The sequence below is a fragment of the Taudactylus pleione genome, unplaced genomic scaffold, assembly GCF_031769625.1.
Source record: "Taudactylus pleione unplaced genomic scaffold, aTauple2 ptg000116l, whole genome shotgun sequence".
NCBI classification, from domain to species: domain Eukaryota; kingdom Metazoa; phylum Chordata; class Amphibia; order Anura; family Myobatrachidae; genus Taudactylus; species Taudactylus pleione.
In genome coordinates, this window is record NW_028284518.1 from 16,680,628 (window position 1) to 16,735,801 (window position 55,174).

The following is a 55,174-nucleotide window of genomic DNA, read 5'->3' on the forward strand; positions in this document are numbered from 1 at the left end:
TTAGTTGAGAGCTGCAGTTATTTTGGGATAATTATACTGTCACCTGTTGGATTAGCGCCCTTAAGATTATTCTTTCTTCCTTTCTTTGCCTATATGTCCAAAACAGTAGGTGTTGTGGGGTATTCCCGGCTTACAGTAGTTAGTACCTACCAAGTGGTCCAAGAACCGTTGAACCAGCAACAGAGTCATAAGCACCAGAGGCTCATTAATGCTTGTAGGGAGCGAAGGCTAGCCTGTCTGGTCGGATCCCACAGAAGAGCTAATATGGCACAAATTGCTGAGAAAGTAAATGCCGACTATGATAGAAAGTTGTCAGAAAACAGTGCATCATAGCTGTAGAGAGGTCAGAGTGCTCATCCTGAACCCTGTCCACAGCCTAAAGCTCATACAATGGACACTTGAGTACCAGAACTGAACCATGAAGCAATGGAATGTGGTGGCTTGGTCTAAAGATTCATTTATGTGGACAGCTGGATACATGTAAATTAATTTCCTGAGGAAGAGATGGCAGCAGGATGCACTATGGAAAATAGGCAAGCCGACAGAAGCAGTGTGATGCTCTGGGCAATCTTTAGTCCTAGCATTCATATGGATGTTTGTTTGACATGTACCACCTACCTAAAAACATTGTTGCAGAGACCAAGTACATCCCTTCATGGCAACGGTATTCTCAGAGGGTAGTGGCTTCTTTGAACAGGATAAAATTCTTCAGGAATAGTTTGATGAAAATAACAATGAGTTTAAGGCATTGTTTCTCAAACTAAGTCCTAAGGACCCCACACAGTTCACATTTTCCAGGTCACCTAACAGGTGCATTCATTACTCCCTGACATTTTGAAAATCTACAGGTGGTGCTAATTATTTCACTTGGGATTCTGTGGAGACCTGGAAGACATGCACTGTTTGGGGTCCTGAGAACAGAGTTTGAGAACCTGTGGTTTAAGGTGTTGACTTAGTCTTTGCCTCCAAATTCCCCAGATCTTAATCTAAATCAGCATCTGTGGGATGTGCTACAAAATACAAGTCTGAGCCATGGAGGCACCTCCTTGCAACTTACAAAACTTATAGTATATGGTATGCTAACATTGTGGTGCCAGATTACAGGACACCTTTAGTGGTCTTGTGGAGTCCATGCCTCAATGGGACAGAGCTTTTTGTTGGCACAAGGGGGGGGACCTACTCAATATTGGGCAGCTGGTTTTAATGTTAGGTCTGATCGGTGGATCTGGGAATGTGCTTTGTAATTTGTTTTTTTTTTGTTAGGTTGCTCTCCACATGTTGTACATGTCAAATTCAGCAAGCACCAGCAGGTGGCTGAAGAACCACATTCATTACTAAAATGTTGGAATTTATTTTTTAGTAGGGTACTATGTTAACCACTTAACTGGCATGGTTCAGCTGACAACTGCAGTGATCAGATGCAACAGGGGAGACTGATCATCAGTCCCCCCTGACATGTGGGGGAGGTGTAATACCGCATGAGGTTGGTTGGTGATACCACCGGGGGTGTCTACTTGCACTGGGATATGAGAGAGAAATAGAGAGATTTCCAATTCTACAGACAAGCCCATTAACTGAGCACTTTCTTTGCATTCTAACCAGGCAAACCATGTAGCAATGAACTCCAGGGGGTAAATTTAGTAAGTAATGAGTTTGTGTTTTTATGCAAATTTCCGTAGGATTTGCAAAAGCCAACGAAAATTTACAGAAAAAAACCTGACTTTAGATCTCAATAGACCAACTATGAATTATTTTACAGACAATGGAAACCATGGATTTACTAAGCATCATGTTTAGAATCTGTCACACAGTCGCTCAAATAATTGGCAGGTTGGTGTGAAGCACTTCACTATGATCGGTGCAGGCTTTGTTTTTTGATTAACGTAAAAAGGGTTACACTTAAAAAAACGAAACAAAAAAACATTGTGGGGTCCCCCTGAGTAACCAGCCCCAGGCCTCTGAGCCTAGGCTGGTATGGGAAAACAGGGAGGAAACAGGGGTATGGGAAAACAGGGTGTGAGATCCCCCTTATTTTCCAATAACCAGCACTAGGCTGAACCAGCCAGGGCAGCTGAGACTATAACAGGGAAGACACACAGCATGGGGTACCTCTGCAATTATGGCAATCAGCTCCAAAAAATGAGGATCTTCCTCCCCAAGGACAACTAACTAGTTTGCATTAGTCCTTAAGCTGATAGCTCATCTCGGGGATCTGCATAGCATAGCTCTACTTCTTTAAAGGGAGAGAAGCAAGGTGTCAAACATTTGCCAGTACCAGGTATTTTTAGAGCTAGACCGGATTCTACGTACATGGTACATGTCTCATAGCAGCATGCTAAAAAGCTGGTGCATTAGCACATCAATCAGCTGTGTTTAAAGTAGGAGGGCTGTAGGTCTGGGTAAATGTAATTCAGTTCATCAAACAACATACACCATTAAAAGTAATGTAGTGACCCAGCTAAGCTGTTTTAGCTAAAACAGCCTGCCCTAAGCCTTTCCCAACAGCAGGCCACAGTGTCCTACGAGAGGGAAAAGTTGCAGTGACTGATCACCGCCGGGTGGTGAAGAGACGCCATGCGCAGAGACTCCGCGCCAACACCCCCAGCAGCCTGCCCGCAGTCTAGCGGGAACACTAGAATGCACCAATGATGGTTTATTTATCCTTGTATTAATTTGTATTTTTGATTAAATGTATTATATCTATTTAGATTTATCCTTATATAGAAATAATTTATGAATGGGCAAATAAATTAATAAAATTCCCTTTTGAAATGTAAGTTCTCGGACTTGGGGCATCGGGGAGATATGAAAGTGGTAAGAAGGTGGCAGATCAGACAGGGGTCCCAATTTCAATCTGTAGCTCTCAAAGATTCCCCATGGTATACAGCCTTCCGAGAACTACACAGGCCCACATTTAATAGCCAGTGAGTTGTGGACCATGGTTAGATTTCAGTAATTTCGCAACTTACAGGCTATTACATTTGGCGATTGATCTTGACTGTTTGCCTTTTAAACAGGAAAAGTTCATCCCATGAAAATTTTGACAAGCCATGTTTCCGTCAATTTAAAAACCACAAGACACTTCATAAACAAAAATAGGTATTTATTGGTGTGCATCGTCATGGGTTGGAACAGGACAAAAGACTTGTAATTTGTTTTATAAGCCAGCAATCATCAAAGAATCCAAACTCTTTATGGTCTGCAACTTACCCTACATGAAAAAAAAGAACAGTATAAGTAAAAATAAACTATTTATAGCAAATTATAATTTCATAGAGCAACAAATAAACCTTTATTAGTAACTTCTGATTGACACCCACCAGTGTAATGTGTTTATAAACCCATAAACAAAATTCTTGAAAATCAAGACAAATGAGTGTAGTGTCGTTAACACCACTGCGTTCTAAAACAGTACCAGATGTTTTAGATAATTCTGGAGATCTATCTTTATACAAATATGGAAACTTTACTTGGAATGCATTGGGCGTCAGTATTCCACAATAATAATTTTATTTATATAGCACTTTCTCCAATAGGACTCAAGGTGCTTAACAGATTGTAGGAACAAAATACAATACAGGTTAATTACCTATACAATTTAGATTACAGTACCTAAAATATTCTAAAGCAGGGGTTCTCAACTCCAGTCCTCAAGTACCATCAACAAGCCATGTTTTGTGGATTTCTTTAATCATGCATAGTTAAGGTTAATTTTGCTGAATCAGTAATTATCCCACCTGTTTCCACAGAAAGAAATCCTCAAAACATGACCTGTTGGTAAAAACGTGAGGATTGACATTGAGAACCACTGTTCTAAAGCACTTTATAATTACCCTTCCATTCACCACAATGCATTGTGAGTTGTAGTCCTCCCACCAATAAACATAGAATGAAGATTTAGTTGCAGATCATACATGTTTATGACCTTACCACTGAGACAAAGCTTTTTTTTGGAAGCTGCTAAGGGGTATATTTGCTAAGTGCAGGTTTTTAGAAGTAATGTTGTTGCCCATAGCAACCAGATCCTAGCTATTATCCAACCAATCATATTCTAGCTATTATCTTCTAGAATCTGCTGGAATAAATAAGTAGAATCTGATTGGTTGCTATGGGCAACAACTTCACTTCTATAAACATGCACTTTAGTAAATATACCCCTAAAGCTGGGTACACACGAATTAGTATGACAGATCGACCTCCCAGCCGATCTGCCTTCCTATCTGACAGCTATGTCGGCCAGTGTGTACCAAGCATAAGTCTCTGAATAGAAGATCTCAAACCTCTACCTCAGTGATATTTTTAATTAAAAAAGTAATGAATGGGGCCCAATGCCATGTGACATCAATGCCAAAAAGCATTCTAGACTGTTCCAGTAATTATTTCTAAATGAAACACTTCCACTCCAAATGCCAATATTTAGTTTATGTACCGATGTTATTTAATCAGCAAGGTACGACTATCTTAAAGAGCAGAAGTTATTTAGGGGAATTGTTGCTTCAAGTTCTATGCAAGGGTCAACATTATTAATGCACAAGACCAAATCATTACTGGAAACACTAAAATAAAAATATATTAGGATAGGAACTTGCTACATTGCAATACTGTAAATATATTGGTTCTCTTTTCTTCAAGGTCTAAAATGGAGTTACAAAAGTTAAATTATGTGCAAGTATGATTTACATGCATAACATATACTATATAAAGGATATGTGAATTCAACTTGTATCAACTGAAAAAAATAGTAGTAGAATGCATGGTCCGGACTAAATAACTACATGTTATTTAGCCATGAAGAATGGATTATACCAGTGCAGGAACAGAACATGCAGAGGCTAGTTGATGAGTAGTTTAGATACTCTTGATCTACAATGGTCTCCAATCTCATGAAAGCACTAACATTTTTGGCAGCTGTCTGAAACTTAAAACAGGGACCTGACACAATGACATCCAAGCAAGCAATTTTATCATTGTTGTTGCACTTTACAAACCTAAACGAACAAGAACCCTTGTGGTTAAATAAAAATGAATATAAAACGAAAAACAAAAAAAAACTATCAAGAAATAATAAGGTTTTTTTTTTTTATAGAGCACCTTTCACACACTAAGAGCCGTATTCAATTTGAACCGAGCCGCGATACTTTTTCGCGGCCCGGACTTTTCGCCTACTTCGCCTGTTTTGTAGGCGGAAAAGTATCGCGCGCGTGCCCGCTTTACCCTGTATTCAATTTGAAAGTATGCGAAAACGGGACCCGGCGAAACTTGAACAGGTGGACAGTCAGATTTGGGGAAATCAGCCTGACACCCCCAAAAGATGCTCTGACATGGGGGTTCCCTATGGTACCCCCCCGATTTGGCTTGCTGAAGGTATTTGGTGTTTTTAAATGGGTTCAATAGCTGCTAAATAGCGTTTTTTTATACGTGATGCAGACTAGTATTCAGGAGTATTTTTTCCAGAAAATAACTTATCCCAGCAAATTTGGGGTACTTGAAAATGGGGATCAGCCTATTTAAAAGTTGCTAAAGTGTAGTTGAAAAAATCGTGAAAACTCCACCTGCCACAAGCACCTGCAATAAAAAAAACACTTGGGGCATACTTGGGGACCCCCCCCCCCCCCCCAGAGTCAAGTTCGCTAGTTTTTAACTTTGTCCCCAACATTATTTTTTTTCGCCCCCAAAATGAAAGTGATTTTTTTTGGTTGTTCTAAAGTGTTTTTTTTTTTTACATTTTTTGATACAGTTTACCTTTGGGGGACTGTCTGAAGGCTGCAGGGGGGTTCCCGCAACGTTGCACCCCAATTCTGCACTTTTTTCCACCTGCTATTCATAGGTGAAACTTTTTCGCCTATTACATTGCATTGACTTTCAGCCTAGGCGGAAAGTCTTTCAAATTGAATACGGGGTAAAAGCAAAACAGGTGAAAATGACGGCATCGGCGAAAAAAGTATCGCGGATCCAGACTTTTCGTCTCAAATTGAATACAGGCCTAAGTGGGAATGTTTCCTGTACAGGGATGTAAAGGGCTTGTACACTTTTGGGACTCCCGCTATTTTATACAGAAACTGCAGGTGCACACTCAGTACTAAGACTACTGATATTCAAAATTACAATAAACTCTAACATTTAATATAGTTCTTAAATAAGTTTCTTAGTATAGGTTTGGCCAAAGATGTATGCCCACCTACCACATCAAGATGAACCTCATCAGGTGGGCCCCTAACATCCCCAATACTGACATTATATACATTTATCTAGGTCTTACCTATAATAGTCCCCATTCCAATGTGTAGGCTGGAGTCTCAGTCTCTCCTTCAAGTGTACATTATATAAACACATAGAGAAAAAAAAAGAGTGGGGCTGGACGTTAAGAACTACAAGTCTCAGCATGGTAGCACCTCTTATCTTTAAAATTAGGGTGTGCAGTCCAGCCTCCCCTTTTTTCACTATTTTACCAAGGCCTGCTCTTGAAGTCCTCACTATTACTGTACATGTACTTAACTCCCAGTCAGCAACAAGGAGGAGCAAGTGCTGTCAGATGTAGCATGAACATGCCAAGGACGAGGATGCACATTGTAAATGGCAGGTGAGGTAATAGTCAGGGCATTTCCGGAGTTTCAATCTTTAAGCAGAACAGAGACTGACTGTGAATCCACTTTCAGAATAAGGGCTCTCCCATATTTCCTTACATCCAAGTTTGGAGTTATAGATCCTTAGACTTCTCTGATTACATTTAGCCTAGCATGTGTGTTACATTGCTCACTAGCTGTACAGCATGCAGAATGTGCACATTCTTCATACATGTCTCATATACGAAATCTGACAATAGAGAAAATGTATCAACTTTGTGCTCATTACGCAAATCAAACATTCTCTTTCAGTAAACAGAAACCTTGGTTCAGGTCTTCTTGCCATCTTCCTCTTCCAGACGCCATCTAAAACAAAAGACAGATTAACCAGCAACGTTATCCTTTTGCAAACAGCCAATAAAAATGCAGATAAATCTGCATTTTGTAGTCTCCTAATGTTTCCTCCAAACCTAACTTTTATTTTTTCTTCAAGGTACAACTAAAGGGGATACCTTTTGAGTGTTAAAAACACATCTTCTCATTCTGGTCATGTACCACGGACAGCCCATCGTACTAACATTAGTTGTATGCCAGATCAGCTGAAAGCACTTCTATTAACTGAAATATATGCTGTGGTGACAACTCATAATACCAAGAGAGCCACAGGAAACCCATAGCACTATAAATATGTGTGCCAAAAGTAGTATAACCAAAGTTTGTGTCCAATATTTAACACTTGTATTCACCAGCTATTAATAGGAGACTGCTACTGAATGAATCCATTTGGATTGTATTTTTTGCTAAATGCTTATCTACACATGCTGTCAGGAATGACCTTGTGAGGAAGGTGAAGGTGGTGTCTCAGCAAATCAGCCGTTGGGAGGCCTTGTCTTGCTTTCCATTTTCCTTTCAGCACCATCAAGAGGAAAAGTGAGAAAACAGCACAAACATTAGTCAATACCAATCATAAAGAAACACACTACACATATTGGGAGTATGGGCATTATAAATTTATTTGAGATTGTAAAAAGAGAACGACAAGAAACATGGGAAATCTATTCAAAGGTGGCCTACTTTTCCTAGTAATGCATACATTCTACTATGAAAATTAATATTCAACCGTTAGTGGTATTTCCCATTTACCAATTATGAGCCAAAACAAAAATCTTAGAAAGGGCCACGGATACCTTGTTCACAAAAGACTTTATTATCTAATGATGCATACTGAAAACATACAGATATCTGCTTGGGTCACTGTACATGCAGAAGAACAATCTTCACTTTACAAGAAGTGAGCCAACGGTTTATGCAAAAGAACATTTTGAAGACATTTTGTTTTAACAAACAGCTAAATTTACAAGTGAAATAAAAAGGTAAAGAAGCAATTACCGCTTTTAAAAAGCAGCTGCTTTTTGTTCAAGAGTGGAGAGTTTATTCCTGTATTGAAAGACAACATGATCATAAACAAAACGAAGAACAAATTAAATACTTTAACCAGAAACTGAAGACAGCGCAAGAGGGAACTCCATTTACAAGTGGTTTCATACAGAAACGGATGCCCCTTTGGTGCTGTCCAGTTACATACAAGTATTTGTTTTCAATACACAGAACTGTTTTAAATGCTTCTTTGTCAAGTGTTTAAGCATGGGGGAAAAGAAAATGAAGAAGTTTGCCCGAACTGTGATTGTAACTTTTGCAAATACTATTTGTTGTTGCAAAAAACTTTTCATATGAAGCATGTGTACTTAAAAACAAAATGAAAAAAACTAAACAAAAAACAGCAGAACAAAATAAAAATGAACAAACAGTACACTGAAGACGCCCTTTCCATCAAGTGCACACGCTCCACTTTAGCAGAAAGAGTTAGTGTGGATTGAACCTGCCACAAATATTGTCCAACTTAAAACATTACAAAATAACAAAACTGTAGAACACTAGCGGAACATGCAGGGCAGAACGCTGCCACAATTAGCTACCAAACTCTAATTTGTCAAATGACTATATATATATATATTTACACAGACATCTAAAAATACCGATGATGTTGATGGTTTTGGCTTACCTTCAGTGTACTGTAAGTTGTACACAACCTGCTTTAAAAGAGGAGACCATCCCTGCAGGCAGGTTCAAGAAGGAATAGGTCCCCCTTCGGCACTGACTAGACCAAGGGCATGCTGCTCAGGCCTGTGCACACAACCTAGGAAAACGTGAATATAAACAGCATTTATGCTGGACATGTTTTCTCTCAAAACATTTTATTTTTTTTTTTTTCTTTAAAAATGAGCCGTGACTGCTAAAAATAAAATATTAACATCCAAACATTAAATTGCATCTTTGTTTTCCCAAATAGAATTTTCCAAGCAAACTGCATTAGGACTGTGTATACAGTTCTGCCAATTTACAAGCGTTCCTATTGTGGAAAAGTACACAATTTCTTAAACAGTTCATTTGAAAAAATAAAAAGTAAAATAAACCCATGGTTTTAATTCAAATACATGCTTCCTCAACTGTGCAAGGGAAATATTTATATGTTTATATACATTAACAAGCTGTTGTAGAAGGTCTTCAGTCCTATTCAAACCATTTGCCACAATTAGATCTTTTCCTGGATGAAAGGGTGCTGAAGTGCTTGATTGATGCTTATTCGTTTAGCTGGATCTAGCATTAGGATCTGATCCAACAAGTCTTTTAGCTGATGCACTTTTTTCCGCTGCTCCTCTGGAAGTCGCTGGCATCCAATTAAATCAGCCAATAGGTCCTTTGTAGGGTTAATAGTGCTCATGACAGTAACTTTCTCCTGTGAGGCAGAAAAAGATCAATTAAAACCGAATGACCAACTGCTTTGACATACTATATGCTGGTTTGTGATACCCTATATACAGTTTACACTACACACTATTGCGTTACCCTTAGATTTCTCTACTATTATATAACGTTATGTTACTCTGAGCCACTATGTACTTGCATGAATATGTACACTTCTCCCTGCCATAATATGCCACTCTGCATTCACTGGGCTTCTTTAAACAGGACTTTAGCACCACAAATATCACTTGAGATGGGTTTCAACCCTCTAACACTCTGGTAATAGTGGATACTTAACACTTAGAAAACAAATCACTAAAGTCTGCAAAAGAAAAAAAAATAAATTATATATATATATATATATATATATATATATATATATACATATACACACACATACATACATACAGAGGTGTCCTCGCACATCTTCACTGCAGTCGTGCCAAACAGCCCCTTTCAGCGAGCCAGGTCCTGTGCAACTCTAGCGTGGGCATCTATTTTGCATTTTTTTTGGCTGAAAAAGCATCTAAAACAGAACGCGATTCAACTAGGACGCACCAGGAGACTGTGGGGATTAATTTGATGCGACACTTGTATATCTGTGTGACTGAGTCTCTCAATCAGCATACAAAGTGCTATGATGCAGTGACCACTGCTTTTTTCCAGTGTGACTAAACAGCATTTTTGGCAAAAAAAAAAAGCCGCCAGACGCTAGCAAAGTGGCACACCAGGCATGTTGCGCATGGAAAATAAATGTGGGACATATCTGTATATAGTGTTTACTAACCTCTTGTATTTATGGTAATACGGGCAAGATTTAACAAGCAATGGCTTTTGCAAGTTGTGTGTTTAACCTCAAAATTTAAAGTGGCACCGATGTTAAGTGCAAAAGACGCTGCAGTTTGCACTTATAATTATGACTGCAAACAAAATGTAAATGGTCCCGCACCGATTGTGCTAATAATTACAAAACCAGAGTTTGTTGTCTGTTTGGAAGGTTCTAATAATCCCCCATAGTATATGATTATTACACATATCAAGTAGTATATCTATGGAGGTGCTATTCAACAATCTTGAAAGCAATATTTAGAGAAACAAAGAAAACAAGGCAAGATTTGGATGTCAAATGCACTATTTAGTTCTGTATTTATATTCCTTCAAGAGTTCTCTGGAAAAATATATCTAAAATATTAAATCTTTATTAATTAATATTTAAAAATAGGATTGTCCAACTAAGAATTTTTGGAGGCAAAATATTGTTAAAATTATAGATAATTAGGTAGTTTAAAGATGTGTTTATTGAATAGAAGAAAAAGTGATATAGATTTAAAAGAATGTCCTTGCTGCCGTCAGACTAATAGTAGTCTATTAACAGCACTTCAAATATCAAATGTATGGGTTAATGTTTAAGTAACAGTAGGGTATCAATTAGTCCATGTTCAGTGGGACTTATTTCCCCAGTGTTTGGGCATTGAGGGTCATGCCATTTAGTACTCTTTATAATTCAGAGAGAAATATCATAAATTTTGTGTAAATATTTTGTTGTTTATTATAATAGCAGAAATTGGTTATTTAATAGTAGTTTCCAACTGTATTCCCTAGTTTATGCAATATTGCTATTGTTCTGCTACAATATTGGATGGCATTTGTTTCTCCCTAATTATGGTTTAGAGAAAAATGTCATGACTTTTATATTTGGAATAATGTCAATTGTTATGGTGACAGAGTAAAATTACTAAATATTTGCCAGCTATGTTTCCTTGTTTGTATGGCATTTTCGATCTCTATCAATGTGTCATTATTTGTTTATAGTAGCAGAAGTTATTATTTTTAAATAATAATTAATAAAGATTTAATATTTTAGATATATTTTTCCAGAGAACTCTTGAAGGAATATAAATACAGAACTGAATAGTGCATTTGACATCCAAATCTTGCCTTGGCTTGCAGTAGCGATGCAATTTACATGTCCCCATATACAGTTCCTAGAGTGAGTATTAAATAGCCAAACTCTGGCTGATGGATACCTGTTAAAACTATCAAATGTGTTTCTCCCTTTTCTTATACAATATCCATGCCCAATACACTGATAAATTATTCTGCAACCACTTCACTGATGTAAGTAAATTTAAATTTCTGTGGTGCAAAAAGTAGACCAGCAAAATCAGAATATTTTATAGCGGAAGCAGCATACATACTCTACATAGGTTACACTGAATTCATACACCTGCTACCATGACATAACACACATGATGCAAAGTGGTCACTATAAATAGGTCACAGTCACACCGATATCCTACCTTATCATTTGTTTACTAACATTTATTTATATGGCACCATCATATTCCTTGGTGCTTTACAGCTGGGAAGAAAACCACTAATAAAATAAGACTGGATTATAAAACAGAGAAAGAGGTTAGTGAGATCTTCTCATAAGTCTTTAATGATCTCATATCTAAGTATTGGTGGTCAGAGTAATGGAGGCTATTATAGTCATGGAAAACATTGTCTACGGATAGTTTATCTTCTGCGCTCAACTCTCACGCACTGGAGTTTATCTACTTCTGTATCGGCCATTTTCCTGGAGATCAACTTTGCACAAGAAGATGCTACACACAATTGTGTCTACATAGAAGACAAAACTTAATCTCAATCTGTCCCTCACAGAAATATGTAGAACATCAGGAAGCAGAGATTCTCATTGATCTGGTATCTGTGAAACACTGAATCATCACGTAAGAAACAGAGGCTGAGTTTTATTTCTAATTTTCTTGTGCGTGGTAGGGGCAATGACATACCTTCTTACAGTCACTGTTATTGCTGTATTACTATGGCACTGGAATATTCCCCATCCCTAGAAGGGTGAATGGGTGTGATTTACTACATCTGTTTCCACCACCCATTCCAAGCAAAACTATATTTACCTTCCTTACTCCTGTTTTCAGATGATGTAGCTGCTGTGTTTGTGCATTTGATTTATAACATGGCTAAAATCAAACTTCCGATCACATTTTCCAACATTCTCATTGTGGGCTGTAGTCAGAAACTACCTTAAATAGAATACTGGGACATGCTGCATTAGGTGAAACAAGGCAGAGAAAAACAATATGGACTCTCTTTAGCCTGCTATTTTTATAGCTAAATCTGTAACTTGCTTACTAAACATGTTAGGTCAACTATGCTTCACATATCAAAAACATACCCGTTCTGTAACTTTGTCAACTTCAATGTACGTGAAATTAAGGTTTGATTCAAAGTGCTGGTCCTTAAATACGCCTTTGCGAATCATCTGTGATTAGAACATATATAGATTACAGAGTTAAGGCAATGGAAAAAAAAAAGACCTCCAAACAAACTAAAAATGCACTTTTTAGACAAACAAAAATAAATCCTCAAACCGTGGAGGTGACATTTTCAGTTATGTGTACTTCAGCAGATCTAAAGAATGGTGCATTGACAGCAAGTTCAAATTTTTGGAGCACTCCTTTAATGCCACCAAAAACCAAAAATATCTATTTGGTAGCGTTCAGCGAATTAAATATTTAAAAAAGAAAAATTGGAGGTACAAGTTAAATCTTCTGTAACATTTATTACTTGAAAGAAAATATCAAACGGAGCTCCCAGCAGATAAATATGTAGAAGAAAAACTATTCATAAGTGCAATTGTAAGGATTTTTAAAATGTTCAAAACCAGTACTAATAAAAAAAGTACACTGCATCACTACTTTACCACGACCAGTTCTGAAGTCACTCTGGCGCAATCACCACAAATTAAGATGAAAAGAATGAATCACCCACAAAGAAAACTATAAACATAATGCAGTTTACAAGAAGCGCTATTTCTGCTCTAATATATAGATTGCTACAAACTGTTTTTAAGTGAAGATTTCTATTTACTTTGTGTTAACCAAGCCAACAATATGTAAGGGGAAGACAATTAATAATACATTACCTTGTTTGGCATCTTTCCTTTCAGATCCATAGCTAATTTTAGCATATGGTTGTTGGTTTTGCCAGGGAACAAGATTTTTCCAGTATAGAGCTCATACAAGGTGCATCCCACAGACCACATGTCTATTCCATAGTCATACATTTTCCCAATTACTGCAGAGGAAGTAACATAATTAGTTTTCTCCAGAAATCCAAAAAATAAAATTTGCAAAACACTGCAATCAAATTAACTATTTTTAGGCATGAACACTTTGTAAATACACATTTATTGAGCCTAACTAATATGAACATCGTACATAGTCAAGTTATTTTTCATTATTCCTAACATACCTAAATAGTTTTAGTTTATGTAAGTTCAGTATAAGATTTGCAGGAAGATGTCGGCACAAAGTATCCGTTTTACTTACTGATTTCAGGAGCTCGATAAAATCTGCTGACAAGATATGGTGTAATGTCATTGTCTGCTACGTGTGATGCAGACCCAAAGTCACAAAGTTTCAAAATGGTTTTGGACTCGTTCACCTAAGGGATAAAGGAATGACACAAGTAAGATGCACAGCCACGTGACTGCTCCCCATGTTTATTTCTTGTTCAACACTACATAACACATACTGCTCCAACATAATTTCCTTTAATGCACACATCTTTATGTAATATAAGTGGACCAATTGACTACTATTACCCTACCCGATTTAAACCAGTGCAAAGCAAAGTGTTGTCTATTGTTCATCATCAGGACCATGATAAAAAAAAAAAGTGAAGTGGTGTAATCACCATAAAGGTTATTCACGGCTAAGAGTTGTCTAGTACAGTTGCACTATTACCAAGTCTTTGGTTTAAATAATAAATATAGCCTAAAGGTGCATACACACGTAACGATTTTTTGTTAACGACGTTATCGTTCAAAAATCGTTCAGTCCCTGAGTTATAATGATGAGTGATAATCGTTCAAGCGCGCTCCCGTTTGTAGTTATCGTTCATCGTCCATTTCAGACTGTCCAACATAACGATTTTCATTGAGAAGGAACATTTTTCGTTCATCGTTGTAAAAATTGTTCATTACACTTCAAAAATCGTTCCCTTTTTCAAGGGAAAATCTGACAAAAAATCGTTGGTTACAAAATCGTTACGTGTGTATGCACCTTAAGTGATCTGTTATACCACTGTGATGTTTACAGTTACCCCTACAAAATCATTGGTACTTTCCTTGCCATTGTGACACATTTACAGTGTTAGCAACTCTTACAATCTAATAATTTCTATCAACCATACAAGCAGTGAGTAATGTTCTTACCAATATGTTATCAGGCTTAATGTCAGCATGAAGGATATTGCATCTTTTTAGGAGTTTTAGCGCCAGAAAGAGCTGCTGGCTGTAGGACCTCACGGCTTTGATATGCAGGCCTACATCTTTGCCGTACTTCTTCAAAACCTCTCGCAGGTTCATGCTTAAAAAGAGGACGAAAGTGGTTGCTCAGAAAATGCATTTTGTATTTGTACAATATGTTACCATATCTGAATTAAAACAAAGTTTACCTTAAAGGCTCAAACACTAGACACAAATGCTGTTTATGGTAAAAGTGACGGAACAACCGCAAACAATGAAACTTGTCATCTGGGTCCGCGTCATTCAGTTTCTTCAGAAACTCCAGTTCTTTTAAGCCAGTTTTTTGCCTACAGAGGAATAGATCAATGGCACACAAAAGGAAGCAACAATTAAAATATTTTGAGCACAACAATATAAAAGTACTTTAGAAAATTTTCCCCCCAAATATCTGAACATAGTGTATCACATATAAATATTGTATATCACATTTATCGGCACAGTAATATCTGAATGTTCAGGAAAATAATTATCAACTGGCTGCTCTGGCAAATAGGAGGGGAAGGGGCTGGGGAATGAGCGCAGAGGAGTTTCTCTTTGTGAATTTATCTTTTTTTAGTTTTTCATCAAAGGGGATGTCCGATCACTTAAAAGTATGCAGTGAAGAAGATGGCAATTGCAATATTTCAAGCAAGAGCCTAGACAAAATCAATGTTCAAAGAGATCACTTGTGCCAAACTTCACAACACTTCTTTCTTTTGCATCATTTCCAAAATGCCAGTGATTAAAGCTTACATTAATTCATTGTTTCTGATGATTTTGACAGCAACTTCTTGATTCGCTCTTGCCATATCTCGAGCACGTACGACGTTACTGAAGACTCCTTGACCTGTGTATCCATACACATTATAACGTTTTTCCAATATTTCACCTATGTTGACACCTAAGAAGTAATCCAAAAACAAAGGAAAGAACGGTATTTAAACATGGCATGTTATTAAAACTATTTTATAGGATGTGTAGGCAAAATACAGTACTTATATATTATAACTTAAATGGCGTTTAGACAGAATTGTGGCCTATACCGAAGTAAACGTATGCAAAAATCCGGCAATTCCAGACAGATCTCTTGCACTCAGGATCAGGCTGGTGCTTTGCTTCTAATACTTTTACTCCTTTCAGACTTAAGCCTAAAATACGAGTTTTTGCTCGTGTATGTGCATCAACCCGGATCTGGCGTATGTTTGAAAGGAGCAACCCACGTTGGCAGTCCCGGTTCGCGACCCTATTCGCTAGCAGGGTTTTTCCCAGCACTTAGAATCCGGGGCGACAACCCGGCTCAAGTGAGAAAGGTGTTACCCAGGTCTTGATGACCCGGGCCATGCCTAAAACAAACTGATTGGTTGGGGACAGTGGCGTTTGGAGATGAGATAATTTCCAAGTGCCCACATCCGGGTCACTGCAAGAGCCGCGTCTGGTTTGAAGGGTGACAACACAGGAATAACCCGGGTTGTCCCCCTTAAGTGTGAAAGGGGTAGCACGGCTTAACCCCGTGCTTGGTGTGCCAGGTCTGAGCCGGGTTGAAGTCGGGAATTTATATCTGAAAGTGGTAATATTTTGTTTATGCCAGCCAAAGTCAAATGCGAGTTGGGCAATGCAAGTTGGGCAATGCAAGGTGCTGTTTTCTCTGCGAATTCGAATTGCAAATTAATTAATCAAATTGTTGCAAATTGTAATCCAATTAGCAACTCGCACTGAACCAGTCAGAGTAAACTCGCATTTGTACATTTGCACCTGCCTAAGGGTGAGATGGAAGGAAAAAAAATCTTTATTTCACGGTTAAATGTCGGGACACCATGCAGAACACCTTGGACACCACCCTGATAACTAATTAGGCAACTGGAAGTTTCCAATTAGCTTAGTTAGTCCAATAATTACATGTCTTTTTTGGGGTTAAAAAAAAATGGCCTCAAATTACCCCAAAATCTACTTTTTGTTTAGTTTAGGCACCTCAATCTTACTGTATTTTTTTAATTGAATAAATTGTTTACCAATTTTTTACATTTGTTTTTCAAATTCTTAAAGTGCCCTCAAAGTACCCCCAAAGCAAATTCTTCCTACTTTTTGCATTTTTCGTTTAATTCATTTGGAGGTTAAACGAAAAAAGCTTATTTTCAATTTTTTTTTAAAAAGCACAAATCAGCCATTTGACACCATTTGGCAGGCAATTCGCAAATGTCTGCTGCGAGTACTGTGAATAGACATTTTTAATTGGGTGAGAGGATTCTCGGGTGCGCACATTAGTGCGAAGTCTGCGAGTTTCATGAAACAAACTTGCACCGAATTGGATTGACCCCAATAACTCAGAAACTGCAGCATATTATTATTAAAACACAGTTTGATTAAGATGTTGTCAAACTAAAACATTAAGGGAGCTATTCAATTCAGTGAGCTGTTTAGGCCGACTAATGATTGCTTCTTGCACCCTCCTGGGGGCGCGAGAAGAAATCCAACTAAAGCGTCGGCTGCGAGGCTGTTTTCTGACTTAGTGTGGCGCTAACAGTCTCGTGGACGGCACTTATGTCAGAGAATGCCGGTTCTCGAAAACCAGCATTCTCTGACTTAACTGCTTCCCGATGGAGTAAACTTTGAGGTGAATTGAACAGCTCCGGGTACTCCCTCCCGGCGCTATTCAATTCCTTCCGAATTGAATTGCCCCCTTTGTGTTTACTAAATATACTAAACACATGCTTTGCATAGAAACTTTGCATAGGAAGCAATTTCTGATACATACAATGTGAATGGTTACAACTGGGACGATATTAAGTTGAACACCAGGGTTGGCCAGTAAACAAAACTAGCTTGTGTGCAGGCAGGAAGCATTAAGCATTTGAAACCTCAATGGCAAACAAATGACATGCCATGGTCAGCAGTTGCTAGAGATCAATAGTGCTATGTTGCTATATCAGGTGACACTGTATATGCAAATACCCATACCACAAACACTCACGGTAATAGCCTTCAGCATCTGTCCAGTTGTCCCTCAAGTTGGGATTTTCCTTGAAGTCTTTTCCAATGCCAGCAGCTCTAAAACGAGCACTCTGAAGAAAAAAATATAAATTTGTAAAAAAATAAATAAAACAAGGAGATGTACGGTCAAATTAAAAAGAAATAGGAAAATGTTAGTAAATTCTGAAGCTACAGTACAATGTATAAACTGGTCTAAACACAACCAGACTAAAAAAAAGGAACTCCTAAAACTCCAAGGCTGCCAATGTGACAGAGATGTTCTCAACATGTTCCATAATACTTGTGCCATCAATGACTGACCAACACATACTTACATCAAAGCATGCAGCAAACATGTCATCAGATTCTGTGAACATGTCAGGAGCAGATATTTTCTTCTGTGTTGCACCTGTGAAAAGGAAAGGTTTAGCACCATTAGTGCTTTGAAAAACAAATGGAATGTCTACATGCAACAAAAGCAAAGAAATGCAGTAATCTGAAGGTTTACATTCAGTGGTTGATTCACCCTTACCATTATTCATTAAGTTGTGTTTGGCTTTGACAGAGGCTTCAAAGTTATCAACGTTCTCTCTCTCATATTCCTTAACATCTGCTGCAACCCGCTCAAGAATATCATCTGGTGAAGCCGACCGACTCCGTGCACTACTCTGGGGACTGCTCGGCTCAGAGGTCACTGACATATTGCTGTCTTCATTTAAGTACTTGTACTTCTGCAGGTAGCCACAGCCATTAAAAACAGTGAAAAATAACACTAATTCAATAATAAATACTTTTCTCTAAATCAATAGAGCAATGGTGCTTCTAGACAGCTACCAGGTAGCCACGCAGAGACATTGGGGGCAATGTATGACTGGGCGGCTAACGATCGCCAATTGTCTGGACCTGCTCCACCCATTATTATGGTGAAGCATGTCCAGACACTGCCCACATGTATTATAATTTGTTTTGCTGTCAGGTGAATTGCACTCTCCCTCTTTCGGCTGTGTGATCGGCGTTTGCATACATTCTGCATGTGCGCTAGTCATATTCTCAAAGCTGCACCCGTGGCTTTGTTGGAAAAATATTAAAACTTTATTGTTTTTATAGTATGCACAATCCTTTGCTGTCAGAACGGACGACCAGGCACAGTGCTGTATGGTGCAGCAATGACAGCTGCAGCTATAGAAATAGTCAGTGCCACTGGCTGATAATACATTGCCAGAGCGCCCTATCAAGGTATAATGGTGCCGATAATAGGGGAACATAGCGGATTGTCATAGCAGATACTGACAGATCGGTACCCTATCTATTGCGCATACTGACAGATTGGCACCCTATCTAGGTATAGCAGCGTCAGATAATGCCAGGGCTGCATATTACTACATGCAGGGGAAGTGGCAACTGCAGCACATAACATGCGCAGTTCCCGTTTTGACAGCCATCACCCATTCATACATCTCCCCCATAATTACACACAGAAACACAGGTAGAAAAGTATGTAGCTAACCAGAGCATAGACAAAACCAGGAAACACAGCAGTGTGTATCTACTCAGTCTACATGAAGTCTGGGGTTCCCGAGTCATAAAAATAAGACTTTACTAAGCTGCTCTTGACAAGAGACCTCTTTTCAGTTAGGCTAATTTGACTTAAGTTAAATATATATAAAAATAACTTAAACACCCCTGACCGAAAACAAAAATACTGTAAAAGCAATTTCATCTTAAAAAAACAGAATATCTCCTCCAATGGTCCCGTATCATTTGTTGTATTGAGCAGTCACATTTACATACAGCCATAACCTCTGCTCATCACCTTTGTCGCTGCTCGGGGAGAGATCTGAGGCAATTACGGAGCTCATTATTTTTTAACCTACCATTGATGTCTCTATTAGCCAATAAATGATCACTGAATCTTAGTAAGTTGTGTAAAAGGAGGTCAAACAAGGGGACACCAAGCAAACAACTGGTGCTTATTTTCACACTCACCTCGACAATCGCTAGTCTCTGCAGGCGCCTTTGCTCAATTAGAGCCTCTTCATCTTCTTCTTCCACATCAAAGTCTTCAAGACTAGAATAAGAAAACAAACCCATGTATTTGTAGACTTTACAAGCTGGTATTTTATGGGCATCTAACACAAAGCCGCAAAACACTTGATGTCCCTTATTTATCTTGAAACAAATAAAATGTATAATATACTGTAATTAACCATCACAACTTCCCCAACAAAACCAAATGCATGCAGTTGTGCAATAAACAAAATATGGATGAAAGAAATAAGTTTAAATATAATGTGTTGAGTTTAAAAGAACATTCTCCCCAAAATATTAAAAACAGAACTTTTAACGCTTGCCGTGTAAACTATTGTTTCCCGCTACATGTACTGTTCCATTAGAATATATACATTCCTACTACTTTATTTACATATGATAACTAAATATGGAATGGGATTGAAATGCCGGTTCAAATCCAGACAGCGGATGCCAGACAGCATCAAGATCCCGACAGGGGCAGGTAAGTACGCTAACCTCCCCTGACCCTCCCTTAGTGGTGCCTAGCCCTAACCTCCCCCCTTAGTACCTAGCCCTAACCTACCCCAGGGGGTGCCTAACTCTAACTCCCCCTTACCGCCCCCTAAACCTAACCCACCCAGGGGGGGTTGCCTGACCCTAACCTCTCCCTGGGGGTACCTAAGCCTAATTTCCCCCCCACCCCCAAAACCTAACCCCGCTAGACTCCATAATCCTAACCCTCCCCCCCTCGGCTAACGCTAAGGGCGCCCCGGATTTACCTTCGTTCGGGATGGCGTCCTTGGCGTTGAGATGATAGGCATCGGTATATCAACACCTAGCATAAATCCCTAGCCGGCAATCCGCTGTCGGGATTGTGACCGGCGGCCACAATGACTACCTCCCCTAAATATGACTTAATATGTCCACCAACTGTAGTCCCTTCTCACTTCAGGTCATAATGTAAGAAATTTTAATTCCACCCTGTTTTAGGCTTTAGCAATGTGACACAGAACACTACAATTTACTGTGTCAGAGAGGGTAGGAAACGCTACTTTGCTTATTAGACCTCTCTTCCCACTTGGGTGTAGATTCAATTACCCACAGATTATGAGTCGTGCGGTCTCCTCTCCCAGGTAAAGTGTGTACAGCTGCTCAGTTAGATCTCCATGATCCACCTGTGAGCAGAATTGGCATTAACTGCTACCTCTGGGCAGCCTCCAAGACTCTAATTGAATAGCTAGGCGCAGTTTACCCATGAGAAGTGACCGCGCAATACAACCCGCGGGTAATTGAGTATTCCTCTTAGCGATATAGGATCTGATCGAGGCTGTTCAAAAAAAAATAATTTATCAGCAATAGCGTCATTATATGAAACTGTTAAAATTTTATGTGTGCGCTGTATAAGAAACACAAAAAAAAAATTGGATTTAAACTATATATACACAATTTACTATGGCATATCAAATTTAAAAAATTGTTTTATAAATTAACTGAAATATATAAGACTACAGACTAGGATGTAAAAAAATAGATAAAATAATTCTCAATTTATATTCCATGTCTACACAGATGTGTTCTCACTCATCTCTGCTGCAGTCACGCCAAACAGCCCTCTTGGCGCGCCGGGTCCCGTAAACTATGCCTAGAGCAGAGCGACTTCTCTCTGGGATGCGACTAGGATGCACCAGGTGACTGTCCCGATTAATTTGATACGTGACACTTGTATATTTGTGTGCGACTGAGTCTCTCAATCAGCATGCGAAGTGCTACGAAGCAGCGGCCGCAACTTTTTTCCACGCCAAGTTCCGTTGTAGAGTCTCAGTCGCATATAGATATAAAAATTAATCTGCACAGTCCTTTGGTGCATCGCATTGCGACTTAGACGTATTTTTGGCAAAAAAAAATAGACAAAAAAGAAACCTGGTGCTAGCAGAGTCTCAAGGGATCTAGCAGCTCACTCACGCCAGGCATATAGCGCTGCATGGCGTTGTGAGACTAGATGAGAAAGGACACATCTGTAAATCGGTAGAAACCACTAACAGTGCAAAACAGTCAAGGCAAAGCTCCGATATAAATAAAATAGCCCATTTATAAATGAGTTTATACTTTTCATCAGATGATTCTTGTTCCACCTTCATTCCCTCAGAAAGGCTCCCTTTAAATTTATCTTCTTTATCTTTGCTCCTACTTCTTCTTCTACGATTTCTTCCTCCTCGGGAATGTGATCTCCTCCTAAGACGTGATCTACTTCTTCTGTTTCTGTCTCTGTTCAAGACAAGCCAAAGTTAAAAACAACAAATACTACGCAGAAACGCAGTTAACAGAAGATTTTTGGCGCTCTTAATAAAATGTTATTAATGGCCGAATTCATTAAAACCTCGAAGGGCTAATTAGCAGCGATGCAGTGTCGGGGGCTATTCAATTACAACCCTCGGCAGTCTCTCAACGCAAATTTCTGTTCACCTCTTCCTGAGGTTTGAACAGTAATCAGTGTTAAGTAGTGTTTTTTGCCCTGATCGTTTCCGCAGCTAATGTGTTAACCCATAGCTCCGAGTACTTATCCCGGAATCTATGGGTTAACCCGTGTTTGCCACAGATTTACCGTGTGAGGAAATAGGCTTCTAATTGAATATCTCAGATGTAAGAGTCCGAGGCTACTACCCTTCTCCATGCGCGATAAATTAACAAGGCTAACTGAATCTGTGCCTCTCTCTTCTTATATACAAGTGCCACTATTCATGATATGCGGCATCTCGAAGTCTGAATTCTCCAAGCATTACTAAGGAAGAATTCACAATACTGTCTTATGGCATTAAAATCTCAAAAGCTTAAAAAATATATATACTGTATATTAAATAAAAAACCAAGAACTGCTGCAGCCCACTTTTATTACAAAAAATTATATACTGGGCTCTTCATAACATTAATATAAAAGCTAAAACTCCCTTCAAATCACATTAGGGTAACAGCACTGTGAAGAACCTGGCTAACCTGACCCTTCTTTCTACCTGATAGCGGTAATCATACCCACATTATGGAAGGGCGACAGACTGTATTCTGTAAATGTAAACAATGAAGCTTTTACTTATCTTGCATTGCTAAGGATAACATTTATTAAATTGATTACTGAGGAAAAGACCCCTCTCAGAATTCAACTTCACCCCCCAAAAAATAGCTGGCATCATTTTTGGCTCTGCGTTGGTGCAACGTTAAAAGCATCTTGTACTGACAAAAATGGAAAATTAACAGATGGAGTTGGGTGTCAGATCAAACTTGGGTAGACAACCTCTTTACTCATGCCGTTTTAAATGTACTTCTATAAAGAAAACATACTGATTTTTACCACTCCTCATCTCCACAGCTCTAAGGTCTTTTGAGAAAGGGGCCTGATTCACTACCAATCGCAACTGCGATTACGCACGTAATCAGCCAACTGTTATGCTCTGCGCATGCATCGCAGTGCGCAAACCGGCCACTGCGATCGCAGTGACTACGTAGACCTCTCGCAGAGTGATTGACTGGAAGTGCCATTTGTGGGTGGTGACGGGGAGGTGGTCGGCGAAACGCAGGCGGGCCAGTGCGTCTGAACACCGTTGCAGGGGCGTGCATAAATTATCCAGTGCAATGCCGTATGCAACCTGAGCACTCATAGCATGCAACGAGGTTAGCAATTCCCGAGTAAGATCAGAGCTTGTGCAAGTGTGAGTGAGGCTGCGATGGTACCCGATGGTATTGATAGTTTCGCAGTTTTGCTAAACATTACGGATGTATGTAAGGTAAAGTGGGCGTCCTTATGTTGTGCTGCAACGGCATAGCGTTCACAATGGATTAGCATACTATCACAGTGAGACTGTGTGCGTAATTGCTATTGCATTCGCAGTTGCGATCCTTGCTGAATCAGGCCCTATGTTAGGTTTGAAACTCGTGTATGCAATATACATTCATCATATCTGGTATCAGAGCTTCATTGTGAGCAGCACTTTTACTCAGGGATTCCGCTGCAGCTAAAAGCACATGACATTTTCAGGAATACAGTGTGCAAGCTCTGCTGGGAATGAATTGCTGCATTCTCACCTATGATTACATGCCAATTATTACAAAGATCTCCTGAGAGTATTTAAATGGGTCTGGAAGAAGAATTCTTAGAAGTGGGAAGATAATATGTGGAGGCTAAGCCTTCAATATGTGGTGGCTAAGTGCCACAGTTTCTATCTATATATATATATATATATATATATATATATATATATATATATATATAAAACCTAAATGTACTCCTATTTATCTTTTCAGAAAGCTAGAACAGTGCAAGATGTAGCAGAATTGATATCAAATGAATGTTGTCTGTACTTTTTAAGCAGTACAAAGCTTAAATACCTCCTGTGAAGAGATCTGCTTCTTCTCCTAGGAGATCTACTACGTCTTAGAGGTGACCTTGACCTTCTCCTTCCGGGAGACCTGCTTAAACGCCTTCTAGTAGGGGACCACCGAGGAGGACTAGCTTCTTTTGTTCTGTCATGTCTTATAAGACCTTCATCTCTGGGTCGCAATCTAAACAAAATAAATCATTTCATTACTATAAATGTTTACCTTCAGCGAGATGAAATATTAATTTGTATAGTGGACACTCAAAACAAAATAAAAAATACCTAGGAGATGATAATCGCCTCCTCTCTGGTTCCCATCTTTTCCTTTCTATAGATTTGCTTTTTGCTCTCCGAATAGGGGACTGCGTTCGTGGTGGGGACTGCTTAGTCTTCCTATCATGAACAAGTGGAGACCTGCTATGCCTCAAAGTCCTATCACGCAGTTTGGGCGTTAGGCTCCTTGCCTTTGGGCTGCGAGCAGTTCGACGACCCGGTGAGCGGTTTTCTTTCCCTGAAGAGGCATCTTTTGATGGAGACTTAAGCGGTTTCTTGTCTCTCTCTAAATCTGATCTTCTGGGCTTATGTTCCTTTGACCGTGACCTCCTCTCTCTGGATTTGCTTCTTCTGGGTACAGGAGACTTAGACTTTTTACTACGATCTCTAGTTCTGCTTTCAATGGCTACAGGAGATTTCTTCCGGTCTCTGGATTTTACTCTATCATCTGGAGGAGACTTTGAGATTGTGTTAATTTCCAGGGATTGCCTTCGTAAACCTGGTGACTTCTTTAGCTGATCTTGAGATCTGTTTCTTTTAGAAGGACTTTTAGATTTCCTTCGCTCCTTAGATTTACTTCTAGGTACTTTTTCTTTAGCAGTTTCAGAGTTAACTTTAATTTTCTTCTTTTCAGACTTGTGTTTAGTCTTGTCTTTGGACTTACTCCTACTCCTCCTCTTTGAAATAGTTTTTGAGTCAAGCACCTGCTTTGACTTCATGTTTGACTTTGTTGATGCCCTTTTGCCATTGCGAATTTTTTCATTAATCTCACCTTCCTCCTCAGAACCAGAATTGTAGCCCTGCAATATTAAGCCCATGCCAGAATGCACTTTACCTTCCATCAACTCGTTATCAAGTTCTGCTTTAATCATAGCTCTCTGCTTCTCTAAGTCTTCAAGCAAAGCAAAGTCATCCAGTTTTGCCCTCTTTGACATAGAACCATCATCTTTGTCAATAACTCCTGACTCTTTCCTTTTGTGCTTCTTATGTTTGTGTTTATGTTTATGTTTTTTGTCTTTGTCCTCTTCAGAGGAATGTTTATGTTTTTTGTGCTTGCTCCGATGTTTGTGTTTCTTTTTCTTGTGCTTACTGTGCTTGCTCTGGGGCTGATCGACCTCTGAAACCTCGCCATTTTCTTCAATACCACTCCTACCAGAAGTATCTTCATCTTCCATGCTATGAATACAAAAAAAAATAAAATAAATTAAAATAAAAAGAGAAAGAGAATAGCCTCAATGTTGTTCTGTAAGCTGAATTTTCTGCTCATGACTGTAAACACACCCTGAATGCTGTAATTTAAAAAGGAGTTGTGACCTTTCTATTCTATTTTTTTTTAGATTAACTGTGCATAACAGACCCAAATGGTGTTTTCATTAGGTAAGCTTCTTCGTACAGTTTAATCATTATGATACTTTTCCTACAAATTTTATAACTAAAGTGGCCAGGCAAACATAGCCCTGTGACTATATCCCACCACCACCAAAGCATCACAAATAGACAAAACTATTAACACAAAAATGTAAAATGAGCATGAAAAGTTACAATAGATATGGCCTATTGGAGAGTACATCTACCAAATGATTAGATACAGGATAATGAGAGTTATGGTAAGATCTTACCTTTAACTCTCTCTCTTCGAAGTCCATAGGGTCCACAGGGAGACCTTTGGGTGTAGGTTGGATCTGGATCCAGTTAAAGCTTTTGCTCCCAGGATGCACTGGTCCACCCACCCTATACTCCACCCTCGAGCCAGAGGCATCTCAGTTGGCAAGTAGCCAAAGGCCGGAGGAGTATAAAAGAGAGAAGGAAGACTGGTACACACAAGAATCACACTCTCACAGAGGAGACGGAATACCGGTGACCAGAAATATAACCCATATGAAGCCAGGTGCGTCAGGGCGGGTGCCCTGTGAACCCTATGGACTTTGAAGAAAGGTAACAAAGATAAGTTCTTACCATAACTATCATTTTCTTCTTCAGGGTCCATAGGCTCCACAGGGAGACCTTGGGGATGTACCAAAGCAGTCCTCTTGCACTGGGGCGCTCTTGCACTGAGAGAAGAATCCGGCGCCCAAAGGAAGCATTTTGAGAGGCAAAGGTATCAAATGCATAGAACGTTAGAAAGGTCTGAATGGAAAACCACGATAGCCTTACAAAGCTGAACAGCCGAGGCGCCACAGCGAGCCGCCCACGAGGGGCCCACAGACCGAGTAGAATGAGCAGTAACAGAGGCCGGTACAGACAGGCCTGCCTGTGTATAAGCCTCTGAGACAATCATACGAAGCCATTTGGCCAATGTTTGTTTATTGGCTGGCCATCCCTTTTTGTGAAATCCATAGAGCACAAACAAGGAGTCCGATTTCTGAAGGGAACTGGTACGGTCCACAGAAATCCTGAGAGCGCCGACCACATCCAATGAGGCCTCGTCAGCCGAGAGGTCTGGCAACTGAAAGGCCGGTACTATAATTTGTGTGGAGATTTTGCTTGATGTCAAAAAGATTCTCTGATCCAGAGATATCCAGCAGGACTCCAAGATGAGCCATTCCCTGTGAGGGATTCAGGGAGTGCTTGTGCAGGAAAGCAATGGTAAACTACAGACGGCGGTGAAGCACTTCTGGAAGGAGGTCGTCCAGGTATGGAAACAGTCGGACACCCTGACCACTCAGATGGGCCGCCCTGATAGCCATAATTTTGGCAAATACCCGTGGAGCTGTGGAAAGTCCAAAGGGCAGAGCCTGAAATTGGAAGTGTTGACTTAGTATAGCAAACCGGAGATATCGCTGATGTGAGGGCGCTATATGTACCTGGAGGTACGCATCCTGAATATCCAGAGCGCTCCATAGCTAGGATGATGGACCGTAGGGGTACCATCCTGAACTTTGGCACCCTTAGGAATTTGTTCAAGGATCTGAGGTTGGAGATAGGCTGATGAGACACATGTGGCTTCTGAACCAGAAAGAGTAGAATAATAATAACAACCAGTCCCTCACTGAGATAGTGGGACTGGCACAATTACCCCTGCTTGCAGCAAGGACTGCATGGCTTGCTAGATATTTGTAAGGCCTTGTTCGGGTCTGAATGAGGGCCTGTGTAGAGAAAACTAGTGGGGGGAGACCGTCTGAGAAATGAAAGGGCGTGCCCATAAGAGACCACTTCTCTTACCCAAGTATCTGTGGTGTTTGACACCAGTACTGGGCGAACTGAAGAAGTCTACCTCCCACTCTGGGATATCCCAAAGGAAGGCCCGTCCCATCAGGCTGAGGGTTTATCCTCGGGCTTTGAAGCGGAGTGTCTGGTGTTCCCAGGCCGCTTGGTCCTGGGTTTGGCAACTCCAGTGGAAGCCGACTGCCTAGGAAAGGACTGACCTTTAGGCTTTCCTAGGCCTAGTAGAAGTAGTTACAATCTTGTCAAGGTCTGTGCCCAACAAGATCTCCCCATTGAAGGGTAACCCTACTAGGTTCTTGGAATCCACATTAGCCTTTCATGAGCGTAGCCACAGGGTACAACATGGTATGAAAGGCATTAGATGTAGCCATCAGACTCTGTACTGAGCTAGAGAGTAGGGAATAGGTACACAAACTGAAAGGTCCACTTCACTGGTGCGTCTACAAAGGTTGCCGTGGCATCTCATGTTCTGGACCCATACACTAGCAGTTTGTAATTGTGTCGGGAGGCCATGAGGTCCACCTCTTGAGAGGCCCCATCTGCGCACTAGAAGTTGAAACACCTCTTGGAGAAGCGACCATTCCCCGGGATGCACGTTGTGATGGCTGAGGAAGTCTGCTTCCCAATTGAGAACTCCCGGAATGAACACCTCAGAGATGGCCTGTAGGTCACCCCCGGCCCATGTCAGAATGCGTGACACTTCTGTCATTGCTGCCCGACAGAGTGCCTCCTTGATGGGCGATGTAAGCCACCTTTGTGGCATTGTTGGACTGAACCTGTTCAGGTTTTCCGTGAAGTATGTGCTGGGCCAGGGTGAGGGCCCTGTACACAGCTCGAAGTTCCAATATGCTGATTGGCAGGGTTGATGCGACAGATGTCCCACAGTCCTGAAAGGAGCGCGGATCGGTCACTGTGTCCCAACCCGGGAGACTGGCGTCCGTTGTTAGGATTACCCGGTCCGGGAACCAAAAGGGGCGACCCTTGGTTAGATGAGATGTCTGTAGCCACCAAGATAGAAACAGACAAACCTATGGAGAGAGCACCATCGCCTGACGTCTACCCATGGTGGGGGTACACTAGGTACTTGTATCGCCTGAACCTGATGTGACAACCCCAAAGGGGGCATTACGTCCTGCTGTGATAACCCCCTCGGAATTACAGCCGGATCCGCTAGTCGGTCCATAATAGTGGCCGGTACCTGAACAAAGGAGCCCAGGTTTTTTTTTTATATATATCCTCCTCACTTAAGCCTGCAGCCCATAACCTGTCTGATAGCAGTATGGGGGCAGATGCCTGTTAATACTCCTGCCTTTGCTAGACATAGCTGTGGAGTAAATGGCACACAATCTGGCAATGGGTATAAAGCAACCACCGTGTATGTAGGATACTAGTAGAAAGCAATATACTGGTCCTGTCTTATGCCTGGGTAAGCTGCAGGAGCACAAACAAGGCACAGTGCAACGAATGTATGTGACAAAACCTCACAAATACTTAGCTCTAGAAATGTGAGGCACAGAAAACCCACTGAATACACCTGTATGTTAAGGTAATAGTCCGAGAAAAAAACACCAGTCCCGACTAATGCTTGGATAAGCTGTAGGAGCCCACTGCCTAAGTATGCGACACACTGGTCCTCTCTGACACTTGGGTAAGCTGCAGGAGCCCTTTGCCTAAATATGGCACAGTGCAGCACACAACACCTTACAAATATCTTTTATATGTGAATTAAAAGAACCACCTTAACTACACCTGTATTAGGGTAGAATTAGGGGAAAGGTATAGATATATGCTGACAGTTAGGAAACAAAGACACAGACACGCAGCGCTAGCACAAGTCACATACAATGCAGAATATGGGAAGGCTATAGTGCTGCATACACCAACCCCAGGGAGAGGTATGCAGGGGGACTGGACCACACGCGGCCTGAGAGATCTGCGAGTGTACCATCCAAGAAAATGGCCACCGGAGACCTCAGAGGGGGCATAGCCGCAGGAGGAAACAGCTCAGCAAAGCCAGACCACAGAGGAAAGGCGTGCTGAGCTGAGGGGAGGAGCCGCTAAACAGGGAAGGCTTCCCTGGCTGGCAATTAACCCTCGGGACACTGGTTCCCTCACCAACTACAAGTCCCTGGTGGTCTAGTGGAGCGCAGGGTATTATGTGCCTGCTTCCACAGCCAGCACCACCGGTCTGTCCTGAGACCGGAGGCAGGACTGCTAATACGCAGGTCACCGCAAGCGGTGACCTGCTCTTACCCGACCTGTACGTCCGGCCACAGTCCGGGATGTCCCACGGGGCCGGCTAGCACAGGTCCCGGGGTCCCGCAGAGATCCCCAGATCGGTACTGGCATCGCGGCGCCGGCGGGGTGACGGAGCAGCAGCGCAGACGTCCTATGGACAGTCCACTGCTGCGCGCTCTGATAGAAAAAAAAAACTACCAAAATAATCAAATAAAATCAGCTTTGGGGCTGCTAAACAGCCCCCCTGCATAAATAGTGACCCGACTCTGGCTGGGCACCAACTATAACTGAGGTGCCTCTGGCTCGGGGGCGGGGTATAGGGAGGATGGACCAGTGCATCCTGGGAGCAAAAGCTGGATCTAGATCCAACCTACAACCCAAGGTCTCCCTGTGGAGCCTAAGGGCCCTGAAGCAGAAATGTTATATAGTAGCAGTGACGTGTGGTGAGGTAAATTGCTGGGGAGGCACTGGCTACTTTCAGTGCCAGATTTACATATATGAAACAGAGTTTTCATGTTGGCATTAAACAAGGGTGCAGCACTATAAAGTGCAGGAAATTTGGTGTGTTTTGATCAGGGATGTGCGGAAAAGGTAGGCAGGAGAGGTAGTGCCTCACCAGCCGTACACGTTTTACTCCAGAGTTTTGACAATAAAAATGATTAGAATAAGATATTTATAATATTTTCTTTACCGTTTTCTTATAAAGTTTATAGTAAACTGTGGTGTATACCCAAGTTTGACAGGAAATGCTCTGCCTCTCCTGACCGCACATTATTGATAAGTAGTTTGGATCAGTCATTCATCAGGTTGCATAGCTATTGTGTATTGTGTTTCTCTCCTCCAACGCCTTGCTATCTCCCTCCCCCATCTCTCACTATACCTACCCTCTTAAGCCGCGACACTAGTAGACATGGAAACGACAGCATGATTACGACATTGTAATCGTGCTGTCGTTTCCATATCTAGTGATGTGCCTAGATTGAACGTTCACTCATTCAGTCTAGGCACATCCATCATCCCCGCACATGCTGAACCTGACTGGATCGTCAGGTTGACCAGCATGTACGGGCGATGATAGATGTCGGAAACGACCAGCGGGCACGCGCATCGCTGGTCGTTTCTGACCAAAACATGCCCAATGCATGCATGATAACGACGTTGTTATCGTACAATCGCTTGGTAAAATCGCTAAGTGGATACCCCCTTTAACTACAGTGCAGCAGTTGTTTGTTTTGTTTTACTCTCTCTATTCCCTGCCACTTTGTTCTCTTCTACTGGGATCAGTCTTCTCTACCCTGCCACTTTGTCCCTTATCCTCTCATTTTCCTAAATTGAGTACACACTGAAACGATGTTGGCACGATATGTTTTTTCGGCCGAATCGGAACATCATATTGGCCACATCACTCAGTGTGTACAGCCAAAATACGCTCTCCCACGGCCGCTTGCGACATTGTCCGGTTAGCCATGTTACACGGCCAAACGGACAATATCGCAAGCGGCCCAGTTGCAGGTAATGAAGGGGCTGACATATCGGCTGGATACACATTGCTCAGTGTGTACCCAGCTCTAGGACCCCTCATCTCTGCCTGCCTTGTCCCCTCTGCTAGGACCCCTCCTCTCTGTCTTGCCACTGTCCATCCTATTCTCTCTCTCTCTCTCCCCAGGGACTCCTTTCTGCCCTGCCACTTTGTCCCCTCTACCACTCCTGGGATTCCACCTCACTGCCCTGCCATCTTATTCTCTCTCCTCACTATCTCCTGGGACCCCTTCTCTCTGCCCTGCCACCTTGTCCCCTGTCTCTCACTCCTAAGACCCCTTCTCTACCATGTCACCTCTTCCCCTCGCTATCTCCGGGTACCTCTCCTCTCTGCCCTGCCACCTTGTCCCCTCACTCCTGGGACCCCTACTCTCTGCCATGTAACCTCGTCCTCTCTGTCCTCTTTCAGTCTCTAGAAGCCACTGAGAGCTATAAAATGGATTAGCAGCTCCTCTCAGCTCTAGAGGTAAAGATACTTAAGGCCAATTAGAACAATTTAATATCGATCTAAATCAAATGAAAAATATGCAGATTTTGCATTTGGAAAGTACACCGATGTTGAACAATTTAGATCGATTTTAAAATCTAACTAAATTGACCTTTAGCAAATTTACCCCCTAGTGTGCAACTGCTGGACAGACATTATGGAGATTATATTTTAGAATAATAAAACAGGCTCTATCCACCATGTACACTGTTTTGTATTCTAAGTACAGAACAGTAAAATATGATATTAAATACACCATAAAAAATATATATAATACTAGTAAAGAAAAAAAACTGCTTCTGCCATATGTTAGAAAACCTAAATTCAGGCTGTGTTATTTTACCTTGCCAAATTGTACATTCATTTGAATTATAAGCTGTATGAGGAAGTGATTTATTTTTAATGGAACCATAAAGAAAATCTAAAGCTGGGTACAAACTTGAGCGACGGGCATTCGTTCTGACATCGGGCACTGCACGCACACTCTGGAACGAATTAATGAATGATGAAATTATCACTGTTACATCCTTCATTAACTTGCTCTAGCAATATTGCTAGGTTTGATGTGCAGTGTGTGAAGTTAAAGCTGCAAAAGGCGAGATGTTTCAAAAGAAAAGTTTGTCTTTCTCTCAGAAAGTGCATTCATTGCCAGCGGCACTGGACGACAGTCATTACTGCAACAAATAGGCTCAACATAACAACGTAAAGTACAAACGCAAAGGACAGGAATACATTTTTCAGTTAATTCCTTAAAAAAAGCATGCACTGCAAACTAAAACAAAAAAAAGAATAAACAGCACACAGCACTCTGCTAAGCCAACTTTCCAAGCCTTATAAAAATACAGTAAATTAAGACTTCAAAATAAACAGCTGAGTACTGCGGGGAACAACAAACACAAGCCTGGTATACGGTTAGTTATCTCTGGAAAGTTTGGGTGCACTTTTATTCAATATATAAAAGTTTAAATTAAATAAATCAAAGTGAATTCACCACTTTTAGAAAGAGCAAAAACATAGTTCATAGCTTGGACTATTGCACATAAAAAAATTCAAAACATAGTAACACATTCAAAACTAAAGATTAGCAACAACTACTAAAGTATTACTGGCATTCATACTACCTTTTGGTATAACAAGTTACCAATGTATAATTTGTATTACAAAACCAGCATATGGCATTAAGTAGCGTATTGCCTGATTGCTGGAAGTTATGAAAGCGTCTGACAGGTGCACGGACTGTACAATTACTAGGAGTATGTACGGGAGGCCACATCAGCCTGGGTCTATGTACCCTACCCTCACCGAGCCGGGAGCGCTACATAGCCGGCACTATGATGACAGATGTGGCACGATGCATCCCCCATATGTATTTACACTACATGTGTACACAGCAGCCGCCGGGTGTGATCCTCCACCCCAGCCTCCGGGCATACCCATCACTGCCGTCTGGTAACACACCCGCATGCGGGTCATACATAAACACTATTTATACGTGTGCCCCGCATATCCATAGTACACGCATCAGGCTACACCCCGGTCCGGGACAGCAGCGCTACCACTGCACATACATGGGCCCCTCCCCAGCGCCGAGAGCGGTTCTAGCCCTCCGCACAGTCACATCGGCCATACTGGGTCACATCCCCGTAACACCGGGGCCCAGGATATGCCCGCGCCACACGCTCTTACTCTGCGTCTCGCAGCTCCATCTCCACGGCGGCCATTTCCCTCTCAGCGCTTCCAGCAGCAGCCTCGGAGGAGACGAGGTTACAGAAGCGGAAAAGGAAAGGAAGCGTCACCTCCGCCGCCACTGATGCCACTTCCGGCACTGGTTGGCAGTAGGTGACGTTAGTCTCTTCAGAACACACGGGACTGAGAGCACCTTTCTTTGTATTTTGTTTTGACCAATGTTTTAACACTTTTTATTAATATTTAGGTGGAGTTTTATGAAATTTGGTAGGGAAAATAACCACTAATTAAACAGCTCCTGTCATGGGCTAGAAAAATAACAGTAAAGGTTCGTATCCACTTGCCGATATAAATGAGCGATTGAACGATAACGACAACGTTATCGTTCAATTGCTCATTAATCGTGCATATATCGGGCAGTATAATGTCTGAAAACACCAGCGATGCGCGCTCCAGTTGGTCGTTTCCGACATCAATCATCACCTGAACATGCTGGTCAATCTGCCAATAGCGACAGATTGTGCATGTTTGGGGATGAGGGAAGGTGCCTACACTGAATGACATATCGTTCAGTGTAAGCACTGCAGGGGAAGAGGAACAACTACGATTACAATGTTATCATACTGTCATTACCTCATCGGCAAGTGGATACACACCTTTAAGCTGGGTACACACTATGGGTCTCATTAAGACCCGCTCGCAAGCGGGTCGATGTTGGGCTCTGCACACGCGCAGCGGCCGCACTGCATGTGTGCAAGCCCCGGAGCGAGAGAGAAATTCTCTCTGGGGCTCACTACAAAAGGGGCGCTCTATTAGAGCCCGAAGCTCTCTGGGGCTTACGGCAGACGAGACCCTACCACAAGGGTCTCGTCGCAAGCCGCGATAGTCTTGACCATCGCGACCATCAACCTGGCCGCTCGCTAAAGTCACCCACAGCTTAGCGAGCAGCCAGGAGGCCGGCTTCTTTTAGAGATGTAGCCGTCCTCATTCAGAGCGAGCGGCTCTGAATGGGGTCCTATATGCAGAGCGGTACGATATATCGTGCAGTGTGTACACCTGATTGCGTGTTCACGATGGTCTTTCATCGCATCGTCCCACAGATGGGACGATGCAATGAATGCCGCAGTGTTGTTAAATGCACCATGTAATGAAACATCGTTCACCATGTGAAGCGCAGGGGCAAACGCAGGATTTTTAGGGGGGGAGTTTATATGTGTGTGTGTATGTATATATATATATATATATATATATATATATATATATATATACACACACACACACATGTGTGTATATATATATATATAAATACACACGCCTACATATATGTGTGTATATATACATATATATACTGTATATGTGTGAGACACAAAGCATACATATGTAAAAACACAGCATACATACACACACAAAACATACTTACAAACTCATAGTAGCTTATCCTTTGATGTGTGGACTAGGTGCAGATTGGGAACCTCCTGGGTGCCGGGCTACTGCTGCTGCTGGGTGGCCGTGAACATCCTGCTTAATCTCACTCTCCCTCTGAGAGAGCTGTGATAACGGCGCGCTGCACGGCCACTGCTTGTTCAGCTGCAAGTGCTTCAGCATCAGGTGGTATGAAATTCACTTGATGCAGAAGCGCTGACAGCTCCCATTGTGGTTTGGGTGGCTCGCGGCTGATGCAGAAACGTAGACAAGGATGTCTCCGTCTCTGAAAAAAAAAATGGTTTGTTGGGGGTTTCTGGGTACTTAGAAACCCCCCCTGCATGCGCTAGTGGAAGCGTGCCTAGAAGCTTATTGGTTGCTATGAGCAACTTCTCTACTTTATCTTTTTGATATGATAAATCCCCCCTTTTCCTGCTTTTGCATGTTTGAAGTTGTTTCTGTAACTGTTTGGTCTAGTACAAACGGGTTAAAAACATATTGTAAGTCTTATGAGGTAGGAGCAGTACAGAAAATAATTGTGAAATTAAATCGATCTTTCTTGCAATCAATATTTTGCACATACGCGGTTAGCGCTGCCATTAAAATTGCACATCTGTAATAAAAAAAAGATGCTGATGCATGTGCAGTGGAGTGGGAAAAGCCATGGAAAAGGTAAGTTGTGCAGCATTATGAATTTTGGATCAATATTAATAATACATTGTGCCTTGAGAATCCATCCAAAGTCACAATTGGGACATAACCATTGAGGTTTCAGAAATATCGGAGAGCGATGGCAATCCCTACGTTTTGGTGTACTCTTTGCTTCATCATCAGTCTAATGCTGCCAACAGGGTCACTGTGAAAGATGCAGGCCAGGGGATGCAGCAAAGCTTTCAGGCTTTACAGGTCCCCAAGTATAGGTAACGCCATCTCAAGATTGCTTGTTGCGTCTTAAGCCAGACAATTATAATCTTATTGAAACGAGGATCAAACAGCTGCAAGATATATATTAAATATGCATCAAGATAGTGACTGGAACCTTTTTGAGTGTTTAGGACAAGGGTTTTATAATTGTCTTACACAAATACTACACTACTGTATGTAATGGTGGGACTAATAGTAATTTCTCCTTCATCCACCAGGTGACACTGAAGCTCAAGACACTGGGGTATAGACGGTGGTTGAGTAGAGCCTGTAACTTAATCTAAAAGTATGACTGGCTCCTCCCCCTCTATGCCCCATCAGTCCCAATTTTAGAAATGTGCCTGAGAGAGCCGGTGCACATTGGGGTTGTCTCCAACCCTTGTTAGTAGTTTTATTTTAATTACTTATTTTATTTTCTTACTCCGTTCCCGGCTATGGGGCGGGGCTTAAGTCCAGCGGCCATTAGAGCTCTCTCGGAGCTAAGTGCCGCCCTCTGCATAGCCTTCTCAGTTGGCGCGCCCTGCTCACACGGAGCGGCGCCATTTTGCAGTGGTCACTGCTTAGGAGCAGTCCTCCTGGATAGCGCTGGTTTAGCTGCCGCATCACTTGCTATATCCACTGCTGCATATTGGAGCCAGGGTTATAAGGGGCTTGTGAGATCCCTTAGGGTTTTGGAGCTTTTATTGTGAATACCTGCTCCTCTCCCTCTATCCTCTGTGTCCTACTTTTCTGACAGGCTGGTGTGTGTGATCATGGCAGCTAAGGCAGCAGAAAAAACTTCAAACATTGTTTGCTTGCCCAAATGAAAGAAAAAGTCTACCCTTGCTTGCACTGGGGGCTTATCCCTGTGCAAGGCTTGTGATTTAGAGGGTTCTGAGGTTACAGGACAGGGCCAGATTGTACCACCCTCCTGGATGAATAGCTTAGCAGGGTTATGGCAGATTTAACCTCTGAGTTGGCTGCGTCCCGGAGAGACAGGGAAGCTGCAAGGGATGGTCCCAGCTCTCATATTCCGTAGCTAATGAACCAGCTTGGGCTCAGGGATTAGCCCATTTGCTGGATAGTTTAGTCCAGATTATGGGTTCTTCTAAACCGTCAGAGACCGTTGTAAATTGGCCTCCCAGGAAACAAACCCAGCGATTCTTCAATTGGAGGAGGAATTAGCCACGGATAATTCCGCTCAGGAGGAGGAAGGTGGGATGCTAGAGCAGGAGTCTTTAACCTTTGGCCCTCCAGCTGCTGTGGAACTACACATCCCAGCATGCCCTGCCACAGTTTTGATATAATAGCATGCTAAAACTGTGGCAGGGCATCCTGGGATCTGTAGTTCCACAGCAGCTGGAGGGCCAAAGGTTTAAGCTAGAGGATTCGATGTAGAGGTTTTCCCACAGGAACCCTAGGCTCCTTGACAGGGTGTCGAAGCTCTTATTCTGGTGGTCCGGGAGGTCCTTCATGTGTCAGATTTGGGTAAGAAAGAAAAATCTACTGTTACTTTCCCTGTTTCCCTCCAGTTAGATGAACAGATGGCGGCAGCCTGGAAGCATCCAGATAGGAAGTTTCAGCTTCCATGCAGTTTTCTTTCTCTTTATCCCTTTCCTGTTGATAACAGAAGCAAGTGAGAAACTCCTCCGCTTGTGGACTCTTCAATTTCTTGCCTTTCAAAGAAGACTACGCTTCCAGTGCCAGGAGCTATGGCCTTGAAGGAAGGCTCTAAGCGGAAACTGGAAACTACTCTCAAGTCCATCTATACTGCCGTCGGTGCCCTGCTTAGACTGGTTTTAGTCGGTTGCTGGGTTAACAAGGCGGTAGAAAAATGGGATGAACAATTGGCAGAGGGACTGAGGTCTAATACGCCACATGCTGATCTTATCTTTTGCTGAGCATATTCAGGAATCTTCTGTTTATCTGGGGGGGGGGGGCTCTAGAGATATTGGTCATGTTGGCTTCAGAATCTCTGCTTTAGCGGTGGCGGCTCACTGCGACCTGTGCCTCTGCTTTTGGCAAGTGGACAGGGAGTCTAAGCTCGCTGTGGAAGGTTTTCCGTTCACTGGTGATATTCTGTTTGGTCCAGAACTTGACATATAGATTTCTCTGGCCACGGGCAATAAGAGTACCTTTTTACATTTATCAGCAGCGGTGCCGCGTCGTTCCTTTAAGGGTTCCGTTTTTTAGTTCCTTTTGGGCCCCCGCTAGGTTCCAAGGCAGACAAAGGGGTGCCTCCTCGGCAGTTAGAGGAGGTTGTTCTAGAGGATGCCAGGCTTCTAGCTCCATTTGTCCAGACCTCAAGCCAGCAGACAAACCTGTGGCATGACGGGCTTCAGTCCCACCTGGGTGATCTCAAGGTGGGTGCCCGCCTGCTGAGGTTTACAGAAGTTTGGTTCCACACTTGTTCCGATTCATGGGTTCGGAATCTTGTGTCCCAAGGTACAAAATAGAATTTGCTTTTCTGCCTCCAGTTCATGTTTTCACCACAGGTCTTCCAGTCGATCCCTTGAAACAACTAGTTTTGCATCAGGCAATCGACAGGCTACTGGACTCAGAGATCCTGGTTCCAGTTCTGACTCCCCAGGGGACTCAGGGATTCTACTCCAATCTGTTTGTGATTCCAAAGCTGGATGCGTTGGACAGGCCCATCTTGAACCTAAGATCCTTGAATCTCTACCTATCCTTTCACAGATTCAAGATGGAATCCCTTCATGCAGTCATTGCAGGGTTGGAAGCGGCGGAGTACATGGTATCCCTGGACATCAAGGATTCATATTTCCACATCCCGATCTGGAAACCTCACCAAGCATACCTACAGTTTGCGATCAAGGACTCTCATTACCAGGCCAAGGCCTGTCATCAGCCCCCAGGGTCTTCACGAAAGTATTGGTGGTGATGATTGCCCATCTTTGCTCTCAGGGAATGAACATTGTGCTCTACTTGGACGACCTGCTCATCAAGGCCCCAAGTATATTGGGTCACGTGGCGCTGACTTATCGGATCCTCTTACAGCACGGCTGGATTGTCAATTTCCAGAAGTCTCAATCGGTACCGTCTCAGCGGCTTCAGGCCCTGATTCAGAGCCGGACGCTGTGACAGAGTGCTCGCTCTGAATCTGCGCCGTCCTTGATTTTTAGAGCGGCCTCCTGGCCGCTCGTATAGCTGTGGGTGACCACCCACAGCTAGTAGCGAGCGGCCAGGAAGATGGTCGTGATGGTCAAGACCATCGCGACCATCGGGCTTGCGACGAGACCCTTGTGGTAGGGTCTCGTTGCCGCAAGCCCTAGAGTGCTTCTCAAACAGAGCCGAAAGCACTCCCACTGACATCACTTGTGATGTCAGTGGGGCCGGCCCCAGACGGTAGGCCGGCCCCAGATGGTAGGCGTTCACTCAACATCGACAGCACGCCCCCTTTGGTACGAGACCCGGAGTGCTCATCGCTATCCGGGTCTCGCGCATGCGCACGACGGAGCCGGCTCCATTGTGCGCATGCGCACTCGGCCAACATCGACCCACTTGCGAGCGCTCGCAAGCGGGTCTGAATCAGGCCCTCAGTTCCTTGAGATGATGCTGGACACTGCTTCACATCGGGTGTTCCTTCCCCTGGACAAGGCACTAGCTATTCAATAATTGGTTTGTTTGGTTCTCAAGACGAAACGGATAACACCTTTGCATCAGGCTCCTAGGAAAGATGGTGGCTTCCTTAGAGGCTATCCAGTTTGGCAGATTTCACACCAGGCCGTTCCAGTTGGATCTTCTGTCCCAATGGTCTGGGTCAGATTTGCAGATGTATTGCCTGGTGGTACTGTCTCCGCAGTCTCGCATTTCCCTGATCTGGTGGCTTCGGACGGATCACCTTCTAGTCGTCAGACTGGCATCTGGAATTGGATTCTGCTGACCACAGACACCAGTCTTCGTGGATGGGGAGCAGTGGTCATGGACAATCACTTCCAGGGATGTTGGTCTAGTCAGGAGTCCCTCTTACCAATCAGCGTCTTTGAACTCCAATCGATTTACAACGTGCTGCTAGTGGCGGCTCCCCTCCTGCGAGGCCTGCTAGTCCAAGTACAATCCAACAATGCCTCAGCAGTGGCGAACATCAATCGTCGGGGGAACTCGCAGCCGCATGGAAATGCACGAGGCAGACCGCATTCTGCAGTGGGCAGAAAGACACGTAGAGGTAATCTTCATACCAGGGGTGGACAACTGGGAAGCGGATTACCTCAGTCATCAGGATCTTCATCCCAGGGAATGGGCTCTGCATCTCAAAGTCTTCCTGCAGTTGGTCCGCCGTTGGGGCAGGCCGCAGATCTCATGGCTTCCAGGACCAATCGTTAACTGCCTCTGTACTGCTCCAGAACAAGGGATTCTGAGGTCGTTGGAGCAGATGCGCTGTCAATTCCTTGGCCGTACGATGTAGTGTACCTGTTCCCGCCATTCCCACTGCTTCCACGGGTTCTCAAGCACAAATCCACGACAGTCATCCTGGTGGCACCAGACTGGCCCTGTCGGGCTTGGTGCACTGATCTCCTGCTTCTTCTAGCAGACGATCCGTGGTCGCTTTCGCTACTTTCGGATTTCGTGTATTTTGACTTACGTCGGCTTTGTTTGACAGCGTGGCTGTTGAGACCACCTTCTTAAGAAGACAGGGTATTCCATGGGCGCTGATCCCTACTATGCTCAGAGCTCGTAAGACTGTTACGTCTGCTCATTACCATAGGATCTGGCAGTCCTATGTGTCCTGTTGCGAGGGGTGCGGTTCCTCCACGTCCTTGTCTTTTTCTTCAGAGGGGTCTGGTTGCTGGACTTCATTTGGGCTCACTGAAGGAGCAGATCTCTGCCTTGTTTGTGTTTTTTTCAGCATCGCTTGGCCCTTCTTCCGGAGGTTCAAACCTTTTTGCAGGGGGTGCTTCTAGTCCAGCCTCCCTTTGTTCCACATACTTCCCCCTGGGATCTCAACCTCGTCCTCTCCTTTCTGCAGTAAGCGTTTTTTGAACCCCTGGACGAAGTGGATTTCAAGTTTCTCATTTTGTTAACGCTGGCTTTGGCTAGGCTCGTGTCCGAGCTGGCAGCTCTTTCTTGTTGCTGTCCCTATCTTGTTTTTCATGACGACAGGGCAGAACTTCATACTTGCCCTTCGTTTTTGCCGAAGGTGGTGTCACCATTCCACATCATGCAGCCTATCGTGGTCCCGGCATTGTTGGATTCTTCCAGGGATTCGCACTCTCTGGATGTGGTACGGATTCTCCATGTTTATGTGCCCCGTATGGTGGGGCTACGTAAATCGGACGCTCTTTTTGTCCTTTATGATGCGGCCAGGTGGGGTTGGCCTGCATCTAAACACACCTTAGTCAGATAGATCCGTTTGGCTATTTGGCAGCTTATATCACCAATATTCGACCAATGCCTGTATCCATTTTGGCACATTCTACGCACTTGCTGGGTACTTCTTGGGCTGTGTGCACGGGGGCTTCTGCTTCTCAGATTTGTCATGCAGCTACGTGGACTTCTCTGCACACCTCTGCAGTTTTATCAGTTTGATACTTTTGTGGCATCTGATTCAAGTTTTGGCTGCAGAGTGTTGCAGGTTTCTCAGCACTCTCCCACCAGGGAGGGAAGCTTCGGAATATCACCAGTGTGTTGAGTTCCAGTGTTCCCTGGTGGATGAAGGAGAAAACAGGATTTTGGTACTTACCGGTAAATCCATTTCTCTGATTCCACAGGACACTGGACACCCGCCCAGCGCTGCTTACCTTCTTTTGGTTTTACCAGTTCTTTTGCAGTTTATTGTTTTTTGTGTGACTGCCTGTGTTGCATGCAGTGTATTATTCTGTTCCTCAGGTGTGCTGTTCCTTGGGACTGTTCTCATTCTCCTTTCTCTTCTGTCCTCCGTCTTTTCTGGGGCTTAGTTTCTTAACTGGGGCTGTTGGGGCATAGAGGGGGAGGAGCCAGTCACGTGTTTTGAGCTCCAGTGTCCCCTGTGGAATCGGAGATATTGATTTACCGGTAAGTACCAAAATCCTGTTTTTCTTGATTTATTTTAGCATTCAATGCTTACCTATTATTGTGCATAGTTTTAAGAGAATAGGTACTTCAACCAAGAAGTTTCAGCACACATTTGATGGCTTTGAAGCCTGTCACCTATACACCTGTAAGGCATAACCATTAAATCGCATAGCACCCCAATCCTCTCACAGCACCCCACACCATTCAAAGCATAGCACCCGTCACTGCACAGTACCCCTCACAGCACATCACCACATTCCCCTAAAATCACATCACAGCTTCCCTCTTCCAACTCACCCTGCGGCCCTGAGTTTAAGAGAAATGCTGAGCCCCTAAGTGGAGAGCTCAGTTCAAGAGCCAGAAGTGTAAAAAAAAAAAAAGTTACCCGGCTGACAGGCGGCCACACAGGTTAGTCGGGCCACTGTGGATCTTCCCAGTAAATCCTATGGCCAATCCGCCCCTGCAGATAGTTGACTTATGGGGCCAAATGTAATAGGGTGAGAGTTTAGAAAATATCAGAGTTTAGCAGTAAACTCTCACATTGGTTGAGTTTTATCTTCAAAATGGGAAAACATCTGGATGAGATTTTAAGTCGTGAGAGTTTTTTAAGTCTGAAAAAACATGCAAGTTCACTCTGTTACTTTGTTTTTGGACTCTATTACATTGGCAAAGTTTAAAAAGTGTCAGGAACTCTCACTTTTCTAAACTCTCACCCTATTACATTTGGCCCAGGGTCTCCAGGTACTGTAAGTAGTTTTTTTAGGGACTTACCCTGGAGCTAGGGTCGGATTTTCCATTAGGCAACCTAGGCACCCGTCAGGTCCCAAGTGTCCCGTGGCGGAGCCCCCCGAAATCCAACCCTGGAGAGAACATACTGCATACACACAGGCAGTATAGCAGCACAGTGCAGGGCCCTGCCCCTACTATGAAGGGGCAGGAGGAGGTGGAGTTGCAGCCCTTCAACTGGGAGCCCAGAAAATGTTTTTATATGACTCAGCCAGGAGCTCTGGTACTTGTACATTGGTTACCGTGGCTGATGAACCCTAGTAATTAGTGGCTGTCCGAAAGTAGTTTATTTCCTGCCTTGACGGAACCAGTATCAGCGCGGCTCCATTTCCTGCTCCTCACCTCCAATCAGCTCCACCCCTGGCCGTGATGTGTGCAGTCAGCGTGAGCTGCTGTGGTCATAGTGAGTGCAGCCAGTTTCCTCCATCCCCCCGCAGTGTAGCCAGCCCCCTTCAAACAACCTCCCCCCCCACAGCCACACTGAGTGTAGCCCCAGCCTGCTCCTCTAATTATTGCAGCCCTCTCCCCCCGCAGTGTAGCTAGCCCACTCCAACACCCCACCAGCCTGCACTGCTGTAACCAGTCCTCCCCCCCTGCAGTCTCACTGACTCCTTCAAAGCAGGCTTGCAGCTTCCCCCCCCCCCCCCCTTCGGTCAGGGTGTGTTGCAGTCAGCCTCCAACACTACCTCCCCTAGCCTTTGCTGCTGTAACCAGTCCTCCCCACTGCAGTCACACTGACTCCTTCTACAATGCACGCTTGCAGCCTCCCCCCAGCCCCCTCATTCAGTGTGTGTTGCAGTAAGCCTCCAACACTACCTCCCCCGTTATATGGGAACTGAATCACCATGGGATGATTATGCAGCACTATGGTCTACCTATGAATTAAATCAGGGGCAGCAGCATAACCCAGCACAGACAGAGAGATGGCATTCTGGGTAAGTTTAACTGAAAATGTTTTCTTATACTATTAAATAACATAGCCCTCTCCACCTGTTTTAGTGGCCCAAAATACAACATAGAATAAAAAAGATTTGAGGGCGCTAGACAGGTACAGAATTAAAAACTGTCTTTAACCCACAATTAGTCAAAAGGTCTCTTAATGAGGTGAAATGTCTTTCTTTGATATATTCTGGTTCCTAGGACCTTTAAGAGTGGTTTCTTCGACATCCGGTGGACGGACTGAGCTGACTGTCCGCACCTTAACCGAGCTCCCTGAACGCTGCACTCCCGCGCCTTACCATCGCAGAGTTTGGGGGTGGTCGGACCCAGACTACCAATCGCAGGTCCCCAGGGATAGTAGCAGGCAAGTGAGGCTTCTGCCCCGACTCCTTGCTGCCGTAATACTGCCGGAATCGAGCCGTACATCAGTGCAGCGCCGCCCGCGGCCGCCATCTTGGATCTCAGCCAGGCAGCGTAAATCAGACTCCCTGCACCTACTGCTCCCCTGTTCTGCATCTCACTACAGGTGGTCATCATGGATCCCCCACTTACTTGCACAGCTCCATAGTTGTCCCTGGAGAGCATTGTCTGCAGTACAGCTCTTGTGCTGGCGCCCCTCCCCCCACTGGTCATGACTGGGGTTGCTCACACTGGCTTACAGCTTCATTATACACACTGCTGAAGGCTGTAACCTCTCAAGTATAATGGAGAAATATGTAGCAAGGCAACAGCGTGGGCCCAAAGGTGGGCAAGCTGCTAAAGGTAAAGAAAAATCAGTGCCTGCAAAATACAGCAGATCCTCCATTGCTAAAGCACAAGAAGTATCTGAGCTTCTATCTCCTCTATTGGACAAAAAGTTAGCAGGCTTAAAGGAGGCTATTGATTCTGCCATGACACAGCTTAAAGAACATGGCCGTCCCTTCACAGAAGCCGAGCAATGAATTTCTAATGCTGAGGATGAGTTGGTTGAGAGTATAATTCGCACACAAGAATCGGCCATAGCTTCTATACAAGACAAGCTAGAAGATTTAGAGAATAGGAATCGACGAAATAACTTACGATTGATTGGACTCCCGGAGTCCGTGAAACAGAAAGACCTCATGGATCTAGTGTCTACATGGCTACCCTCTGAGCTGGACTGCTCCAGTACTTCTGGCACCTTCGTTATTGAGCGTGTACATAATATTGGCCCTGACCGCCAATCTGACCAACGCAGACCTCGCCCGGTCATAATAAAATTGCTTAATTATATGGACAAGGGCCCTCATTCAGAGCCGTATGCTCTGAGCAGAGCGCACGCTCTGAATGAGGGCCGGGCTCCATTTTCATGGAGCGTCCTCCTGGACGCTCGTATAGCTGTGGGTCACCACCCACAGGCTATACGAGCGTGCATTGTGATGGTCGCGATGGTCGAGACCATCGCGACCATCGAATTTGCGAGCCGGAGCCTGCAGTTGAGGTTTTCAACCGCAAGCTCCGGAGTGATTTTGGCTCTATCAGAGCCAAAATCACTCCCACTGACATCACTAGTGATGTCAGTGGGCCGGCTTCTGACGGGAGGCGTTCCCGTGGGAACGCCCCCGTCAGGGAGGCACGCCCCCGGCACGCCCACCAAAGGGGGCGTGCTGTCAATCAACATTGACAGCACGCCCCCTTCGCTCGTCGCGTCTGGCGCATGCGCACGACGGAGCTCCCTCCGTTGTGCGCATGCTCAGTCCATAACATCGACCCACTTGCGAGCGGACAGCCGCTCGCGAGTGGGTCTGAATCAGGCCCAAGGTCCGCTTGCTCGATGCATATCGTAAAGCCCAAGGGCTCTTCTATCAAGGCAATAAATTGTTGCTGTTTGAGGACTTTTCATATCAAGTGCCTATGAAGAGAAAAGAGTTCTCGCAAATCTGCAGGGTTTTATTAGAGGCGGGACAAAAATTTGCATTGTAGCATCCTGCAAAACTGAGATTACTTTGGCTCTCCGGGTCCTGTGAAATCATGGACTCTCTACATAAATCTGCCTTGTCACCTACCGCCTCCGCAGACTGTCAATGACACGACACACGGTTCATTATCTATTCTTGATGCTTGTGATGGCTTCGTTTGCTCTAATTTTATTATTCCAATTTCATCAATTTACTTCCTTGTTTAATTCTCCAATAATGGGTTCATTGTTTCAAAGGTATCCCGTTGACCATGTGATTTCTACCTTTATTTCCCCCATCCTTTCTCCCCTCCCCCTTTTACCTTCCCATTTTGCTTACACTACTCATATTATTGAAAGGTTACTTTGTTCTAACGGGCTGGGAAAGCTCTCCATATGGGTTCTTAATGTTTAAAAATTGTAGGGCTATGCTATTTTTTTTTTTTTTTTTCACTGCTTAGATTTTTGTTGTTTCCGAGATTCCACAAGTATATATTTTTCAGGTGTTATATTGGATTTTCTCTGCTCGCTGGGACAAAGGAGGTCTTTCAACTTTGGCCTCATGCAGTTTTCTTTCTCTTTGATAGAGCTGGTATAAGATAACATGCAGTGGTTGAAGTGGGAATTTTGAAGTGGGGGTATGGAATATTTGAAAGTGGTTAGTATAAATATGAGCGTGCGCGATGGCGTGTGAAAAAAAAATGGGCGTGGCCACTCTTCTCAAGGGGCATGTCAACCTGACACGCTACCCATTTTTTTTTCACTCTGGTAGCATTCCTCTCTAAGTCATGACAAATCTTTGGGGCTTATGGTACCTTTAGCTGTATGGTGGTGGTTTTGTAACATGATGACTACTTTCTTTGGCCTCTGTTCACCAGCAGCTGATGTAGGCCCCTTATGTGTAAGCTCTGACCACAGCAGTGTAAGGACACCTGTGAAGGAGATGACAGCTGCATATGCTGCTCTTGTTTCCAAGCACACATGGCTGGGAGTGCTGGGACTTGTGGTAAGACAGTTCAATCCAGGTTGCAAATATATAAATACCAGCGTTTCGGTCTAAACAAAGACCATTAGATGAGAGGAAGCTGTTATTCTGTGTCAGCCCATACTGCAGGATGAAAATGGATTGCATACCTTGATAATGGTCTTTGTTTAGACCGAAACGTTGGTATTTATATATTTGCAACCTGGATTGAACTGTCTTACTGTAGACGAAAAATAAATGTGAACATTGACTGTTTAAGTCTGGTGAGTGCAATTGCAACTGTTCTTTTCTTATGTGTAGTTCGGATTCTCTCTCTCTCTCTCTCTCTCTCTCTCTCTCTCTATATATAGCAAAACACAGCGGCACTCATGGGTCTTGTAATAAAGAGTAACAACGCCAACCAAGCGAACGTTCCCTTGGTTGGCGTTGTTCTTTATTACAAGACCCGTGAGTGCTGCTGTGTTTTGCTGCATATACATGTAGTATCTTTATACAACAGAGGGTACCGGGGCCACCACAGTTTGGTTACTGTGGAGTGCTGGCTTTGAAGTATATATATATATAAATCACAGGGGTTCTGCACTCACCATAATAACTAACAATAATCATAACAAACATAACAGTGGGGTGTTGGTTCATGAATTGATCAATGCATTTAAGCTTGCAGCCCCCGTCACGGGACCCCACTTTACTGCAAGTCCCTACTCTATTGCTCAGAATTATAACATGGACATACCGGTAGCCATCACATTAGTGTTAAACTCAGGGTATGCTATCAAGATTTAAAGTTCACAGCAACTTTGCTTTTAAATGTGAGACAGTTACCAAGCACACCTGTTGCAAAGCACCTAGGAAAACAGCTGACACAAGTTAGATAACTAGTTAAAAGGGGTGCATGAGAAAATGTGATCACAAAAATAATTATAAAAATTAATCATAATAAACAAAAAGCACTAATCCACGACACTCACCATTCCTAGATTTGTTAGTTATTATGGTGAGTGCAGAGCCCCTGTGATTTCTATTTAAACAATGTGGTCACATACCATGTTGCACCCCAAATCTAGGAATGGTGAGTGCCATGGATTAGTGCTTTTTGTTTATTATGATTAATTTTTCTAATAATTTTTGTGTTCACATTTTCTCATGCACCCCTTTTAACTAGTTATCTAACTTGTGTCAAAACAGAAAATAAATATGCCCGCGCTCGGTTTTATCCATATCATACATGGTACCAGCAGCATGGCAATATTAATGCCATATATGTATACAAAACAGAAAAACTTTTGCTATCGGCGCTAACAATAATATACTGCAAATTTATGTGTATGCAGCAAATAAAACAAAGGGGATTTTGTCATGATTTGATCAAAGCATTTAAGCCTGCAGCCCAGCATCAAGGGACCTCATTTTTCTGCAGGGCAGGTCCCTAACACTAGCATATATGCCTAGCACATCATTACATTGCAGTTAAATGTACTCACCTCCTAGATACAGAGGGACACATCTATACAGGGGCTGGCTGTTAGCCACACCCAACTAGGCTTTTTCTAGCCTTAATTGAAAGCTGCCATGATAGCACAAGGCAAAATTTTGAAGCAAAACAGAAAAGAAATATGCCCACGCCCGGTTTTACCCATATCATACATGGTACTTGCTGCACACACATAAATTTGCAATCTAACTTGTGTCAGCTGTTTTCCTAGGTGCTTTGCAACAGGTGTGCTTGGTAACTGTCTCACATTTAAAAGCAAAGTTGCTGTGAGCTTTAAACCTTGATAGCATACCCTGAGTTTAACACTAATGTGATGGCTATGTCCATGTTATAATTCTAAGCAATAGAGTAGGGACTTGCAGTAAAGTAGGGTCCCGTGACGGGGGCTGCAAGCTTAAATGCATTGATCAATTCATGAACCAAAACCCCACTGTTTATTATGTTTATTATGATTATTGTTAGTTATTATGGTGAGTGCAGAGCCCCTGTGATTTCTAATTAAACAATGTGGTCACATACCATGTTGCACCCCAAATCTAGGAATGGTGAGTGCCGTGGATTAGTGCTTTATATATATATATATATATATATATATGTATATATAGAAAAGCACTCCTCAACTGTCTCATAGGTAACAATAAAAGAGGACCAGCACACCATCCATATAGCAAAGAATTCAGTGCAATTATTTAAATTTAAAAAATGCCATCTAGCTGGCTGCATTCAATAAATTCTTATACTTATTGGAGTTATACCAAAAGATTCAGGCATGTTGATGGCTCCCAGTCCTAACAGCTGTTTTGGTGTTACCAACTTTCTCAAGGGTCAGCCATATTTACTATATAAGCAGAGGCCATATAAATACCAAACATACTAATGGTGAAGCCACTCACCTGTCACGATCTCGGTGGAGGATTCCCCTGTAGTGGTGGTGAAAGCGGTAGTCCCGGGTTGCGGGAGAAATTGTAGGCATGGGGCCTGTATATAAGTCTTCCTCATCCACAGACGTCAAATGTTGATGAGACCAGTACAAAGGTGCGGAGTCTAACCAGCCGGGAGGTGTTCACCAGTGACCCCACCAATTGAGATATGGGTTTAGCTGCACCCAGCTGGCAGGTCGCAGTCCTTTGCACGGGTGTCTGACTCTGTGAGAATGGAGTCGGATTATACAATGGCCCTAGAGAACACACTTCTAAATAGAAGTATCGTCTAGGAGAGAGGGGTTTCCCCTTTGAGGCCAGTTGATGGAGGCAGATCCGAATAGCTATCCGGAGGGTTCTTGGATGCTACCTTGCATCGAGGAGACACTAGGAGAATACTCGGACTTGGACGCTAACTTGCGTTGAGGAGACACTGGAGACTACTAAAACTTGGACGCTAACATGCATCGAGGAGGTGAGAGTACGTAAATTTGCACACAGGCTAGATGACAATCGCACTGCTGCGGTGAGAAATGGTCATCGTCCGGCACACAGGTAAGATGGTCAGTACACTGTTGCTGAGTGAACTGATAAACTTGCACACAGGCTAGATGACAAACACACTGTTGCAGAGAGAGATGGGAATCGTCTGGCACACAGATAAGATGGTCAGTACAATGTTGCAGAGGGAGCTGGTAACTTGAACCCAGGCTAGATGACAAACGCACTGTTGCTCGAGGATGTCAGCAAAATCCACAAAAGACTCAGGAGAACCTGGAACGAGGCAGCAGCAAAGAAGCACTCGTAGCAACAACAGTGCACAGGCAATTTCCTGTGATCCGGAGTCTAGCTTTATCCCCAGCAGTAGCATATCATTGGTGTACAGTGTCAGCTGACCAGAAGCATGCTACCATTGGGTATGGATTCGTCGGGTGATGCAAACTGTCATAGCTGTATCCATGCTGGCAACTGCAGAAACCAGGCACGGAGCAAACCTAGGCAGTACACATGGCACTAAGCAGAATACTCAGCGCGTTACTCACCGCCGCATCTGACGTCTGACCACATGGGAGATGAGGGGAACCTTGCGCAGAGGTGAGCAATGGCCGATCCTAGGCCTCAACCTGACAGTACTTTCAGGGTGGACTCCGGACGCCCACAAGGCTTCTCAGGAAATTTCTTATGGAAGGCTCGTACAAGATAAGGAGCATGTACGTCAGTTGCTTTAATCCAAGCTCGCTCTTCAGGTCCATACCCTCTCCAGTCAATGAGGTACTGAAGATTATTGCCCCTATGCCGAGAATCCAGGATCCTTTCCACCTCAAATTAAACTCCCCGATGAGTTTGAACCTGAGGAGTCTTAGGGGGAGACTGCTGGAACTGGTTAAGTATCAAAGGGCACATCAAGGATATGTGAAAGGTATTGGAAATCCTGAGTTGAGGAGGAAGTTCTAGCTTGTAAGCCACAGGGTTGATTATCTTAAGGATGCGATAAGGCCCGATGAAATGGGGAGCCAGTTTCATACTTGGAACTCTTAAGCGTATGTTTTTTGAGGAAAGCCATACCCTGTCCCCCACTTTCAAAAGAGGAACAGCTGGACGTTTCCTATCGGCAAACCTTTTGTAATTCCGAGGTTCGTTTTAAGGAACAATGGACCTCCTTCCACTGTTCCGAAAAACGACTTCATCAATTCACTAACTGCTGGAACCTCAATAATTGGAAGGTCTGGGAAGTTCAGCACTCGAGGGTGCCTACCATATACTGTGAAGAATGGTGTAGAGTTTGAAGAGGAGTGATACCGAAAGTTATGAGCAAACTCTGCCCAGGGCAAGAGGTCAACCCATTCATCCTGCATGGAACACACAAAGAGTCTAATAAAAGTTTCCAGTTCCTGATTTACCCTCTCTGTCTGGCTGTTAGGGCCGTTAGTCTGCGGATGGTAGGCTGAAGAAAATTTTAGCTTGATCCCATAGGAAGTACAAAGGGCTCTCCAGAATGTGGCTATAAATTGTACTCCATGATCGGACGCTATCTCCTTTGGCAACCCATGGAGTCTAAAGATCTGTTGGATAAAGACCTTAGCCAGTTGTGGAGCTAAAGGAAGTCTGGTCAGCGGAATAAAATGGGCCATCTTCGAGAAGCGATCAACCACAACCCAAATCGTGTTACAACCTTTAGATGATGCAATAAAATTTTGCAATCAATAGAGGTTTTTAGCATAATCTTGGCCAAGGTTATGGGCCTACCCACCATATCCAGGTAACCTCTATAGGGTAGGTCCCTAACATACTAGGATTCAAATCCAGAGTGCAGGACACCCCCAAACTAGCCCAGCTAAGCCACCCCAGGGCACTGCCAGTGTGCACAAATTTAGAGTTGTGCACCTGAGATTTTGTCTGTTTTTGTGCCTGCAATTTGTCTCATCAGATAGCACCTCCCATTATATATATATATTCAGGATGTGCAGTCCAGGAATCTTTCCCATATACTCCATTTAATGTGCTTTATTGCACACCTGAGGGAAAGGAGATGCCCTCAGTCTGGATTAGCACCCCTATCTTATTGGTTTAAAAGCATGGAGTCTGGTAATTAATATGCACACTGGTATTAGGAACAATTCTAGGTAAGTCCTACAAGTTCTATACTGTAGTGCAACTTTGGTTCATTTTTGGGGCGTGGGTCCCCCTGGATTGCTTTGGTTGATCTGTTTCAGGGCACCGCATTATAACACATTTTTCTTTTATAACACATTTTAACCCTTCACTGTTTGTTTATTATACATGTACTTCACTTTTTTATTTTCATTCTTTATATGCAGCTGTGGCTGCTCTTAACTATCTCTTTTACACTGCACTTTTCTTACTATGGCAGTGCCCTGGGGCGGCTTAGCTGGGCTAGTTTGGGGGTGTCCTGCGCTCTGGATTTGAATCCTAATATATTAGGGACCAACCCTAAAGAGGATACCTGGATATGGTGGGTAGACCCATAACCTTGGCCAAGATTATGCTAAAAACCTCTATTGATTGCAAAATTTTATTGCATTTATATATTATCAATGATTTGGAGTTGTGCACCTGAGATTTTGTCTGTTTTTGTGCCTGCAATTAGTTTCATCAGGTAGCACCTCCCATTCTATATATATATATATATATATATATTCAGGGTGTGCAGTCCAGGAATCTTTCCCATATACAACCTTTAGATGATGGCAGCTCAGAAATAAAGTCCATAGAAATGTGAGTCCAAGGAACATTCGGCACAAATAATGGATGAAGAGGACCAATGATTTTCCTACGACTAGACTTATGTTGTGCACACTTAGCACACGCCATGACAAAGTTGTAGACATCCTCATGCATAGAAGGCCACCAATAGGAAGGTTGTAAAAACTTATGTGTCTTGTGAATGCCAGCGTGTCCAGCAAAGAGGGAAGCATGAGTCCAAGTCAGTAATTTCTTCCATAAAGGAGGATCCACAAAAATTTTCCCTCGTGGGGAAGTCAATAGCTGAGTGGGAGCCAGGACCAAAGGATTTAACACCATTTGAACTTGTGGCAGATCTTCAGAAGGAGCTAAAAAAGACTGGGACAGAGCATCTGCCTTTTTGTTTAGGGATCCAGGTCAAAATTGCAACTTGAAATTAAAGCGTGCAAAAAAGAGACACCAGCGTGCCTGTCTGGCATTCAAGCGATGTGCTGTCTGGAGGTAGAGTAAATTTTTATGATCTGTAAGGATGGTAAATGGGAATTTCGCACCCTCCAATAGATGTCTCCATTCCTCTAGAGCCAAACGCATGGCTAGTAATTCTCGGTCTCCAATAGTGTAGTTTTTCTCAGCCGTAGAGAATTTCCAAGAAAAGTATCCACAAGGATGGGACTTCCCATCGTCCCCCAACTGAGAGAGCACGGCTCCACTCCCACCAAGGATGCATCTACCTCCACAGTAAAAGGTTTCCCTAGATGAGGTTGATGGAGGATTGGAGCATTACAAAATGCAGACTTCATTTTTTCAAAGGCTGCAATGGCTGCGGGTGACCAACGTGAAGGATTGGAACCCTTCTTCGTGAGAGCTGTAATGGGAGCTACAACAGTGGAGAAATTCAGAATGAACCTTCTGTAATAGTTTGTAAACCCTAAGAAATGTTGTATGGCCTTTAATGTAGTTGGCTGGGGCCAACCTCGAATGGCTTCCAATTTCTCTGGGTCCATTTTTAAAGAGTTGCCTGAAATGATATGTCCAAGGAATGGCACAGATGCCTGTTCAAAGAGGCACTTAGAAAACTTCCCATACAGGCAATTTTCTTGAAGACGGGTCAGAACTTCCTTGACATGACGTCGATGAGACTGCAGGTTCTCGGAAAATATCAGTATATCATCGAGATATACTACCACGCATTTATAGAGCACATCCCTGAAAATGTCATTGATACTGTATGTCCTTGGAAGATTGCAGGAGCGTTACATAGCCTGAATGGCATTACGAGATACTCAAAATGTCCATCACGTGTGTTAAACGCGGTTTTCCATTCGTCGCCGGATTTGATACGGATCAAGTTGTATGCTCCACGTAGGTCTAGTTTGAAAAGACACAGGCTCCTTGTACCCTGTCAAACAGCTCAGAAATAAGGGGTCTATAGTCAATGCAAGGCCGAAGCCCCCATCTTTTTTCTCCACAAAAAAGAACCCTGCTCCAGCAGGCGAAGAGGAAGGTCTAATAAATCCTTTTGCCAGGTTCTCCTTGATATATTCAGCCATGGCGGTAGACTCAGGTACAGACAGTGGATAATCTCGACCCCTGGAAGGCATCTTTCCAAGTAGTAAATCAATGTTGCAATCCCATGTGCGGTGAGGAGGTAGCTTGTCTGCCGACTGCTCGTCAAAGACGTCCACAAACTCATGAAAGGCTACTGGCAGGTGGGAGTCCATAGGCTCTTTAGAACGTTGAGATGCTAGAGAAGGCTGAGTATGTGTAGAGTGGGTATGTACCGGTATCACATGGGTGAGACACTGATGGCTACAATTTGGCCCCCCAAGCCAGTTCTTGCATTGTGAACCAATCTAGAGTGGGACTGTGCTTCCTGAGCCAGAGTAAGACTAATACCATTTCATAGGAACTTCTGGAGAGGACGAAGAACTTCAATGTTTCTTTATGTAGACAGCTCACTTGTAAGGATACAGAGTGGGTAGAGGAGAAAATCGGGTTACCAAAGATTATGCTGCTGGCTACTCCCGAGAGATCCAATTTGGACGCCAGGGGTGTTACTGGTATTCCTAAGGATACTGTCAAGGCTTTGGAAATGAAATTCCCTGCTGCTCCGGAATCCACCAGGGCCTTTAGGTCTTTGGTCTTCTCTTTATAGGAAAGCGTAACAGGCAAAAATCTATCTAGAGAATGGGTGGGTTCAATCAAAACCCCTAACTGGACGCACCCAGAACCAGTTAGGGTCTTGCATTTCCCGTAAGGAGAGGACAGTTCTTTAGGATATGGTTCGGAGCAGCACAATACAAGCAAAGTTTATTCTGAAATTGTCTAGTCCGCTCTGCCGTGGAGAGACATGACCAATTGACCTGCATAGGCTCTTCCCTACTGGTTCCAGGAGAAGGGGTAGAATACACTGCTTGGGCCGGATAACTTTGGGCACGATCCCACCGGCCTTTGCTAGCGATATGCTCCTGGTGACGTAGATCAATTTTGATACAGAGAGATATTACTTCCACAAAGGAATCTGGTAGATTACGGGAGGCAAGTTCGTCTTTCATCCTTTCAGAAAGGCAATGGAGGAAGGCTGCTTTCAGTGCTTCCTCATTCCACCTCAATTCTGAGGAAATAGTTTGAAATTGGACTACGTACTGTCCAACTGTATGTGTCCCTTGGCGGACTCGTAATAGATCTGCGAATGCAGAGGCCGTGCAACCAGGCTCATCGAAGATCCTTTTAAATGAGGTAATGAACGAGTCATAATTGGAGTCAATAGGGTCGGCCCATTCCCAGAGAGGGGATACCCAGTCCAAGGCTGTCCCTGACAGCAATGAAATGATGTAGGTACCGGCCTACTTGGTGTTGGGTCGCCTCCTGGTAGTCCATGCGAGTGGTTAAATCCTGCAGCGCACTCGCCACCTGAGACCCAGTCACTTCCATTGGGCCTGTGCAAACTGTCATGTTCTAGTTGGAGGATTCCCCTGTTGTGCGGGTGAAAGCAGGAGTCCTGGGTTGCGGGAGGAATTGTAGGCGTGGGGCCTGTATATAAGACTTCCTCATCCATGGACGTCAAACATTGATGAGACCAGTACAAAGGTGCGGAGTCTAACCAGCCGGGAGGTGTTCACCAGTGACCCCACCAATTGGGATATGGGTTTAGCTGCACCCAGCTGGCAGGTCGC

The 55,174-nt window shown here is 43.3% G+C and overlaps 1 protein-coding gene across 5 annotated transcripts; it reads right to left on the bottom strand.

Moving 5' to 3' along the window:
• Positions 1-3,086: 3,086 nt before the first annotated feature.
• Positions 3,087-33,524, bottom strand: PRP4K (pre-mRNA processing factor kinase PRP4K). Of its 5 annotated transcripts, none has more exons than XR_015878343.1 (19): positions 33,418-33,524; positions 24,312-25,478; positions 24,040-24,213; positions 21,769-21,927; positions 19,639-19,720; positions 18,185-18,383; positions 17,988-18,061; positions 17,654-17,744; positions 15,439-15,586; positions 14,856-14,993; positions 14,614-14,767; positions 13,727-13,841; positions 13,321-13,472; positions 12,571-12,657; positions 9,104-9,360; positions 7,953-8,760; positions 7,399-7,469; positions 6,887-6,929; positions 3,087-3,211 (listed from the first exon to the last, which is right to left on the bottom strand). XR_015878343.1 is itself a non-coding variant. In XM_088471704.1 (15 exons), exons 1-15 carry the CDS (start codon positions 33,450-33,452, stop codon positions 9,157-9,159), a joined length of 2,979 nt encoding a protein of 992 aa, XP_088327830.1. In that variant the 5' UTR covers positions 33,453-33,524; the 3' UTR covers positions 7,750-9,156. The 5 variants fall into 5 exon arrangements, 1 of the variants encoding a protein (XP_088327830.1); XR_015878342.1 differs by having other exon boundaries at positions 7,953-8,000; positions 8,626-9,360; XR_015878344.1 differs by having other exon boundaries at positions 8,626-9,360.
• Between the last annotated feature and the right edge of the window lie 21,650 nt (positions 33,525-55,174).

Bases quoted from the DNA above. Each gene is read 5' to 3' on its own strand.
- PRP4K (XM_088471704.1), bottom strand. From the start codon at position 33,452: ATGGCCGCCGTGGAGATGGAGCTGCGAGACGCAGA. The intron at 17,745-17,987 runs GTAAGTATGTGT...TTTTTTCTTCAG, and splicing joins TGTTTGCTGCATGCTTTGAT to AGTGCTCGTTTTAGAGCTGC. The intron at 12,658-13,320 runs GTAATGTATTAT...TTCTAATCACAG, and splicing joins AAGGAAAGATGCCAAACAAG to ATGATTCGCAAAGGCGTATT.